At 39.2% G+C, this 72,089-nt stretch overlaps 2 protein-coding genes across 2 annotated transcripts; both read right to left on the reverse strand.

Annotated features, from left to right (window-relative positions):
* Nucleotides 1–20,533: 20,533 nt before the first annotated feature.
* On the reverse strand, nt 20,534–23,339 carry LOC102414901 (T-cell surface glycoprotein CD1b-3). Its single transcript, XM_006079652.4, has 5 exons — nt 23,151–23,339; nt 22,659–22,925; nt 21,728–22,006; nt 21,229–21,507; nt 20,534–20,788 (listed from the first exon to the last, which is right to left on the reverse strand). The coding sequence occupies exons 1-5, from the start codon at nt 23,209–23,211 to the stop codon at nt 20,691–20,693; spliced, it is 984 nt and encodes a 327-aa protein (XP_006079714.4). The 5' UTR covers nt 23,212–23,339; the 3' UTR covers nt 20,534–20,690.
* Nucleotides 23,340–47,867: 24,528 nt separating this feature from the next.
* LOC102414566 (T-cell surface glycoprotein CD1b-1-like) lies at nt 47,868–51,140 on the reverse strand. Its single transcript, XM_025287563.3, has 6 exons — nt 50,993–51,140; nt 50,513–50,779; nt 49,669–49,947; nt 49,170–49,448; nt 48,635–48,729; nt 47,868–48,017 (listed from the first exon to the last, which is right to left on the reverse strand). The coding sequence occupies exons 1-6, from the start codon at nt 51,051–51,053 to the stop codon at nt 47,868–47,870; spliced, it is 1,131 nt and encodes a 376-aa protein (XP_025143348.3). The 5' UTR covers nt 51,054–51,140.
* Between the last annotated feature and the right edge of the window lie 20,949 nt (nt 51,141–72,089).

A 72,089-nucleotide genomic window follows, 5' to 3' on the forward strand; every position in this document is an offset into this window, starting at 1 on the left:
AGAGACCCACCTCAAAACAGGGGACACATACAGACCGAAAGTGAAGGGCTGGAAAAAGATTTTCCATGCAAATAGGGACCAAAAGAAAGCAGGAGTAGCAATACTCATATCAGATAAAATAGACTTTAAAACAAAGGCTGTGAAAAGAGACAAAGACGGTCACTACATAATGATCAAAGGATCAATCCAAGAAGAAGATATAACAATTATAAATATATATGCACCCAACACGGGAGCACCGCAGTATGTAAGAAAAATGCTAACAAGTATGAAAGGAGAAATTAACAATAACACAATAATAGTGGGAGACTTTAATACCCCAATCACACCTATGGATAGATCAACTAAACAGAAAATTAAAAAGGAAACACAAACTTTAAACGATACAATAGACCAGTTAGACCTAATTGATATCTATAGGACATTTCATCCCAAAACAATGAATTTCACCTTCTTCTCAAGCACACATGGAACCTTCTCCAGGATAGATCACATCCTGGGCCGTAAAGCTAGCCTTGGTAAATTCAAAAAAATAGAAATCATTCCAAGCATCTTTTCTGACCACAATGCAGTAAGACTAGATCTCAATTACAGGAGAAAAACTATTAAAATTTCCAACATATGGAGGCTGAACAACACTGTGCTGAATAACCAACAAGTCACAGAAAAAAATCAAAAAAGAAATCAAAATTTGCATAGAAACGAATGAAAATGAAAACACAACAACCCAAAACCTGTGGGACACGGTAAAAGCAGTCCTAAGGGGCAAGTTCATAGCAATACAGGCACACCTCAAGAAACAAGAAAAAAGTCAAATAAATAACCTAACTCTACACCTAAAGCAACTAGAAAAGGAAGAAATGAAGAACCCCAGGGTTAGTAGAAGGAAAGAAATCTTAAAACTTAGAGCAGAAATAAATGCAGAAGAAACAAAAAAGATCATAGCAAAAATCAACAAAACCAAAAGTTGGTCTTTTGAAAGGATAAATAAAATTGACAAACCATTAGCCAGACTCATCAAGAAACAAAGGGAGAAAAATCAAATCAATAAAATTAGAAATGAAAATGGAGAGATCACAACAGACAACACAGAAATACAAAGGATCATAAGAGGGTACTGTCAACAATTATATGCCAATAAAATGGACAACAGGGAAGAAATGGACAAATTCTTAGAAAAGTACAACTTTCCAAAACTGGACCAGGAAGAAATAGAAAATCTTAACAGACCTATCACAAGCACTGAAATTGAAACTGTAATCAAAAATCTTCCAGCATACAAAAGCCCAGGTCCAGACGGCTTCACAGCTGAATTCTACCAAAAATTTAGAGAAGAGCTAACACCTATCCTGCTCAAACTCTTCCAGAAAATTGCAGAGGATGGTAAACTTCCAAACTCATTCTATGAGGCCACCATCACCCTAATACCAAAACCTGACAAAGATGCCACAAAAAAAGAAAACTACAGGCCAATATCACTGATGAACATAGATGCAAAAATCCTTAACAAAATTCTAGCAATCAGAATCCAACAACACATTAAAAAGATCATACACCATGACCAAGTGGGCTTTATCCCAGGGATGCAAGGATTCTTCAATATCTGCAAATCAATCAATGTAATACACCACATTAACAAATTGAAAACTAAAAACCATATGATTATCTCAATAGATGCAGAGAAAGCCTTTGACAAAATTCAACATCCATTTATGAAAAAAACTCTCCAGAAAGCAGGAATAGAAGGAACATACCTCAACATAATAAAAGCTATATATGACAAACCCACAGCACACATTATCCTCAATGGTGAAAAATTGAAAGCATTTCCTCTAAAGTCAGGAACAAGACAAGGGTGCCCACTTTCACCATTACTTTCAACATAGTTTTGGAAGTTTTGGCCACAGCAATCAGAGCAGAAAAAGAAATAAAAGGAATCCAAATTGGAAAAGAAGAAGTAAAGCTCTCACTATTTGCAGATGACATGATCCCCTACATAGAAAACCCTAAAGACTCCACCAGAAAATTACTAGAACTAATCAATGACTATAGTAAAGTTGCAGGATATAAAATCAACACACAGAAATCCCTTGCATTCCTATACACTAATAATGAGAAAACATAAAGAGAAATTAAGGAAACAATTCCATTCACCATTGCAACGGAAAGAATAAAATACTTAGGAATATATCTACCTAAAGAAACTAAAGACCTATATATAGAAAACTATAAAACACTGGTGAAAGAAATCAAAGAGGACACTAACAGATGGAGAAATATACCATGTTCATGGATTGGAAGAATCAATATAGTGAAAATGAGTATACTACCCAAAGCAATTTATAGATTCAATGCAATCCCTATCAAGCTACCAACAGTTTTCTTCACAGAGCTAGAACAAATAATTTCACAATTTGTATGGAAACACAAAAATCCTCGAATAGCCAAAGTGATCTTGAGAAAGAAGAATGGAACTAGAGGAATCAACCTACCTGACTTCAGGCTCTACTACAAAGCCACAGTTATCAAGACAGTATGGTACTGGCACAAAGACAGAAATATAGATCAATGGAACAAAATAGAAAGCCCAGAGATAAATCCACGCACATATGGACACCTTATCTTTGACAAAGGAGCCAAGAATATACAATGGATTAAAGACAATCTTTTTAACAAGTGGTGCTGGGAAATCTGGTCAGCCACTTGCAAAAGAAAGAAACTAGAACACTTTCTAACACCATACACAAAAATAAACTCAAAATGGATTAAAGATCTAAACGTAAGACCAGAAACTATAAAACTCCTAGAGGAGAACATAGGCAAAACACTCTCTGACATACATCACAGCAGGATCCTCTATGACCCACCTCCCAAAATATTGGAAATAAAAGCAAAAATAAACAAATGGGGCCTAATTAACCTTAAAAGCTTCTGCACAACAAAGGAAACTATTAGCAAGGTGAAAAGACAGCCTTCAGAATGGGAGAAGATAATAGCAAATGAAGCAACTGACAAACAACTAATCTCGAGAATATACAAGAAACTCCTACAGCTCAACTCCAGAAAAATAAATGACCCAATCAAAAAATGGGCCAAAGAACTAAATAGACATTTCTCCAAAGAAGACATACAGATGGCTAACAAACACATGAAAAGATGCTCAACATCACTCATTATCAGAGAAATGCAAATCAAAACCACTATGAGGTACCATTTCACACCAGTCAGAATGGCTGCGATCCAAAAGTCTACAAGCAATAAATGCTGGAGAGGGTGTGGAGAAAAGGGAACCCTCTTACACTGTTGGTGGGAATGCAAACTAGTACAGCCACTATGGAGAACAGTGTGGAGATTCCTTAGAAAACTGGAAATAGAACTGCCTTATGATCCAGCAATCCCACTGCTGGGCATACACCCTGAGGAAACCAGAAGGGAAAGAGACACGTGTACCCCAATGTTCATCGCAGCACTGTTTATAATAGCCAGGACATGGAAGCGACCTAGATGTCCATCAGCAGATGAATGGATAAGAAAGCAGTGGTACATATACACAATGGAGTATTACTCAGCCATTAAAAAGAATACATTTGAATCAGTTCTAATGAGGTGGATGAAACTGGAGCCTATTATACAGAGTGAAGTAAGCCAGAAAGAAAAACACCAATAAAGTATACTAATGCATATATATGGAATTTAGAAAGATGGTAACAGTAACCCTGTGTATGAGACAGCAAAAGAGACACTGATGTATAGAACAGTCTTATGGACTCTGTGGGAGAGGGAGAGGGTGGGAAGATTTCGGAGAATGGCATTGAAACATGTAAAATATCATGTATGAAACGAGTTGCCAGTCCAGGTTCGATGCACGATACTGGATGCTTGGGGCTGGTGCACTGGGACGACCCAGAGGGATGGTATGGGGAGGGAGGAGGGAGGAGTGTTCAGGATGGGGAACACATGTATACCTGTGGCGGATTCATTTTGGTATTTGGCAAAACTAATACAATTATGTAAAATTTAAAAATAAAATTAAAAAAAAAATTAAAAAATAAAAAAAAGGAAGACCCTTTTTATTCAAAATTGGTAAGATTTTTTTTTCATCAATATATGTTTAATTTTATTGAGGGTTTCATCAGACATAGTGAGATGATATAGACAATCACATTAACGGATTTTCTTGTGTTATTCTTATATTCCTAGTAAAAACTCTACACATAGTATCTAAATTTACTTAAACTCCTGAGTAAAATTGGATAATAGCTATTGGATGTTTAATTTATGTTTCGTTTATTGGTTTGCTTTGGTTTTTTATTTGCTTTGTTTATCTTCAAGTCTTCTTGTCAATTTACTAGGTTTTTGTGTTGTGATATTCTAGCCTCATGAAATGACTTAAATTTTTGTTTTCCATTACTTTATATATCTTAAAACTGATCATTATTAAGAGCCTGAAGCTCTATGAATTAGTCAGTTTTGCCATCAATTTCAATGCTTATGGTAACTAGTACACTTATAGGGTCTCTTTCTCTTGTGTCCTATTTGAATCATTTATAATTTTCAACAAAAAATTCCATCTCATTCTGACTTCAAGTGACCTGAAATGAAGTTATACATAGTTTTCTCTTACTTTCACTCTTAGTTGTATCCAGTAACACCCACTTATTAAATCCCAGTGTTCTTCATTTGTGTATTATCTTGCTTGTCATTCCTTCCTGAGTTTATTTTCATATTATTATTTAAAAAAAAAAAAAAAAGATGTCTGAGTCTCATTTGGTAGTTTCTATTATGCTTTAATCTCTATTTTATTTTTTTTAATTTCTATTTTAAAGATACAATCTTTATACTGATTTCCTTTCTTCTTCACTTTTCAATTTATTTTATGGTTCTTTTACTTGCTTCCTGAGTTAATGTCTAAGTCATTTATTTTTAATATTTCTTCTTCTCTACAAATACTCTTGGAGCAATATGTTGCTCTGTAAATGTACCATTTATGGTCTATAGACATACATAGGTACTAAAGAGAATACACACTACCCTACAAAAAGCAATATATAGTCAAAAGATTCAAATGGCATATACCTAACATACTGCATTTAATTGTACTAGTTTGAAGAACTTTAGAATCATTCACAAAATGAAATAAAGCAAAAATGTTGGAGAAGAAAGTCATTTTGCTATCCCACAAGAAATCACACTGTTACATCAGTAAGATAACCGCACACCAGTTTCAATTTTGAGGTTACTGAAACCACAAGTCCCAACAATGAACTGAGCAAAGCAGCAAGAAAATTCTGCTGACAACCCCACAGCAATGAACAAAACCACAAGATTTCTTCTAAACAAAATCATGTAGAAGATAAATTCCAAAAAGAAAAATATTTAGCCAGCTTTAATTTTTTGGCACATAATATATTGCCGATACCAATATCACTGATGCAGTGAACATGAACTTGAGCAAACTCCGGGAGATGGTGAGGGACAGGGAGGATGGACAAGCTGTCATCCATGGAGTAGCAAAGAGTTGCACACGACTGGGTGACTGAACAACAACAACAAATGGTATGATTATTTCTTCCTTGCTTGCTTACTGTTTGCAGTCAGGCCTCTTTTCAGATGAAATTCCCCCTCCCCTGCTTCACAGAAGAGGGGGAATATTCCCCTGGGGCTGTCCCACAACCACAGTCACAGATCCCCTTTTGTTAACCTTCTTGCCAAGCCTAAAAATTCCCTGGAAATAAATGACAAGTTGTCACCTTAGACAAAGAAATCTTCTTGCGTAAGACAATGGTGGGGAGGAATCACCTAGAATTAATTTAAAATGGTACTTTAGAACACATTTATATGAATGTAAGGAGGTGTTCAATCTGCTGCTATTGAAAACTCTATATTATCAGGTGATCTTCCTATATTTCCTCTGAAGAAGTCTGATTTACAACTTTAATGATATTAGAATAAACATTGCCAATTTAATAAAATGTTAACAGAATGTATAAAAAGCATCAATTCCCACTATAGCTACAAGCATTTAATAGCCAACCAACCACTGTATAATAAAATAGCATCTTTCAGTCAGATGATGTTACTCTTTCTTCAAAGGTACAGGAAACAGGAGAGAAAGTGCTCAGACTGTCCAATATGATCACACAGTTGGGCCGTTTCTAAACTCCATTCTTCTATTAACCAATTATCTAATCTTCCAAATCTGCCCACATAGTCAGCTCCTTCTTTTGGTTGATTTTCAAGATGTTTATATATCCCAGCTCTTTTCCTTTCAAATCTAATTCTAAAGTTCAGTGGTGTTTTCTCTCTGAGGTCTAATTCTTTTCAAGGTGATTTCCATTTAGATAATGATTCCATTCATGTGAATTTAAGAAGCCACTGCTATCCTAGATCATTTCGGTAACAGGGTGCAAAATGGTCTCTGGGTCGTTCTAATTCACTTTGCCCTTAGCCCTTATTGGATTACCTTCAGATTCCCCACAATCTTAGGGAATTTTTTTCTAACAGCACCTTTGTGATTCTTCCATGAAGTTATCAATGAGTTCATCCAGCTTTCACCTTTTGAAAACCTGTGTGCAATTTCTCAGCCCTGTCTTTCATGTCTTAGGACACAGAGTAACATTGGCCATTACAGTAGTGATTATTGATATGAACTGGTTCCACATGCCCCAAAATGTACAATACACTCTGAAGTCCTCAAAGTGCTAATTCCAAATGGAAATCCATGTCTTTCTCCTCACTTTTACTTTCATTTTTCTTATGTATCTTAAGGAGTACTGAGTTTTCAGCTACGCTAACCACATCTGTTAAAGTGTGATTCAATATACCAGCAAATTTGAAAAATCCAGCACTGTAGGACTAAAATCTGGATTATTGGACATAATTATCTGGATTATTATTTTTATTATATACAAAAATCTGGATTGGAAAATTTGGACCACAGAACTAGAAAAGTTCAGTTTTCATCCCACTCCCAAAGAAGGGCGATGCCAAAGAATGCTCAAACCACTGTTAGTTGCACTCATTTCACATGTTAGCAAAGCAATACTCAAAATGCTTCAAGCTAGGCTTCAACAGTATATGAAACAAGAACTTTAAGATATACAAGCTGGATCTAGAAAAGGCAGAGGAATCAGAAATAAAGTTGCCAACATCTGTTGGATCATGGAAAAAGCTTGAAAATTCCAGAAAAACCTCTACTTCTGCTTCATTGACTACACTAAACCCTTTGACTGTGTAGATCACAACAACCTGTGGAAAATTCTTAAAGAGATAGGAATATCAGACCACCTTAACTGCCTCCTGAGAAACATGTATGCAGGTCAGGAAGCAACAGTTAGGATCTTACATGGAACAATGGACTGGTTCCAAATTGGGAAAGGAGTATGTCAAAGGCTGTATATTGTCACCCTGCTTATTTAACTTATATGCAGAGTACATCATGCGAAATGCCAACTGGATAACTCACAAACTGAAATCAAGATTGCCAGGAGAAACATCAATCACCTCAAATATGCAGATGACACCACTCTTATGGCAGAAAGTAAAGAGGAAATAAAGAGCCTCTTGATGACGGTGAAAGAGGAGAGTGAAAAAGCTGGTTAAAAACTCAACATTCAAAAAACAAAAATGATGCATCTGGTCCAACCACTTCATGGCAAAGAGATGGGGAAACAATGGAAATAGTGACAGACTTTATGTTCTTGGGCTCCAAAATGACTGTGGATGGTGACTGCAGCCATAAATTAAAAAACACTTTATCCTTGGAAGAAAAGCAATGACAAACCTAGACAGTGTATTAAAAAGAAGAGACATTACTTTGCCTGCAAAGATCCATATAGTCAAAGCTATGGTTTTTCAATAGGCATGTATGGATGTGATATTGAATGGTTTGCCTTGGAAATGAACATATATCATTCTGTCACTTTGGAGATTGCATCCAAGTACTGCATTTCAGACTCTTCTATTAACTATGAGGGCTACTCCATTTCTTCTAAGGGATTCTTGCCCATAGTAGTAGATATAATGATCATCTGAATTAAATTTGCCCATTCCAGTCCATTTTAGTTCACTGATTCCTAAAACATCTCCTGTTTGACCACTTCCAATTTACTTTGATTCATGGACCTGACATTCCAGGTTCCTATGCAATATTGCTCTTTACAGCATCAGACTTTATTTCCATCAATCACATCCACAACTGGGTGTTGTTTTCACCTTGGCTCCGTCTCTTCATTCTTTCTGGAGTTATTTCTCCACTGATCTCCAGTAGCATTTTGGACACCTACTGGCCTGGGAAGTTTATCTTTAAGTGTCATATCTTTTTGCTTTTCATAGTGTTCATGGGGTTCTCAAGGCAAGAATACTGAAATGGTTTGCCATTCTCTTCTCCAGTGGACCACGTTTTGTCAGAACTGTCCACTATGACCTGTCAGTCTTGGGTGGCCCTATATGGCATGGCTCATAGTTTCATTGAGTTAAACAAGTCTGTGGTCCATGTGATCACTTTGATTAGTTTTCTGTGTTTGTGATTTCGATTCTGTCCACCCTCTAATGGCTAAGGATAATAGGCTTATGGAAGCTTCCTGATGGGGCAGACTGAGTGTGAGGGAAACTGGGTCTTGTTCTGGTGGGCGGGGCCATGCTCAGTAAACCTTTAATTCAATTTTCTGTTGATGAGCAGGGCTATGTCCCCTCCCTGTTTTTTGACCTGAGACCAAATTATGGTGGAGATAATGAAGATAATGGTGACCTCCTTCAAAAGACCCCATGCACACAATGTCATGCTCAGTGCCCCTAACCCTGCAGCAGGCCACCACCAACCCATGCCTCCACTGGAGATTGCTGGACACTAACAAGCAAATCTGGGTCAGTCTCTTCTGGGGTCACTGCTCCTTTCTCCTGGGTTCTGGTGCACAAAAGGTTTGTTTGTGCATTCCAAGGGTCTGTTTCCCCAGGCATATGTAAGCTCTGTAATCAAATCCCACTGGCCTCCAAAATTAAAGTTTCTGGGGGCTCTCAGTCCCTTTACCAGATCCCCAGGTTGAGAAATCTATTGTGGGCCCTAGAACTTTTTTAACAGTGCAAGAATTTCTTTGATATAATTGTTCTGCATTTTGTGGGTCGTCTGCTCCATGGCTTTATGGTGGGTTTAATGGCGATTTCCTCCAAGAGGGCTTATGCCACAACCTGCATGACCCAGGTAGCTGCACCCAGAGCCCCTGCCCCTGAAGCAGGCAACTGCTTGCCCAAGACTCAGACATGGGTCTGACTCAGTCTCCGTGGGGTCTTTGGGTCCTGGTGCACACAAGGTTTTGTTTGAGCTCTCCAAGCCTCTCTGGCAGGTATGGGGTTTGATTCTAAACATGATTTCACCCCCTCCTACCATCTTCCCGGGGCTTCTCCTTTGCCCTTGGACATGGGGTATCTTTTTTGGGTGGTATCCAACATTCTCCTGTTGATGGTTGTTCAGCAGCAAGTTGTAATTTTGGAGTTCTCACAGGAGTAGATGAGCACATGTCTTCTACTCTGCCATCTTGCCAAGATGCCTCTTGCCACCTTATCTGCCTCCATAGAAATCTGTATGCAGGTCAAGAAGCAACAGTTAGAACTGGACATGGAACAACAGACTGGTTCCAAGCTGGGAAAGGAGTATGTCAAGGCTGTATATTGTCACCCTGCTTATTTAATTTTTATGCAGAGTGCATTATGTGAAATGCCAGAGTGGATGAAGCACAAGCTGGAATCAAGATTGCTGAGAGAAATATCAATAACCTCAGATACACAGATGACACCACCCTTATGACAGAAAGTGAAGAGGAACTGAAGAACCTCTTGATGAAAGTGAAGGAGGAGAATCAAAAAGTTGACTTAAAATTCAACATTCAAAAAACCAAGATCATGTCATCTGGCCCCAAATTTTCATGGCAAATAGATAGGGAAACAATGGAAACAGTGACAGAATTTGTTTTCTTGGGCTCCAAAATCACTGCAGATGGTAGCTGCAGACATGAAATTAAAAGACGCTTGCTCCTTGGAAGAAAAGCTATGACCAACCTAGACAGCATATTAAAAAGCAGAGATATTACTTTGCCAACAAACGTCCATCTAGTCAAAACTATGGTTTCTCCAGTAGTCATGTATGGATGTGAGATTTGGACTAATAGGAAAGCTGAGCACTGAAGAAGTGATGCTTTTGAACTGTGGTGTTGGAGAAGACTCTTGAGAGTTCTTTGGACTGCAAGGAGATCAAACCAGTCCATCCTAAAGGAAATCAGTCCTGAGTATTCATTGGAAGGACTGATGCTGAAGCTAAAACTCCAATATTTTGGCCACCTGATGTGAAGAACTGACTCATTGGAAAAGACCCTGACACTGGGAAGGATTGAAGGTGGGAGGAGAAGGGGACAACAGAGGATGAGATTGTTGGATGCCATCACCAACTCGATGGATATGAGTTTGAGCAAGCTCCAGGCATTGGTGATGGACATGGAAGCCTGACTGCTGCAGCCCATGGAGTCACAGAGTCAGACACAGCTGAGTGACTGAACTGAACTGATCTGTGGATATGAGTGTTGGACAATAAAAAAGGCTAAATGCCAAAGAATTGATGCCTTTAAACTGTGGTGTTGGAGAAGACTCTTGAGAGTGCCTTGGACTGCGAGGATATCAAACAAGTCAATTCTAAAGGAAATCAGTCCTGAATATGCATTGGAAGGACTGATACTGAAACTGAAGCTGCAGTACTTTGGCTACATGATGCGAAGAGCCCACTTTTGGGGAAAGACCCTGATGCTGGGAAAGATTGAAGGCAAGAGGAGAAGGAGATGACAGAGGGTGAGATGGTTGGATGGCATCACTGACTCAATGGACATAAATTTGAGCAAACTCCCAGAGATGGTGAAGAACAGGGAAGCCTGGCTGCTGCAGCCCATGGGCTCCCAAAGAACTGGACACAAGTGAGCGACTGAACAATATCAACCACATCTTAGAGTAGTGCTGTCTAACAAAACTAGCTGTATGGTGAAAATTTTCTATTCTTAATGTCTTGTATAGCAATTTCGGAGAAGGCAATGGCACCCCACTCCAGTACTCTTGCCTGGAAAATCCCATGGATGGAGAAGCCTGGTAGGCTGCAGTCCATGGGGTCACTAAGAGTCGGACACGACTGAGCGGCTTCCCTTTCACTTTTCACTTTCACGCATTGGAGAAGGAAATGGCAACCCACTCAAGTGTTCTTGCCTGGAGAGTCCCAAGGACGGGGGAGCCTGGAGGGCTTCCGTCTATGGGGTCGCAGAGAGTCGGACTCGACTGTAGTGACTTAGCAGTAGCAGTATAGCAATTTAATTTAAGAAACAAGAGTCTAAACTGAAAACAATAACTTTTTATTTTTATCTATATCCCTATGCCTTTCTGTGATTCAAATGTGTCTAGCCCACAAATCACTCAGACCTTCTCTTCATGTCTGATTCTTGGTTCAGCTCAGGCTGGGACCCCTGACACACTTGATTGCTGACTGCAGTGCTTCATTTAGGGAGTCTGGAGGATCCATCTCCTCCACACACTACCCTACTCCATCCACACCACCCAGTCCATGATAGCTCATATTCTATGGCCAAGATGACTGTTTCCTAATTCTTTGCACTATTTTGAAATACATCAGAAGGTGAATTGGCCACTGTGTAGGCTGGTTTCTCATTAGCCTGAGTACATTTGCTCTGAGCATCTCCAGCCAGGGTAGTTGATACTTCTTAGGTTCATGAAGGCTTTCAATGAGAAATATTTGAAGAAAAGATTTAATACTAGACTTCATCTTTTATATTTTTCATTCCTGTTAAATCAACATCTTGTCCATGTACTTCTAATTTAATTTTTTATTTCACTGCTCATACTCCAGGAAAATTTTTTTTTAGTTTATATCATAGAGTGTAGAGCCTCAGAGCAAGTGCTATTTCTTGTGGCAAGTGCTTGTGTAGACCTTCTTACTAGTTCATATACTTTATGAACTTTGGCTAATTTTGGTTTTATTATTATTATTATTATTATTTGGACTTCATATCCAAGATATCACACTGCATTTAATTATCGTGTCTCTTTAGTCTTCTCCAATCTGTGACAGCTTCTCCAACTTCCCTTGTTTTCAAGACCTGAACGATTTTGAAGAGCACTGGGCACATATTTTGTAGGATTTTCCCACTTTGGATTGTCTGATATTTTCTCATGATTCGTTTGGAGTTGCAAGTTTGAGGCAAGAATACAACAGATGTGACAATCCCTTCTTATCACACCATATTGGGGCACATGATAGTAGCATGATTTATGACTAGCAGTGATAATCCAGATCACTTGACTAATGCTGTGTCTGCCAGGTTTTGCCACCCAAGTTACTACTTTACCTCTCACACTCTATGAACTGGAAATGAGAAACTAAGTTCAGCCCACTTTCCAGGGCAGAGAATCAAACTCCACATCCTAAATGGGGAGTTCCTACACAGATAGTCTGAGATTTTTCTGTAAGGAAGACTTACCTTTTCCCCCATTTTTAATTTATTTATTGTATATTCTATTTGTGTGGGATCATGTTTGTTTAATTTATGCTTTTAATTTTAGTAAGATTTTTAGGACCTCCTGTCACCTCTTCTAACCACATCATTGACCACTCACTAATTTTTCCTTGTAAATCGGCTCTCCGAGTTGAGGCGACTTAAAACATCATCAGAACGGATACATGCCCCCCAGTGTTAATTGCAGCACTGCTTACAATAGCCAAGACATGGAAGCAACCTAAATGTCCATTGACAAAGATATATTATGAAAACACTAGCCAAAAGGAAACTGGCATGGTTATACTAAGATATGACAAAGTAGCCTTAGAGAAAAGGAAGCATTATAAGGTATAAAGAAGGAAATGCATCACAAAAATAGCTATAACATTTCAAACATTTACACATCTAGGAAATATATCTTCAAAATTATAAAGCAAAACCTGATTTTTTAAAACCTTTTTTAAGTATAAGAATGATGGTGAGTTCTTTTAATGTTCTTGTAAGTAAAATAGAAAAGGCAAATCTACAAGTATGTATAAGTTTTGAACAGCACAATTAATAAATAAGACAATTGATATATTTATTTTTTAATTTACCAACTGAAAAATATGCATACTTTTTATGTACATATGAAACATTTATTCAGATGAATGGGTAAAAAATGAGGTATATCTATACAGTGAAATATTATTCAGGCTTTATGAAGAAGGAAATTTGCAACAGCATGAATAAACCTAGAAGGCATTATGCTTAGTGAAAGAAACTAGTCACAGAAGGACAATTACTGTATGATTCCACTTATATGAAATATCTAAAATAGTCAAATCCATAGAAGCAAGGAATCAGATGGTAGTTGCCAGGGAGAGAAGAAGGGAGAAAAGGGAAATTGACTTCTAATGGTATTTAAATTTTCTGTTACACAAGATGGCTAAGTTCTAGAGATCCACTGCATAATACCTGTAGCTAACAGTATGGTGTTGTGCACTTTAAAATATGCTAAGAAGATAGATCTCATGTTAAGTGTTCTTACCAAAACAAAAACAAACACAAGGGAACACAGGAAATTTTTGAAAGTGAAGGATATATTTAGTACCCTGGTTGTGGTGATGATATCATGGATGCAGGCATGTGTCCAAACTCATCAAGATATCCACTTTAAATTTTTAATATATCAGCTATACCTTAATAAAGCTAAATGTATGACATGTTTTCTTTTTTACATGAAGCAATGGGAATAAATTTCAAGTGTTTAAAATCATGCAAAATGTTTTCTGACAAGTGGAATTAAACTAAAAAATCAATGATGAAAAATATAACCAAAAATTCTTCCATGTCTGGAAATTCAGAAATATAAATTCTAAATAACTAGTGTGTACAAGTGGTCATTAGAAAATGTATTGAAATGATAAAAGACAATATGGCATATCACACTTTCTAATATTTCTAATAAGTAGCAAAAGCCATGCTTAAAGCAAATTATTAGCCTTAAAAACATATATAAGAAAATGATGTATTGATGTTTTTCTTTCTGGCAAAACCAATACAATATTGTAAAGTTAAAAAAAATAAAAATAAAGTTATTACAAAATAAAAAAAGAAAATAATGGCTGTAAATTAACATCTACATCAAGAAACTAGTAATATAATGCAATGTTATGATTCATAATAAAAAGCATATATGGTATTTGTCCCCATTTCTGGCACAGAGTTTCTAGAAACCTTGGAATTTCCTAAATGTTGAGAATAATCAAGTAATATTTTGTTCGTTAATGAGGTAATTTTGGAAAGCCCGTAGAAAACCTAAAGATGAAGGGAGTTGTCAGTGGAGAAAACCATGTGATTGGAGGACTGGAACTTTTAGTCTCACACCTTGACATCTGGGGAGAGAAGAGGGACTAGAGATTGAATTCATCTTAATAGCAAATGATTTGCTCAATTTTGCCTATGTAGCTTCCATAAAAACCCAAAAGAATGATGTTTGGGGTTTCCCTGGTGACTCAGCTGGTAAAGAATCTGCCTGCAAGGCAGGAGACCTGGGTTTCCTCCCTTGGTTGGGAAGATCCCCTGGAGGAAAGCATGGCAACCCACTTCAGTATTCTTGCCTGGAGAATCCCCATGGACAGAGAAGCCTGGCAGGCTACGGTTCACGGGGTTGCAATAGGGTCAGACATGACTGGGTAACTAAGCACAGCACATGGTGTTTGGAGAGCTATCAGTTTGGTAAAAATGTTGAAATATAGGAGAATAGTTTGCTTGAAAGGGCATGGAAACTCCACAACCTAAACCCATATCTTTCCCTATTTATCTTCCATTTTCCTGTTACTGTTCTTTTGTAATATGTAATCTAATAAGTAAATGTTTCTCTGAATTCTGTGAGCCACTTTAGGAAATTAATCAAATCTAAGAAATCTAAGAATGATGTTATGGAAACATGTTAATAGACATTAACATGACAAAAAGATATCATGCCCAAGCCAATGGTAAATTAGAAATTTGAACAACTCGAACAAATTTTTTTGATTTATTTTATTGCAATATAGTTAACTTACAATGTTCAAATCTGCCGTATAGCAAAGTGTTATTTATTTATTTATATATTTATATATACATTCTTTTTTATATTCTTTTCCATCATGTTTATCACAGGATACTGAACACAGTTCCCTGTGCTATGGGCATTGTTGTTTATTCATTCTATATTTTAGTGTGCATCCAATAATTCCAAAGTCTCAATCCATTCCTCCCCCATCCCATCCTACCTTGAAAAGTACAAGTTTGTCCTCTATGTCTATGAATATGTTTCTGTTTCATAGATAGATAGGTTCATTTGTGTCATATTTGAGATTCCATATATAAAAGTGATATCATATATTTGTCTCTCTTTCTGAATTACTTCACTTAGTAGGATAATTCACTAGGTCCATCCATGTTGCTGCAAATGGCATTATTTCATTGTTTTTTATGACTGAATAGTATTCCACTGTATATATGTACCATATGTGTGCAGGCTCAGTCATTTTAGGTGAGTCTAACCCTTTGTAACCCCATGAACTATAGCCTGCCTATCTCCTCTGTCCATGCAATTCTCCAGCAAGAATACTGAAATGAGTTGCCATGCTCTCCTCCAGGAGTTATTCCCAATCCAGGGATTGAATCCACATCTCCTGTGTCTCCTTCATTGTAGGCAGATTCTTTACCTGGGAAGTCCATGGCAACTCTATTTTAGTTGTTCTGAGGGACCTCCATACTGTTTTAAATAGTGACTGTACCAATTTATATTCCCAGCAAAAATGTATGAGGGTTCTCTTTTCTCTACACTCTGCTTCTCCAGCATTTGTTATTTGTGTTTTTGCTGTTGTTGTTGTTTTTATGATAGCAATTCCAACTAGTGTGAAGTGGTACCTCATTGCAGTTTTGATTTGCATTTCTCTAATTATTAGCAATTTTCAGAATCTTTCTGTATGCTTGTTGGCCATCTGTATGTACAAATCCTTTTAAAACATAACTTACCAAAGTTGACACAAAAAAGAAATTGACAACTTGAAAAAATAATTGTATTTTTTAAAATTAGCAGTGAAACTTAAAACTCTTCCCCCAAAATATTTTTTTAATATGAAAAAAATAAAATAAAAAAATAAAAATGTTCCCGGAGGATAGAAACAGAGGAAAGATGTCTCAATTTATGAGGCAAAAAACCCTCAATGAAATAATTCTTGAGAAAATTATAAGAATTTTTAAAAATGAAACATTGTAAATAAAAGATTAGCAAACTGAATCTACATAATATATTACAAACAAAATAAGTTTTAGAAACACACTTTTGTTTTGCCATTTGAGAATCAAAAAGTGTGATTCATGGCATTAAAAGTAAAAGAAAGATATAAACAATTTGTTATCTCAAGAAATGCAGAATAAGCCCCTAGCCATTCATAATATAACAAAAAAAACATTTAGCAACTTTGAAAGAAAGTATTCTTAATCTGATAAAAAATATACATGAAATACTATAGAAATTATAACATATTAACTCTTGAGTAATTCTTATCCAAGTAAAAAGATAAAAATGCCAGCTGTCTGTTCTATTCATCAGTGTACTGACATTCATAAAGAATACAACTGGGCAAGAAAATTCAATAAAAAATAGCATAAGGATTGAAAGATGCAATAGGAATTTTCTTATTTAAAGTTGTCATAAGAGTATGCACAGAAAATCCAAAAGGATCCACAGATTAAATATTAAACTTAATAAGTCAATTTAACACAGATACTGGCAACAAAGGCAAAATATTTTTTTAATATTTCAATATATTAAGAAAAAACATCACACAAACACATACACGTGCCTGCATACTCTCATACAAAGCCCTCGTATTTTAAGACTTAAGACCTATTTCTGAAAGTCACTTATCCAGAGATCATAGTTAAACTCATGAGTAAATTAATATTTTCCAAGGTCAGGTTTTTAGAGGAAAACCATAAGTTCAAGAAGCCATCTCTGAGGAAGGCTGACATGGGAGAAGGAGGAGAATGAGAAGAGTAAAGAAAAAGAGGAAAGGTGTAAAAAGGATATGACAGTTGATGCAAAACACCAGAAAGCAGAATAACATCAGAACTTTGAAGCAAATAAAATTCTAACTTAGTTGTTTTACAAAGAAAAAAAAAACTCCTTGTGCTCATTGACTAAAATATCCAGAGGTAGGTCAGTCTACTGATCTGCTCTTTGATTCTGTCATTATTCTGTTATATTTGAGAACTTCATTCCTGGGCCAGCTTTACCCATGGAACAAAATTCTATATCAACTTGGAGCTTTGAAGGCATCATACCATCCAGATGAAGAGAGAGTTCCTCCTTTTTCAAACACCAAATATAACTATAGACTTCCATGAGGTCAGATCAGCAATTATTCCAACCAAGTATTGCAGGAGGAGGTGAAATGCTGTTCATTATCTCAGATCTTGGTTCTCATCTGGGGTCAATTTTGCCCCCTAGGGACATTTCAAAATATTTGAAAATATATATTTTTATTATAACTGGGAAGGTGCTATTGGCATTTAGTGAATAGAGGTCAATGATACTGCTAAAAATCCTACAGTCCAATGAACAAACTTCAATATCAAAAAATTATTCAGCCCAAAGTGTCAGAAGTTTAGGGCTTGAGAAATCTTTAGACAAGAGGTTCTTAAACTTAAGAGTACATCCAAATAACCTAAAAAGCCTATTAGGAAACAGAATTCTGGCCCCCATTCCAGGATTTTTGGTTTCAGTAGGCTTAGAGAATGGGAGCCTGAAAATGTCTTCTTCTAACAAGCTCACAGGCACTACTGCTGCAGCTGATTCATAGTCCACACTCCAAGAAACATACTGACGAGGGCCCTGGCCTTAGCAGAGGGTGCAGTGAAGCACACAACAGCATACCTATCTTGTAAGAGTGGTTGGAGTTGGAGTTTAATGCATCCTGGAGAAAAAACCATATATGCTAATAGAGAGGGGGAAAAAAATATGTTTTTAGTCATTCCCTACTCTGCCCGAATCCTAAAGTCCACATCATCCTAAAATATTCAGGTGGCAGAACTGCTTCCAGCCCTCCTGGCTTCTCCAAAACGTCTGCTTTCTCTAACCTCCTTTCCCAAGCCCTACAAAAAATATACTCATATTCTATACCATCTAATGTTTTAATTAAAATGAGTCTGGATTTTTTAAAACGGAGTATCAGGACTTTCCTGGTAGTCCACCAGTTAAGGCTCCATGCTTCCAATGCAGGGGGCACGTGTTACATCCCTGGTAAAGGAACTAAGATCCTCCATGCCAAGTGGTATGGCCAAGAAAAAAAAAAAAAAAAAAGGATTTTCTATAAAACTATGAAATAGGCAAAAAAAAAAAAAAAAGAAAATGTAAACAAAAGTCAGAGATAAAACTGACATGATAAAACAAAGATATCAAAGCCCTTGAGAGCAAGGAAAGTCCTTTTGACTCATTTTGCTTGAATATTTAACAACCCACCTGCATATTACCCCTTCCACATCCTGCCTGTCATTCATTCTCACTGAATAATGATGAACAAGATATTTCTTTGGTGAATTCTTATAGGCAAACTATAGTTACAGTATGGGCACAAGTAATTTTCTTCAGAAGTGTTCAGGGTAGAAATAAGGAGAGTATGATATATTTTAGTAAGAGGAAAATTCAGAATATTAACTAAAGAGGAAAAAAAGGAGATTATTCTGAAGAAAAAAAAAAGACTATTAATGTGGCAATCAACTCAGATTATTTTTCTATACAAACACATACATAAGAGATCTTGCCTAGGATTCACTTAGAGCAAGCCTTGCAAAGAACTTTCTTTCAAAGAATGCATAAGAAGGAAAAGAAAAACATAAAGAACTGCAATGTTCTGGGTAAAGAGGAAAGTAGATCTCTGCATGACATCAGTCAAGGGATGGTTACTTCTACTGTGGGACCAATGAAGGCTTCCTGGAGGAAGAAGGAGCTCAGCTTCTCCAGGATAGAAAATCATCCAAGCAGATACAGTGAAATTAAGTTAAAATGCTGGTCACCTCTGCAAATATGATTATCTTGGCATAATTACAGTTAGCTCACTATGACAAATGATATTTCAGTAGGAGTAAAAAAAAATGTTATAAAATAAGAAGCCAAAGGGATGTCACAATTTAGTCCTGTACATCATTTCATTTAGTCTGAGATACATTCTTTCTCACACTTCACATCTGAAATCTGTGTGGATTCTACTAGTGATATTGTCTTATAATGTACAATTTTTTTATCATTTTTCTAACAGTGTATGAATTATGATTTATCTAAAGCTTATCAGAACACTGATTTGATCAAATATGATGGTTGCTGCCGCTGCTGCTGCTAAGTCACTTCAGTCGTGTCCAATTCTGTGCGACCCCATAGACGGCAGCCCACCAGGCTCACCCATCCCTGGGATTCTCCAGGCAAGAACACTGGAGTGGGTTGCCATTTCCATTTGATGACATATAATGAGAGTGACTCCTGGGCTGTCAACCTGAGTTTCTGGGCACCTGGGTAATTGCTCCAAATGGGAAAGAAGACACGGCCAGGGCTCACAAGATAGTCTGATATGACCTGTTAAGAACACAAGCAGTCGGATAGAAAAGGACAAATTATAACATTGCTTACATGTGGAATTTAAAAAATGATACGAATAAATGTATCTACAAAGTAGAAATAGAGTTACAGTTTTATACAACAATCTTATGGTTACTAGGGAAAAGGGAGTGAAGGATAAATTGGGAGATTGGAATTGACACATATGCACAAATATATATATAATAGATAATTAACAGGGGACCTACTGTGTATCACAGGGAATTCTACTCAATACTCTGTAATGATCTATGTGGGAATTTCTATTCCCACATATTCTATTCTAAAAAGAGTGGATATATGTATAACTGATTCATTTTGCTGTACAACAGAAAGTAACACAATATTTAAATCAACTATATTCTGACAAAAAATTAAATAAAAAAGAACAGAAGCAAACAAAATTACTCTACATAACAGATATTTGTATAGCTATGTTCATGGCAGCAGTATTCACACAGCCAAAAAGTAGAATCAACTCAAACTTCCATTGGCAGATAAATAGATAAAATTTGTTATACAGTCTTAAAAAGGAAAGAAATACTAATATGTGTTGCTACATGAATGAATGATGAGGACACTGTGTTGCATGGAATAAGGCAGTCACAAAAAGAAAACTAGTGATGATTTAACTTATAAGAATTACTTAAAGCAGTCAGATTTCTATAGACAGAAAGCAAAATGAAGGTTGCCAAGGGATGGAAGAGCAATGAATGAGGAATGGGACTTAATGGGCATAGACATTCAGTTTTTCAAAATGAAAAGAGTTCTAGAGATTGGTTGCATACAATGTGAATGTACTCAATCCTACTAAACTTTATGTTTAAAATTACTAATGTGGTAAGTTTTATGTCATGTATATTTTACCATAACTTTAAAAAAATAGATTTACATAAAAAGTGAGTTGGGCAGAAAGGGGAAAAGTTCTGATGGAAATGCTGAGAGTAGAATGATGTAGTAGACTAAATGGAGGGAACGAGTGAGAGAATGGACAGAAAGGAAAGATTAAAAATGAAAACTCACCAACGCCTCCAAAACCATAATGCAAGACATATCAAAAGAATCAAGGAGGGCACTATTATTGCCACAGATATCAAGCCAATGTACTTGGGGTGTCCTGGCAATATAGAGAGGACACAAGGATGTCATTTCAAACCCATTCACCAGTTCTCCTGGCCTTCTTGCCCACCCGAGTGTCAGCAGCACCATTACTTATGGACATCTCTGGTTCCCTTTCTCTTATTCCCAGATGTCATATAGTCACAGCCACCCTTAGTCTGTCCTTCTTGCCCCATCCCTCCCAGTCTATAGTCGTTCATTCTTACCTATTCTATACCTTAGATCATTATTTTCATTCCTTCAGCACTGTAGTCCCAGAAATAAACCTCAATTTCTATCTTTCTCTCTTTTCCTCTCCCTTCCTACCTCTCCCTCTGTCGCTCTTTCTTCCCCCTCTCCCTCCGTCTCTCCATATCTCCCCCATCAAATCCCTCCCCCTCCCCAGGCCCTCTCTCTGTTCTTGAGGACCATCTTCTCACATCCCCAGTTCCTTCTCACCCCAGTACAGGATGATGTCCTGGTCTCCTAGACTGCTGTGCTTCACTCGACAACTCAGACCAGCCGCTTCCCCAGCCACCACATCCAGGGTTACTCGGAGATACCAAGTCCAGTCAGCATTGGGTATGATGTTTCCTTGCTGAGTGCCAGGCTGCTCCTGCTCACCCCTCATCCACATCACCCACACAGGTTTTGGGTAGAATCCTGAGACATGGCAGACCAGCAGTAGGCGGCCAGGCCCAGGAGTGGGGCCACTGGACAGCCAGGCTTCAGGCTTCACTGAGGTAGGAAGGGGTAGAAAGAGTATCAAGTTATGTCTCTGATCTAGAGCATACAGAGTCAGAAACCCACAAGTGTGGACAGTGACCTCTTCCACTTCTTTGGAAACCAAATAATGTATTGATTAAACCCCTCTCTTCATAGGAACCTCCTACTCTTAAATTTAAAGAAGGTGGTGGGAAGTGAAATAGGAAAGTCTTGGGGAGAAAACAGGATTAACCTTGCCTCTGCAGTTCCGCCTTCCCTGCATCAAGGACACCCAGGAGATATCGGGGGCAGGTTTCTGAGAGAAGTGTGTCTATGATACGCAAGATGCCTTGGTACTGAGTAATGAATACACAAAACCACTGCGCATCACTGCCTCCCTCTGGCTCAGGCACACATGAACGATTCTTGATGCTCATGAAATCCAGTCCTCCAAAACCTGCTCTCAAGAAGCTTTGTATGGCCTTCCCAGAACGCAGCTCACAACCTGCTATGCCCTGAATCACAAACGGGTCTATAAAGAAAGAAAACAGAGACATAGTGATTTTAAAACACACAAGAAAGAAAGAGAGGGGGAAAGGACATGGGACTTTGGATGGAAAGAAAGGTCAAAGATATGAAATGATGACCCAAAAACCAATTGCTGTACTCAGAGACTTTTCAGAAAGACGAGCATTCTGGAGAGGTATGCATGTTGTAAATGGTGGAGATGGGCTCTTGTAAGGAAGTTGTGTGGGCAAGAGGGGAGAAGAGGAGCAATGTGTGATGGAGTCAGGAGTGCAGCACTCCAGGGTAAAAGGGAGAGTTACACGGAGAGAAGAGATGAGGCAACAGTTGCTTGAGCAATGGATTGGAGAAGTCACACTTTAGTTCACTCAGGCACAAGGTAGGAAAAAGAGCTTTTCCCTTAGGATCTGAGAGAAGCAAGCTATGCACAAATAAACCAGGAGTTGGCTACAAAAGAGGAATTTCATCTATGACAGAAGAGTGCAAGAAACAGGAAGAATCTGGGATACTTGGTGGACGTATGGAGTCACAGTTGGACAATACTCTGGAGGGGTATATGCACACACTTGGGTAAAAAGAGGAGAGGACCATGGAGGGAGTCTGAACCAAGAAAGAGAAAAGTCATAGTGAATCTCCCCAGTTCAGAGGACTGTACTCACATTCAAACTGGAATTCACTTACAATATCCTGCACTTCCAGAGTGAACCCAATGAAGTAGACTCGGAATAGTTCCTCCATCTCAGCCACCTCCTCATCACTGAAGTTGCCCTTTGACCAGGGCTTCAGGAAGATGGCAGTGCCTGCGTCACTGTCCCAGCCATGAATCTGCAAATCATCCAACCAGCCTGAGCCTTGATTTTGAGTCCAGGTGCTGTTGGCAAAGGTCGAAATCTGGATGAGATGGAAGGAGGTCGGCCCCTGGAATGCTGTGGTCGTGAAAGGATAAGAAGAGTGAGGAGAAAGAATTAGGATGGAAAAGAACCCAGAGTCTGAATAACAACATAGAAGCTTAAACATTCCTGGCTCCAGCCCCAACCTCCAGAATGGGGGAGAGCGCAGGAGACAGGAGAGCCCAGACCCTTACTGCTGGTGCAGCATGTTTTTGCTCAGAGCCCCTAACCTGGTCTGGGAACAGTGAGAGTTACTCTTACCATCCTCATTGTCACCACCTGGGACAATAACTGCTAGCAATAGAAGTGGCAGAAGCAGCATTTCAATGGGAAGTAGAACTTCTGACTCTCAGAATTGGCATTTGATCTCTAATTCAGCAAACTTTTTTCTCACTAGCCTTATAATAACTTCCTCTCTCTTCCAACTGACAAATCTCTGACCTACATTGCACATCACAGAAAAACGTTCCTCCCACACATTTGGGCTCCCACCCTGCCTCTCATTTCCACTCTAGTCCTTCACTTATAGATTTTATTTTAATGTCTCTGACTTTCAGCTGTTCTCCTTGAACTCAGCTTTTTTCATATGTATTACCTTGGGAAAGCTACCATGTGATGTTGAAAGGTTATTTCACCTCCCCAATCCTTTATTTCCACATCTGTGAAATAAGAGGGTAATATTAAACAATTGCTCAGCTTCCACCCTGTTTTAATCTAGAAGAGTTACACTGGTTTTTCCATCCAATTTAACCACCCTCCCCACAGCCCATCTCCTCTGGCACTTTGTCATTACGTCTTACAAGTGTCTAAATGATCCCTCTTTCTTATCACATCTCTCTTGCCTCATCTAACCTTGCATTCTCCTTTGTGTGTTAGTGTGTGTGTGTGTGTGTGTGTGTCTGTGTCTGTGTGTCTGTGTGAATGTGTATATGTTTATGTGTCAACAATAATTTACATGCAGGAAACTCATTTAAAACATTTCTTTTGGCTAGGAATCAAATTCCAGAATTAAATTTGATACATACTGCAGTTTAAGCAAAATTGTCTTATACCATAGTAATTTTTGAGATCAAAATTATATTTACTATTAAAACCTAGCAGGACACTGTGATATCCTCTTGGGCACAAAAGCTTTTCTGTCTCTTGTTCCTTGATTATAGGAAATAGGTTTCATGTGGCCTCATTTCTGTTTCCTGAGTTTCAACAGGTAGATTCAAACAATTACTAATGAGGGAAAGTAAAAGATGCTTGCTCCTTGAAAGAAAAGGTATGGCAAACCTAGACATCATATTAAAAAACAAAGACATCACTTTGCTGACAAAGGTCCCTGTAGTCAAAGCTATGATCTTTCCAGTAGTCATGTACAGATATGAGAGTTGGACCATAAAGAAGGCTGAATGCTGAAGAATTTCTGGTTTTGAATTGTGGTGCTGGAGAAGACTCTTGAGAGTCCCTTGGACTACAAGGAGATCAAACCAGGTGATTGTAAAGGAAATCATCCTTGAATATACATTGAAAGGACTGATGCTGAAACTAAAGATTTGGCCACCTGATATGAAGATCCAACACATTGGGAAAGACCCTGATGCTGAGAAATATTGAAAGCAAAAGGAGTAACAGAGAATGAGATGGTTAGATAGCATCACTGACTCAATGGACATGGATTTGAGCAAAGTCTAGGAGATAGTGGCATGCTGAAGTCCACGGGGTCACAAAGAGTCAGACAAGACTTAGAAACTGAACAACAACATCAATCAGGGAAGGGACAGAACTCAGAAAGAAGAAACAATCAATAAACATTAGAGCAGCCTTTGGAAGAGTTCCTCTTCAAAGAGGCTACAAAGCAATCTTGAAGTTCATCTTCAGGAAACAAGGCCATCACCACAGATGGAGGATGGTTACTCCAATATGAAGACAAGATTCCAGGAACATTGTCCTGTTACCTCACCCCCAAACAGAGGAAAGTCACACACCCTGTCATCCTCCCCCCCAAATTTTGCCTATAAAATCTTTTCCCCAAAACCATCATAGAGTTTGACATTTTTGAGTACTAGCCACTGATTCTCTTTGCTTGGCCTTGTTTAAACTTTCCTCTGCTTCAAACTCTTACATTTGTCCTATTTGGCTTCAGGCACATAAACTTGTGTTTGGTAACAATTTTGGCAAGCCATCATGGACTCTGTGCCCATAAATCTCAATAGCCCCTCTTTCTTGTCTCATCCCTTTTGCCTCATCTCTCTAACCTCACATTACCCATTCTTTGTGTGAGTGTGTGTGTATTAGTGTGTGTATGTGTGCGTTGATAATCATATACATGCAGATATTTAAAGCACTGCTCTATCTGGCCCAAATCTCAGAATTATATGTGATAAATATCACAGTTTGTAATATAAGCAAGATTGTCTTAAACCATAGGAATTTTTTATTTTGAAAATTACAGTTACTACTGAAATTGAGCAGGACATTGATACCCTCCTGGGCACAAAAGCTTTTCTGTCCCCTGTCCCTTATTTGTAGGAAATAGACTTCATTCAGCCTCTTTTACCTTCCTGAGTTCCAAAAGGCAGATCCAAACAGTTGCTAATCAGGGAAGGGAGGGAATGCAGAAAAAAAGAAGCAGCAATCAAGAAACAATAGGGCAGCCTTGAGGAAAGGTCCTGATTCCTCCTCAAAGAATGGACATAACAAAATCTTTGAGTTCTTCCACAGGGAATACCAACTTAAGTGGAGGATAGCAACTTCAGACTGAGCCTAAGAGTTTGGAACATCACCTTGTTACCTCATCACCAAGCAGAAGAAAGTCACACATCCTCCAGCCCTCTCCCAAAATTTTGCTTATAAAAACTTTTCCCCAAAACTATCATGGAGTTTGGGATTGCTGAGCATGAGCCACCTGCTCTCCTTGCTTGGCCTTGCAAAAACCTTCCTCTGCTCCAGAGTCTATTTCAGTTTGTTTGGCCTCACTGTGCCTTAGGCACCTGGACTTACGTTCAGTAACATTTTTGGCAAGGCAGCCAGGAGCCTGTGCCCATGGCAGGTCAACAAGAAGTAGCCCCTTTCCTGAGTCCCTAGCAGATGTTGGGGCTCACTTTGCTCAGAAAACTGGAAGGGACTCTCTCTGATAGGTACCAGTCACCCCACAAGAAAGGCTGTTTGGATTCAAAAGACATCTGAAACTACAGTCCACTTTCAGTGTCACTTAAGGTTAAGTTGCTCCAGCTAGCACTGGGAAATCCCTCCACTCCATCTGGGCTATTTCCCTGACAGGAACTGAGCCACTCAAGTCTCCCTGAGAGCCACTCTGGGTATACTCTTTTTCAAGAACTGGGCCAATCTATTTGAGGTCTCCATCTGGGTGTGGAAGTAGACTTACGAGACTACATGTCCTCTGATTTTCTGTCTGTATGACAGTAGCTTATTTGTTTCCATGTTTGCTGTTTTTGTGTGTGTGTGTGTATCAGTATTTGCACTGGCCAGTTGAGATGAGTTTTTTTTGTTTGTTTGTTTGTTTGTTTGTTTGTTTGTTTGTTTTAGTAACAGCTCTCTATTGCATTGGGCTTCACCTGTGTCAAATCATTGGTTGGGATTTTCCCTTTTAGACTAGCCTTGGTCATTCATTTTGTCTCTGATGGGACATTCATTGGGAATATCCCTTTCAGGGACTAGAGAACTGAAACTCTCAGAGACCTTTCTTCATTGCTTTGATTTGTTATTTGTCTATGAATAATTTAGTGTGGGTAATTAGAGCTCTGTTTCATCAGGTAGGATATTCTTGCAAAAATCAAAGAGATCTTCAGCTACACTCCCAGGAAAAGGAATTGGTATTCCTCTCCCTTTGTGCCTTGATGTAAATGTTCTATCAGAGCTCTCAGGAACACTTATGCACATCATCTCTAATTCCTAAGACTCAAGGGAAAAAATGAAAGAGTGCAGGGAGGTTTTTTTATAACTCAGGCAGAAAAGCTATGAGATCTCTGGGCTGTCTTCATGTGAAAATTAACTCATAATTGAACTCTAGTTAATGAACTTAAAAGTAAGCACTTGCAAATTAAATGCCTCTAAATATTTAGAAAATTGATGAGGATGAATTCAGATCCATGGGATCTGGGAAGTATTCAGTACTAAATCAGTTCTCGTATAGAAACATTCTTAAACTTGTTTGATTAATATAGTCATGTCTTTAGAATCATTGATGTTAAGTATTAGATTAGCCAAAAAGTTCCTTCAGTTTTTAAGTAAAAATGAGACACTTTTTTTTTCATTTTTACTAAGACCTTTATTGAACAACATATTCATTTTGTTCCATCACCATCTGCCATTTTTTAGGCAACTTCATAGTTCCATCTTCCTAAAACTTTTATCTTTTTAAACAAAGAAATGTTCTAGGTGCCTTTTACAGTCTTCCAGGGAATTGAATTTTTCCATTAGAAGAATTTTGTAAAGATCAAAACAAATGGAAATCTGAAAGTACAGTGTCTGTTGAATACAGAGGATAAATCAGAACTGTCCAGGCAAGCTGTAGCAGGATTTGCCTGGTCATTAAATAAACAAGCATTCTTGTGTTATCCTGATGGAAGATTATGTGTTTCCTGTTGACTAATTCTGGATGCTTTTTGTAGAGTGCTGCTTTCAGTTGATATAATTGGAATCAGTACTTGTTGTAATTAATTGTTTGGTTTTCTAGAAGAAGTTCATAGTAGAGGACCCCCTTCCAATTCCACCAGATACACAGCATCACTTAATTTGGATGAAGAACAGCTTTGTTGATTCTGGTGGATCATTACACTGGTCTTATAAGCTTTTACATTCCACATTATTGTACAGTATTCATTTGTCATCACCCATCACACTTTGTTTTAAAAACAAAATGTTTTCATTGCTGCAACATAGAGAATCACATGCAGAAATATAGTCAAGAATTTTCTTTCACTTAACTGATGTGGAATCCAAATGTCAAAGCAATTAACATAGCCAAGCTAACCCAAATGATTTTCAGAGCTTCACTTGGATATTTTGAGTATGCTGGCTATCTCCCAAGTTGAATAACATTTATTGTTCTCAATTAATGTCTCAATTTGATCACTATCTACTTCAAATGGTCTGCCAAATTGTGGAGCATTATCCAATGAAAAATCTCCAGCATGAAACTTTACAAACCACTTTTGACATATTCAGTCAGTCACAGCACCTTATCCATATACTGCACAAATCTTTCCCTTTTTTTCAGTTGTATTACCTTTCTTGAAGTAATAAAGTATAATATGAAAAAACATTTAAAAATTGCTTTTTTCCATCTTTAATATTCAATGACTACACAAAACTTCACCTATTTTGATAAGATTTTTTAATGCACACTGATATGACTGTGATATACTGTCACATTACAATCTAGCAAAATTGTTTCAAATGAAGTTAAAGATAACTAAGTGCTATCTGAGCCATCTTATAGACAAAAACAAATGACTATTTAGCCAACCCAATATAGTTCTGCTGTTGTACCTAGCTTTATTAGACGTTATATCTGTTGCAAACATATCAGAAAGAAAAGCAACTTGTTATGATGATACTGGCTTCCCTGGTGGCTCAGACAGTAAAGCGTCTGCCTACAATGTGGGAGAGCCAGGTTCAATACCTGAGTTGGGAAGGTCCTCTGGAGAAAGAAATGGCAACCCACTCCAGTACTCTTGCCTGGAAAATCCCATGGACAGAGGAGCTTGGTAGGCTATAGTCCATGGGGTCTCAAAGAGTCGTGCATGACTGAGCTACTTCACTTTCTTTCTTTCTTTCTATGATGATACTGTGAGTGTATGCTAAGTTGCTTCAATCATGTCTGACTCTTTATGACCCCATGGACTGGAACCTACCAGGCTCCTCTGTCCACAGGATTCTCCAGGCAAGAATACTGGAGTGGGTTTCCATGCCCTCCTCCAGGGGATCTTCCTGACCTAAGGAGCAAACCTGCATCTCTTACATGTAGTACCACTAGCACCACCTGAGAAGCCCTATGATGATACTAAATCAATGCAAATGATGCAAGAGCTTCTAGGTAAACTCTATAAGAATAATTATGTTTTGGAATGTCTATCTAAAATAACCTCTCCACATATTTTGTAAACTGAAATTTTGGAGTTGTGTGGTAAAGTAAGTATTTTAAAAATTGAGTCTTAGTCATACATGACCAATGTACCCACGTACCTATATCATGTTGAATGGTATGCCAGGTATCATGGGGATCAGGAAGGATACTCCATCAAAGTTTAGCAGGCCAGTCAAAAGCAAATGTTTCAGAGCCCTGGTCAAGAACTTAGATTTGGACAAGAGAAATGATGGTAAATAGGCATCAGTTCAGTTCAGTCGCTCAGGCGTGTCCGACTCTTTGCAACCCCATGAATTGCAGCACACCAGGCCTCTCTGTCCATCACTAACTCCTGGAGTTCAACTCTAACTCACGTCCATCATGTCGGTGCTGCCATCCAGCCATCTCATCCTCTGTCGTCCCCTTCTCCTCCTGCCCCCAATCCCTCCCAGCATCAGAGTCTTTTCCAATGAGTCAACTCTTCGCATGAGGTGGCCAAAGTACTGGAGTTTCAGCTTTAGCATCAGTCCTTCCAAAGAAATCCCAGGGCTGATCTCCTTCAGAATGGACTGGTTGGATCTCCTTGCAGTCCAAGGGACTCTCAAAAGTCTTCTCCAACACCATAGTTCAAAAGCATCAATTATTCAGTGCTCAGCTTTCTTCACAGTCCAACTCTCACATTCATACATGACTACTGGAAAAATCATAGCCTTGACTAGATGAACCTTTGTTGGCAAAGTAATGTCTCTGCTTTTGAATATGCTATCTAGGTTGGTCATAACTTTCTTTCCAATGAGTAAGCGTCTTTTAATTTCATGGCTGCAGTCACCATCTGTAGTGATTTTGGAGCCCCCCAAAATAAAGTCTGACACTGTTTCCCCGTCTATTTGCCATGAAATGATGGGACTGGATGCCATGATCTTCATTTTCTGAATGTTAAGCTTTAAGTCAATGTTTTCACTCTCCACTTTCACTTTCATCAAGAGGCTTTTGAGTTCCTCTTCACTTTCTGCCATAAGGGTGGTGTCATCTGCATATTTGAGGTTATTGATATTTCTCCCGGCAATCTTGATTCCAGCTTGTGCGTCTTCCAGCCCAGCATTTCTCATGATGTACTCTGCATATAAATAAATAGGCGTGACTTGCTGCATAAAGATGGTTTGGAGCTCAAAGAAGAAGAAAGTCTCTTACTGTTGTTGTAAAAGACAGGGTAAGTGCTATGAAGACAGCAAGACAGCAAGGAATTTTACTGTCTAGGAGTTTATTGACTAGCTAGATCACTTTGAAATAAAATAAGATACTGAAACATTAATTAACAAAAATTGGTTTCTCCTTGCAGAGAAAATAAGGGACTATTGATGTATATGTTAGTTGTCATCCTGAGATATTCTCTATAAGAAAGTACATGTTTCAGAAATTACAGTTGGTATTTATGTTTAACAATCTACAGAATGTTAATGTGAGAGACAGATCATAATTGCTTACTTCTTAGTACTCACTGCAAAGTTGAGGCATCTAATTTAAAAATTTAAATAAAGGCATTAAATAAGGGAAATATTTCAGTATGCAAGGAAAGTTTAATTCATGTATTCAATAAAAGAAGGTATGAGGAATGGAATTACATTTCATTTGGTTAAAGGGGCAGAGGACAGTTTGTCCTAGAGCTGGTTACTCCTGAATGGAAAAAAGTAACAAAGGGGCAAAATGATATGGGTAAATAAAATTGTAGAATGTTTGTGAAATGGAATACTGACAAGGAACGCATGATCAAGACTCTCTAAGATTCGATTCAGTTTAGTTGGATAAATGGATTTTGTTGAGAGTTGGTTGACACAATATTGGATTTGGTTTCTTGTTAAAAGAACAGTTTTCTCAGAAAGCTGCTTTTGAGAAAAGATTGTATGAGTTTCTTTGCCTTTAAGTGATCTTTATTTGCTTTCAAAATCTTTTTACTTTGGTTTAGTGAATAAGTATCATTTTGCCGATTCTAAAATTGACCTCTGCCTAACTGAGATGCTTCAGCCAGGCTTTTCTGTCCATGGGGATTCTCCAGGCAAGAATACTGGAGTGGGTTGCCATGCCCTCCACCAGGGGATCCTCCCAATCCAGGTGTCAAACCCAAGTCTCCAGCATCGCAGGAAGTTTCTTTACCCTCTGAGCCACAAGGGAAGCTCAAGAGTACTGTAGTGGGCAGCCTATCACTTCCTCAGGAGATCTTCCTGACCAAGGAATCAAACCAGGGTCTCCTGCATTGCAGGCAGATTCTTTACCAGTTGAGCTACCCAGGGAAGCCCTAAACATTGTCAAATGAATGATAAGCCTGCTCAGGTTATACTGTATGAATAAATACTATTAACACAGATATTCTAAAAAATTACATGAAATTCCTAAAAATCTGGTATGTCCTGATAAAATGTTACCAGCCGTGATTCTGGTTGTTGTAGTCAAGTATCTTTATGGATTGCATTGCAATCAGGTATTTAATTTTGATTTTTAAATCTCTCTGTCATTTAAAGACAATTACTGTACTCTGATGCTTGTTGTCAAAGTGCTTCACCTTCAAGAAGGAAGGATATTCGACAAGTACATGTTTTGAATAAATTTTAAATTATATTACAAAACTAGGCAAGAAACTAAAGAATCCTAATGGAAAACCTGGTAGCTTTATAAAATTAGTCTTCCCAGGTGGCACTAGTAGTAAAAGACCTGCCTGCCAATGCTGGAGATACAAGAGACGTGGGTTCAATACCTGAAAGAGGAAGATTCCCTGGAGAAGGGCATGGTAACTCACTCCAGTACTCATGCCTGGAGAATCCCATGGATAGAGGAGTCTGGTGGACTGCAGTCCATAGGGTTGCAAAGAGTTGGACACAACTGAAGTACATCATGAGAAACGCTGGACTAGAAGAAGCACAAGCTGGAATCAAGATTACCGGGAGAAATATCAACAACCTCAGATATGCAGATGACACCACCCTTATGGCAAAAAGCCTCTTGATGAAAATGAAAGAGGAGAGTGAAAAAGTTGACTTAAAGCTAAACATTCAGAAAACGAAGATCATGGCATCTGGTCCCATCACTTCATGGCAAATCAATGGAGAAACAGTGGAAACAGTGTCAGACTTTATTTTGGGGGGCTCCAAAATCACTGCAAATGGTGACTGCAGCCATGAAATTTAAAGATGCTTACTCCTTGGAAAGAAAGTTATGATTGACCTAGATAGCATATTCAAAAGCAGAGACATTACTTTGCAAACAAAGGTCCATCTAGTCAAGGCTATGGTTTTTCCTGTGGTCATGTATGGATGTGAGAGTTGGACTGTGAAGAAAGCTGAGCACCGAAGAATTGATGCTTTTGAACTGCGGTGTTGGAGAAGACTCTCGAGAGTCCCTTGGACTACAAGGAGATCCAACCAGTCCATTCTGAAGGAGATCAGCCCTGGGATTTCTTTGGAAGGACTGATGCTAAAGCTGAAACTCCAGTACTTTGGCCACCTCATGCAAAGAGTTGACTCATTGGAAAAGACTCTGATGCTGGGAGGGATTGGGGGCAGGAGGAGAAGGGGACGACAGAGGATGAGATGGCTGGATGGCAGCACCGACATGATGGACGTGAGTTTGAATGAACTCCGGGAGTTGGTGATGGACAGGGAGGCCTGGCATGCTGCGATTCATGGGGTCGCAAAGAGTTGGACATGACTGAGCGACTGAACTGAATTGAACTGAAGAGATTTAGCAATGAAAGGATTAGTTATTGGGTAAACTGGTGAATATGGCTATAAGGTTCATGGCTTTTTGTCTGAAGTATTATTCATGTTGATCTAAGTGTTCAAGATATAGGGAAGCCCTTCCCCTCAAGCTATTATGACTTACAACAATTGAGTAAATTACCACTTCTATGGGTAGAATAGAAATGTTATTCTTTTCTCTCTGTCTGGTCCCTCCAGAAACTTGATGATTGGGTTCTGAGCAGCTTTTTCAAATGAATGGGAAGGACTACTGTGGGCATGTGCAGGAATCCTGCTATTTGGGGGAACTCTAGTGGAGAGAAATCCATCGAGGAAGAATCTGATGGCAGGACATGGATTTTCTGACCATGAGAGGTCTTTTTGGGAATTCAGTCTGAGACTTCTGAGGAGTTCCGCCACAGCCAGTGTGCAAGAGCTCGTGTGGCCAATAGAAATAGACCAGACTTATTTGAGAAACAAATTATTGTTGATTTAGTTGTGTTTGATGGAGATGAAGATACTTAGAAGAAAAATATTATGTTTCAATGTATATTAAATCCCAGTTCTGTTGAAGTTCTTGTAACCACACTTTTGCCCTAATATTTGGAAGAAAAAGAAAATTACCTAGTAGCTTTATCACAGAGTATTGAAACAGAGCAGGGTCCTATGGTCCTTCCCCCTCACCACCAACCAAGTCTTCCACATGCCTTTTGTCTGTAGAAAAACTTTAGCCAAAAAGTGAGTTTAAACAGAGAAGTGATAAAATGTAGAAGAAAAGGGAAACAGTTCAAGGAGACTAAATGGTAATACATTGGCCATTAAGCATACTCAGGGACGTTTAATTCCTCGTCAAGGGTTATAGATAATATTCTGAGCCATATCCACTGAGATGTCTTATAGATGCTAAAGTCCTCACTTGGTAGAAGAAGTTAACTACATGATGACCAGACTGTAGCTATGACAAAAGCTGCCACAATTTTGAGAATTGGCCTCAAGGAAATGGAACAAACTAACCCTGGAACTGAAGGTTAACTGTAGTTAAAACAACCCAAATGATGCTGATCAGACCACCACAGAGCTGATTGTGCTGTTTCTACATATGGCTCTCACCTTCTGCCTAAAAAGCTCTTTCCCACTGAGTTTTCAGTGAGGAGATTGGCCTTTGGACAGGAGTCTGCTGTCCCTCCAGTTGCTGGCATCTGAAATACAGCAAATTCTTCTTTCCATCAACTGTGCCACTTTCTTGACTTTTGAGTAGTGAGCAAGATGGACTCGACTTTCAGTAACAGCATAAATATGTATGGCATTGTTTTTTTAAAGTCTATTGCTAAAAACACAGGTACAATGTTTGTGTGACAAATGCATATAATAGATAAAATTTATAGTTTCAAGAATGTTTAGCTATGAACATATCTCTGAGTTTCTTCACAATATCTTATCAGTTTCCTCCTAATGTGAATAACTAGGTAAATATAAAGGAGGCCTAGCACCAAAGAACATAGACTACACCTAAGAAAAAAGCCTGACTCACTCTGGCATTGAAGGATGGATATTTTGATCAGTAATGTTTTCAATTAAATGTCATGCAATTAAAAAAGGACAAGATGGGAAAATCTGTACATATTGAAGTATGGGGAGATCATTGGGGTTATTCATGGCTTAATTTAACCTTTACTGACCAAAGTGGCCTGTTTTGTGACCGTTCAGACAGGCATTGTACATCTGCTTTGGTCGCTGAGGAGAGAAATGCATTTGAGGTCAAAATAGAGAAACTGTGGTTCAGACATAGAAGGTAATACTAAGTGGTCATTTTGGATGGGATTTCAGACATGTTCCTGTATTGCTGAGTTTCCTGAGCTGTGTTGGACTAGGGGTTGCCACTAGCCATTCTCAAAGCAGTGTCTGCTGGCAGCTAGTAGCTGCTACCCATGTGTTGAAAGTTTCTTCTTGTAACAGTTATGCTGTTAAATAATAAGACTCTGTAGATCAGATGTAAACAGGAAAAAAAGAAAACGTGTGTGGTGGCCAATAACTCCTACTGAATGTATATGCTAATACCACATTAAAAGTTAAAATCTACTTAGATAAAAGACTGGCTATATCTCCCTAAGGTGCTGGATACAGACAAGGCTTTGTCTTCCCATGGTGCTGGCTACAGACTAGGCTTTAAATTTATTCTCCTGAATTCCTCTGGGAATGAGATCTGTTTTACCTATTAAAGTTATTCAAATGGGGTATGTTGCACCAAAATGCTGGACAAAGGGATAGATGCTTAGCCATACCAGACTCAGATTCATGACCTAGAATTGGGAATATTTCTAACTCAGTGTCCATTCCCCAAACTGAGGAAAGACTATACTCCATTTTAGCAGGAAGTACCCAGAGTGGCTCTATTCCCAGTTCCCTGAAAGATTTGAGGAAATTTGAAACACAAGAGAGAACTGAAACCAAGTCCTCCTACACCTGAGTTTTCTGTTGCTTTTATTAGTAACCTCTATACCAATATGTTATTTCCTTTCTTGCCCAACACATGTTCTCCTCAACATTGAGAAATAGCAAAGAAAAGGGGGCATTGAAACTAAGCAGGACCTATGAGGCCATCCTGGGCCTGAAAATCTATCTGTCCCAAAGTCTATCTATCTTTCTTGTCATACTAATTACATGTTTTTTTTCAGCTCCTTGACCCTCTCTCAGTTCCAGAAAGCAGATTCAAACAGTTGCTAATTAGGGAAAAGAAAGAATGCAGAAACAGAGATGAAATTAAGAAACAAAAGTGCAGACTTAGGGAAGAGACCTGAATTGCTCCTCAAGGAATATACATAGCAATATCTTTGAATTCTTCTGAAGGAAATAAGGCCCCACCTAGGTCGTTGTCATCGTCATTGTCCAGTCCCTAAGGTGTATCCTAACTCTTTTCGATCTCATGAACTGCAGCACACCAGGCTTCCCTGTTCTTCATTATCTCCTCGAGTTTGCTCAAATTCATGTCCATTGAGTCAGTGATGCCATCCAACCATCTCATCCTCTGCCACTCTCTTCTCTCTTTGCTTTCTGTCTTTCCTAGCATCAGAGTCTTTCCCAATGAGTCAGTGGCCAAAGTACTGGAGTTTCAGCTTTAGCATCAATCCTTCCAATGAGTCTTTAGGATTGATTCCCTTTAAGGTCACAGGCTTGATATCCTTGCAGTTTCGGTGACTCTAAAGTGTCTTCTCCAGCACCATAATTTGAAAGCATCAATTCTTCAGCACTCAGCCTTCTTTATGGTCCAACTCTCACATCTGTACATGACTACTGAAAAAACTGTATCTTTGGCTATATGAACCTTTGTCAGCAAAGGTCTCTGCTTTTAAATATACTGTCTAGGATTGTCATAGTTTTTCTTCCAAGGAGCAAGTGTCTTTTTAATTTCATGGCTGCAGCCACGGTCTACAGTGATTTTGGAGTCCAAAAAAATAAAATCTGCCACTGGAATTTCTTGGTTCACATACTGCTGAAGCCTAGCTTGAAGGATTTTGAACATTAACTTGCTAGCATGTGAAATGATCTCAAATGTTTGGTATTTTGAGTATTCTTTGACATTGTCTTTCTTCTCCACATAGATGGAGAATGTAACTTCAGGTTGAGCACAAAATTCCTAGAACACCGCCCTTGCTGAAATTGTTTACCTCAGATTGGGGCTTGAAACCATACTCTGAGACTCGAATCCAGCCAAAACTCATGGTACCTGATTTCATGACCTAATGAAGCTCAGATTCATCATAGAAAGAATTCAGTGAAAGATAAAGTGATAGGTAAGAAGTGGATTTATTCAGATTCTGAGAGGAGCACACTCCACAGACAGAGTGTAGATAATCACAGAGGGCAAGTATAGCCACAAAATGTGCCATGGTTAGTTTTCACAGGCTGGCTAATTTCATATGCTAATGAGCGGGAGGGTTATTCCATCTATTGGGGGGAAGGAGTGCAGATTTCCAGAAATTGGGCAATGGCCCACTCCTTGGTCTTTTGACAGTGCCTTGGAACTGTCATGGCCCCTCTGAGTGTCATTTAGCTTACTGATTGAGGATCAAGGTCTAGTCTTGTCTGTCACCTTGGTCCTTTGATTCTAATTGGTTTATGTTGTGTCCCTGGGCAATGTTATTCTTTCAAAAGTTGTGCCCTGTCACTTTCCCTCCTATCATAGTACCTCACCACCAACCAATCCAAAGAAAATCACATACAACTTTCCCAATTTTTGCCAATAAAAAATTTCCCCCAATAAAAAATTTCCCCCAAAACTGTGAGATAGTTTGGGGGTCTTAAGCATGAACCTCCTGTTCCTGTTGCTTGGCCATGCATAAATCTTTCTCTGTTCCATACTCTGATATTTCAGTTTCTTTGGCCTCTGTGTGCATCAGGCATGGACTTGTGTTCTGTAACAGTGCTGGTATATGACTTCTTTTCAGTAGCTCTTGATCTTTCAGTCTACAGACCTTGGCACAGAGTTTCTGCTGTTGCTGCTGCTAAGTCACATCAGTCATGTCTGACTCTGTGCGACCCCATAGACAGCAGCCCACCAGGCTCCTCTGTCCCTGGGATTCTCCAGGCAAGAATACTGGAGTGGGTTGCTGTTTCCTTCTCCAATGCATACAAGTGAAAAGTGAAAGCGAAGTTGCTCAGTCGTGTCCGACTCTTAGCAACCCCATGGTCCTCCGTCCATGGGATTCTCCAGGCCAGAGTACTGGAGTGGGTTTCCATTGCCTTCTCCGAGTTCCTAAAACCTTGGAATTTCCTAAGTGTTGAAAACAATCAAGATATATTTTTCTAGTTATTGAAATGATTTTAGAAAGCCCTATATAACCTAAGAATGGGCACTGATTGTCAGTGAACACAATTATGTGATTGAAGGGTTGGAACTTTCGGTCTTTCCCTTGACATCCAGGGAGAGAATAGAGATTAAAGTTAAATTGAACCTATAGTCAATGATTCGATCAATTTGCCTCTATAATGAAACCTCCATAGAAACCCAAAAGGAAGGTTTATAGAGAGCTTTCAGTTTGGTGAACACATTGAGATACCGGAGAGTAGCATACTTAGATGAAGAAAGCAATGGCACCCCACTCCAGTACTCTTGCCTGGAAAACCCCATGGGCGGAAGAGCCTGGTAGGCTGCAGTCCATGGGGTCACCAAGAGTCGGACATGACTGAGCGACTTCACTTTCACTTTTCACTCTAATGCATTGGGGAAGGAAATGGCAACCCACTCCAGTGTTCTTGCCTGGAGAATCCCAGGGACAGGGGAGCCTGGTGGGCTGCCATCTATGAGGTTACACAGAGTCAGACACTACTGAAACGACTTAGCAGCAGCAGCAGCATACTTAGAGTGGTATGGAAGAACCAACACCTTACCACGTCTTACCTGATCCATCTGGCTGTTACTATCCTTTTATAATAGGTGACCTAATAAGTATGCATTTCTCTCAGTTCTGTGAGCTACTCTAGAAATGTAATCAAATCTAAGAAGGTCAAAGCTTTGGTTTTTCTAGTAGTCATGTATGGATGTGAGAGTTGGACTATAAAGAAAGCTGAGCTTTGAAGAATTGATGCTTTTGAACTGTGGTGCTGGAAGAGACTCTTGAGAGTCCCTTGGATTGCAAGGAGATCCAACCAGTCCATCCTAAAGCAAATCAGTCCTGAATGTTCATTGGAAGGACTGATGTTGAAGCTGAAGCTCCAATACTTTGGCTACCTGATGTGAAGAACTGACTCATTTGAAAAGAGCCTGATGCTGGGCAAGATTGAAGGCGAGAGGAGAAGGGGATGACAGAGGACTCAATGGACATAAGTTTGACTCCAGGAGTTGGTGATGGACAGGGAGACCTGGCTCTGAAACTCCAATACTTTGGCCACTTGATGTGAAGAGCCGACTCATTGAAAAAGATCCTGGTGCTGGGAAATATTGAAAGCAAAAGGAGAAGGGAGTGGCAGAGGATAAGATGGTTAGAGAACATCATTGACTCAATGGACATGAATCTGAGCAAACTCTGGGAGACAGTGAAGGACAGGGGAGCCTGGCGTGCTGCAGTCCATGGGATTGCAAAGATTCAGACATGACTTAGTCACTCAACAACAAGTAGGAACACTTTGGGTTTACTGATGCTGACAGACACATATTTCTAAAACAGAACTCAAACAACTGCAGTCCATGGGGTTGCAAAGAGTCAGACACGACTGAGAGACTGAACTGAACTGAAGAAGAAGGTCATGGGAACTTCCAGTCTATTGTGACTGATAATTTTGACTGCACCCCACCACAAAACTTGTAGGTTTTGAAACTGAGTGGGATTCAGTTGGAATCACGGGCATGGAGGCCTCTCTGCTCCCCCATTTCCTGAAGGCAAGATTCCAGCCATTATGACTTTCCCTGAGATCCAAAGCATGGATTTGAACAGTTGCTAATCAGGGGAGGGGCAGCCAAGAAATCACTGGAAACAAGATTAAAGAGACCAAAGAAGCTCATCAAGATCCTTGTTCAGTCATGCACTCCTTTCCTACTCTTTGCAACCCCATGTGTTGCAGCCTACAATAACATAGACCAGATATGTCTGCAACATAGACCAGAACCTGCCCCATGACTTCATGGTGCAGCAAACTGTGCCTTGATTGTCCTAGTAAGCATGCCAAAGGGACATTTTTAGGATGGGGCATGCTCTCTGCTCCACTTCACTGAATACCCCTGTGTCAATACCCATGGAAACAAAACAAGATATTCCTGATCAACAGCAGAGCCTTGGCTAATCAAACTCCCCAGTATAACTATTCCCTAATGATCTCATGTGACTTCTGCCAATAGGAGCCATTTTGTCTTCCTGCTATGGAGAGCAAGAAGGCCCCCTGACTCCCTGCTTGCCAAATTATATGTGTCTGTCTTTTCATTACATGCTTGCCCCCATTTCAGTTCTTTCTCACCCGCTGTGCTGGATGTGTCACCCATGGACTACAGTATGTCAGGTTTCCCTGAACTTCACCATCTCCCAGAGTTGCTCGAACTCATGTGCATTGAGTCAGTGATGTCATTCAACCATCTCATACTCTGTCCTTCTCTTCTCCTCAAGTCTTAAACCTTTCCCAGCATCAGCGATTTTTCTATTGAATCAGCTCTTCACATTAGATGGCCAAAGTATTGGAGCTTCAGGGTCAGCATCCTTTGAATATTCAGGGTTGATTTCCTTTAGGATTGATTGGTTTGATCTCCTTGAAGTCCAAGAGACTCTCAGGAGTCTTTGCCAACACCACAGTTCAAAAGAATCAATTCTTCAGCACTCAGCCTCCTTTATGGTCCAGCTCTCATATCCATACATGACTACTGGAAAAACCATAGCTTGGACTATACAGACCTTTGTCAGAAAAGTAATGTCTCTGCTTTTTAATATGCTGTTTAGGTTTGTCATAGCTTTTCTTCCAAGGATCAAGCAACTTTTAATTTCATGGATGCAACAATCTTCCACAGTGATTTTGGAAACCAAGAAAATAAAGTCTGTCACTGTTTCCATTGTTTCCCCGTCTATTTGCTATGAAGTGATGGGATTGGATGCCATGATCTTTGTTTTCTGAATGTAGAGTTTTAAGCCAGCTTTCTCACTCTCCTCTTTCACTTTCATCAAGAGGCCCTTTAGTTCCTCTTTGCTTTCTGCCATTAGTGTGGTGTCATCTGCATATCTGAGGTTATTGATATTTCTTCTGACAATCTTGATTACAGCTTGAACTTCATTCAGCCTGGCAGTTTACATGATGTACTCTGCATACAAGTTAAATAAGCAGGGTGACAATATACAGCCTTGATGTATTCCTTTCCTAATTTGGAACCAGTCCATTTTTTCATGTCCAGTTCTAACTGTTGTTTCTTGACCTAAATACAGGTTTCTTAGGAGGCAGGTAAGGTGATCTGGTATCACCATCTCTTGAAAAATTTTCCACAGTTTGTTGTGATCCACACAAAGGCTTTAGCGTAGTCAATGAAGCAGAAGTAGATATTTTTCTGGAATTCTCTTGCTTTTTCTATGATTCAATGTGTTGACAATTTGATCTGTGATTCCTCTGCCTTTTCTAAATCTAGTTTGTACACCTGAAAATTAGTTCATGTACTTTTGGAGCTTAACTTGAAGGATTTTTACTACTACCTTGAAGTATGTAAAATGAGTACAATCGTGCAGTAGCTTGAACATTCCTTGGCATTGCCTTTCATTGGAATTGGAATTAAAAATGACCTTTTCCAGTCTTGTTGCCACTGCTGAGTTTTCCAAATTTGCTGGCATATTGAATGCAGCCCTTTCACAGCATCATCTTTTAGGATTTGAAGTAGTTCAGCTAGAATTCCATCACCTCCACTAGCTTTGTTCATAGTGATGCTTCCTAAGGTCCAGGTGAATTCACATTCCAGGGTGTCTGGCTTTAGGTGAGTGATCACACCTTCATGGTTATCCAGGTCATTAAGCTATTTTTTGTATAGTTCTTCTGTGTATTCTTGCCATCTCTTTTGAATACCTTCTGCTTCTCCTAGTTCCTTACTACTTCTGCCCTTTATTTTGCCCATCTTTGCATGAAATGGACCCTTGAAATCTCTAATTTTCTTGAAGAGATCACTAGTCTTTCCTATTCTATTACTTTCCTTATTTCTTTGCATTGTTCACTTAGGAAATCTTTCTCATCTCTCCTTGCCATCTTTGGAACTCTGCCTTCATGGGTATGTCTTTAGGAGGCTGAAAACATGAAATATAAGAAGAGATTAAGGGAGTGTAAGTCATGCTCACACCTTAATCTTCCCCAAGACTCCACATTTGACCCACTGTTATAAAACCCTCATCAAGGTCTCTGAGTTGAGGCACACAGATTCTGAAGACAGAAGCCCAATATGTCTCCCTTTGCCTGGAAAATCTGTCCTTTTCTATTCACCCAAAGCTCTGTCTTCAAGATTTCTTCACCAGTGTTCTGAGAGGCTGAGCTTTCAGTAACAGCCTGAACACTTAACCTGGGGAATCTGATGTTATCTCCAGATACATGGTGTCAGAAATGGGCTGAGTTATAAGATCCCTAGCTGGCCAAAAGTGTTGTTTGTTAGATGTATGGAAAATCCCCTGCCTCACACACTGGATCTGGGTGCTCAAAATTCTTGTATCACAATAGAATAAATGCAAAGACAATAGAAGGAAGGACATAATAAAGAAAATGATATGATCACAGAAAAAAAAAAAGTTAAAACTTAGTTTTTGAAAAATTTATAAAATTGATAATCTCCTGTAAATATCAGAAAGAGAACAGAGAGAGAACACCAATTTCTAAGATCTGTTTTTTCAAAAAAACAGGGATATATGTAGTTATGAACCCCATAGATATTAACATGACTTAACAAAAAGAAGGTATTATGCACAAATCAATAGTAAATTAGAAAACTGAAAAATTGGACAAATTTTCTTAAATCAAAATTTACCAAATTTGACACAAAGAGAAATAGACAATTTGAAAAGAGCTATTTTTATTTTAAAAAACTGTTAAATTTAAAACTCCCTCCTCAAAAATAAGAAAACAAAAAATTCAAACATAAACCTTCACTGCTTAATTTTACCAAGTATTTATTTTAAAAATAGATATATCACAGAAGCTTTCTCTGAGAATAAAAAGATAGGAAAGATTTCTTGACTTGTTTTATGAGGCAAAAAACTCTCAATACCAATACTTGACAAAGGAATTTTAAGAATAGAAAAACATTATAAATAAAACATTAGGAAATTGGATCCACATAATACATTATAAGTAAGTTACATAAACAAAATTTTGTTTTACCATTTGAGAATTTATGTGTGACTCAAAACATTAAAAATAGAAAAGATATAAAACATTTTGTCATCTCAAGAAATTCAGAATAAGCTCTTAATGAAGCTTAATAGTCATCCATAATAAAAATGGTAATAAAAAATTTAATAACTTTAAAAGAAAGTATTGTTAATCTGAAAAAAATTATCCATGATACACTTAGAGCAATTACCATACCTAACGTTGTTTTTCAGTCACTATGTTGTGTCTGACTCTTTGCAGCTGCATGGACTGCAGCACTCCAGGCTTCCCCGTCCTTGACTATTTCAGGAGTTTGCTCAAACTCATGTCCATTGAATCAGTGATGACATTCAACCATCTCATCCTCTGTCATCTCCTTCTCCTCTTGCTCTCAATCTTTCCCAGCATCAGGGTCTTTTCCAAAGAGTTTGCTCTTTACATCAGGTGGCCAAAGTATTGAACTTCAGCTTCAGCATCAGCCCTTCCAATGAATTTCAGGGTTGATACCTAATATTAATTGTTAGAATATTCTTATTCAGTAAAAGTAAAAAGATGAGAATGTCATCTGTCAGTTCTATGCACTGGTTCAGAGTCAATGCCATTGGACAAGAAAATTCAATAGAAGATAGCAAGAGGACTGAAAAAAAATGAGAATTTTCATATTTAGAGCTATTATGACAGTATGAATAGAAAATCAAAAAGGATTTACAGATAAAATATTATATTTAATGAGTTAATTTAACATGCATACTGGAAGCAAGGACAAAATATTTTAACATATTTCTATATATTAGCAAAATCAAATTAACACATACACAGGGACAAAAACTCTTATATAAAAAAGAGTTAAAGAGCTCTTGTATTGTGAGACTTAAGATTTTTTTTTGAAAGTCTTTCATCTAAAGGTCATAGTTAAAGTCATGAGTAAATTAACATTTTCCAAAGTAAGGAAACTTAGGGAAAAAAACACAAGTCCAAAAAACCACCTTTAAGATATGATGACTTGATGGAAGGAGGAGAAATAAGAGGAGTGAAGAAAACAGAGAAAAGCTATAAAAAGGATATGAAAAAGCTGTTACAAGACATCAGAAAGCAAAATTATATCAGAATTTTAAAACAAGTAAAAATTCTAGCTCAGTTTTAAAAGGAAGAAATGAGATTGTTGTGCTCATATTACTGAAATATCGAGAGGCAGGTAGCCTCCAGATCTGCTCATTGGCTCTGTCCACCCAAAGAAAGGCAATGCCAAAGAATGCTCAAACTACCACACAATTGCACTCATCTCACACGCTAGTAAAGTAACGCTCAAAATTCTCCAAGCCAGGCTTCAGCAATATGTGAACCATGAATTTCCTGATGTTCAAGCTGGTTTTAGAAAAGGCAGAGGAACCAGAGATCAAATTGCCAACATCCGCTGGATCATAGAAAAAGCAAGAGAGTTCCAGAAAAACATCTATTTCTGCTTTATTGACTATGCTAAAGCCTTGGACTGTGTGGATCACAATAAACTGTGGAAAATTCTGAAAGACATGGGAATACCAGACCATCTGACCCACCTCTTGAGAAACCTGTATGTATGTCAAGAAGCCACAGTTAGAACTGGACATGGAACAACAGACTGGTTCCAAATAGGAAAAGGAGTTCGTCAAGGCTGTATATTGTCACCCTGTTTATTTAACTTATATGCAGAGTACATCATGAGACACGCTGGACTGGAAGAAACACAAGCTGGAATCAAGATTGCTGGGAGAAATCTCAATAACCTCAGATATGCAGATGACACCACCCTTATGGCAGAAAGTGAAGAGGAACTCAAAAGCCTCTTGATGAAAGTGAAAGTGGAGAGTGAAAAAGTTGGCTTAAAGCTCAACATTCAGAAAACGAAGATCATGGCATCTGGTCCCACCACTTCATGGGAAATAGATGGGGAAACAGTGGAAACAGTGTCAGACTTTATTTTTCTGGGCGCCAAAATCACTACAGATGGTGACTGCAGCCATGAAATTTAAAGATGCTTACTCCTTGGAAGGAAAGTTATGACCAACCTAGATAGCATATTCAAAAGCAGAGCCATTACTTTGCCAACAAAGTTTCGTCTAGTCAAGGCTATAGTTTTTCCTGTGGTCATGTATGGATGTGAGAGTTGGACTGTGAAGAAAGCTGAGCGCCAAAGAATTGATGCTTTTGAACTGTGGTGTTGGAGAAGACTCTTGAGAGTCCCTTGGACTGCAAGGAGATCCAACCAGTCCATTCTGAAGGAGATCAGCCCTGGGATTTCTTTGGAAGGACTGATGCTAAAGCTGAAACTCCAGTACTTTGGCCACCTCATGAGAAGAGTTGACTCATTGGAAAAGACTCTGATGCTGGGAGGGATTGGGAGCAGGAGGAGAAGGGGATGACAGAGGATGAGATGGCTGCATGGCATCACTGACTCAATGGACGTGAGTCTGGGTGAACTCCGGGAGTTGGTGATGGACAGGGAGGCCTGGTGTGCTGCAATTCATGGGGTCGCAAAGAGTTGGACACGACTGAGCAACTGATCTGATCTGATCTGATCCTATTCTATTTCTGAACTTCATTCCTGGTCCAGTTTTAACTACACAACAAAATTCTACAGCAACTTTGAGCTTAGAATGAATTATACCATCCAGATGAAGAGTCCTTCTTTTTTCAACCACCGAATATAAACTGTAGACCTCAGTTAGGTTGCTGCTAAGTCGCTTCAGTCGTGTCTGACTCTGTGCGACCCCATAGACGGCAGCCCACCAGGCTCCCCTGTCCCTGGGATTCTCCAGGCAAGAACACTGGAGTGGGTTGCCATTTCCTTCTCCAATGCATGGAAGTGAAAAGTGAAAGTAAAGTCACTCAGTGGTCTCCAACTCTTAGCAACCCCATGGACTGCAGCCCACCAGGCTCCTCCGTCCATGGGATTTTCCAGGCAAGAGTACTTGAGTGGGGTGCCATCAGTTAGGTTAGAGCACCAATTATTACAACTAAGTGATGAGAGGGGAGGTGAAATGCTATATATTATCTTCGACCTTAGCCCTTATCTGGGGTCCATTTACTATCCAGGGACATTTGGAAAAGTTTGAAGATCTATTTGGTTATTATAACTTGGGGAGAAATTACTGGCATCTAGTGACAGAGGCTGGAGAAGGCAATGGCAACCCACTCCAGTTCTCTTGCTTGGAAAATCCCATGGGCAGAGGAGCCTGGTAAGCTGCAGTCCATGGGGTTGCTAACAGTCGGATAGGACTGAATGACTTCACTTTCACTTTCATGCGTTGGAGAAGGAAATGGCAACCCACTCCAGTGTTCTTGCCTGGAGAATCCCGGGGATGGGGGAGCCTGGTGGGCTGCCGTCTATGGGGTCGCACAGGGTGGGACACAAATGAAGTGACTTAGCAGCAGCAGCAGCAGTGACAGAGGCCAGTTCAGTTCAGTTCAGTCACTCAATCGTGTCCGACTATTTGCGACCCCGAAGACTGCAGCACGCCAGGCCTCCCTGTCCATCACCAACACCCAGAGTCCACCCAAACCCATGTCCATCAAGTCGGTGATGCCATCCAACTATCTCATCCTCTGTCATCTCCTTCTCCTCCTGCCTTCAATCTTTCCCAGCAACAGAGTCTTTTCCAATTAGTCAGTTCTTCACATCATGTGGCCAAAGTATTGGAGTTTCAGCTCAGCATCAGTCCTTCCAATGCTGCAAAACTCCTACAAGTGCATTGAACAACTCTCCACAACAAAGAATTATTCAGCCCAAAGTATCAGTAGTCCAGGGCTTGAAAAATCTTTAGATAGGATGTTCTTAAAATTAAATGTGCATTCAAATAACCTAAAAGGCTTATGAAAACACAGCATTATAGTTCCCATTCCAGGATTTTTTTTCAATAGGTTTAGAGTTGAGCTTGAAATTTTTTTCTTCTGACAAGCTCACAGGTACTACTGCTACTGCTGTTTCATAATCCACACCCCCAAGAAACACAGACTAATTAGGGTCCTGGCCTTAGCTGAGGGTGCAATGAAGCATAGAACAGCATGCCTACCCTGTAAGATGAGGTGGTGTTTAATGCATGCTGGAGAAATAACCAGATGTACTAATGGATCAGAGAAAAAAAAATATGTCATTTGAAAAGTCATTTCCTACCCTGCCCAAATTTTAACATCTGTATGTCCTAGCATGATGGGGTGGCAGAACTGTTTAACAGTAACCCCGGCTGCTCCAAAACTTCCACTTGCTCTAACCTCCCTTCCTAAATCCTACCAAAAAATGTACTCAGAATCTCTTCTCTCCTTTCCTATTGTATTTGTTAAATAAGTTTAGATTTTTAAAGTGAAGTTTCTAGAAAATTGTAAAATAAGCAAAAGGATGAACAAAGTAAAAGACAAAAATATAACTCAATATCAAAGATATCACAGATATCAAAGAATGTAAAGTTTAAAAAATAAAATAAAATTTTAAAAATAAATAAATAAATAAAGATAGCACAGATATCAAAGTCCCTGAGAGCAATAAAATCCTCTTGACTCTTTCCTTAAATATTTAACAACCATCTGCACCATTACTCCCTCACCCATTCCAACTCACATTGAGAAATATGATCCTTTTCTGACAAATAAATCTTTACATGTAAACTACAAGGGCACAAGTGATTTTCTCCAGAGGAGTTCAGAGCAGAAACAAGGAAAGCATGTTATTCTTGGTTATGTGGAAATATTTTAGTAAGACAAAAATATAGAATATCAACTAAAAAGGGGGAAAAAAAGAAGGAAAGGTGATTTGGGGGAAAGGGATTTGAGACAATTATATCAACTCAGATTATATTACTAAATAAATACATAGGCAAGTTAAAGATCTTGCCTAGAACTCACCTAGAATATGCCCCTCTGTAAAGGAACTTATAAGTAGAAGAAAAAGAAAAACAAAAAGAACTGCAGTGTTATGGATACTGAATACTGTGGACCTGAGCATGACATCAGTCAAAGGAGGGTTATTTCCACTGTACCATTAAGGAAGACTTCCTGGAGAAAGAAACTTCTTTGCTGACCCTCGTGTTTAGAAAATCAGCCAGGCAGAGACAGAGAAATTATGTTACAAATGCTCAGCATCTGTGAAAATATAATTATCTTGGCACCATTATAGTTAGCTCACTTTGACAAATGGTATTACAGAAGAAACAGAAAACAAATTTTCAAATAAGAAGCAAAAGAGATGTCACCATAAAAGTTGTGTACACCATTTCATTTATTACAAGGTACATTCTTTCCCACATCTCACATCCAATAAATCTGAGCAGATCCTAATATTAATATTGTCTTATAATATATGAACAACTTTAATTCTGTTTCTGATCTTACAATCTACAGGACCTCTGATTTGATCAGATGATTATTTGATGAAATATGATGAAATTGACTACTGGGCTGACCACTTGAGTTTCTGGGTTCCTGGGTACTTATTCCAAATGGAAAAGGAGACGGTGAGGGGCTCACATGATAGTCTGATATGACCTGTTAAGAGCACAAGCAAAAAATCACTCTGCATAAGAGATATTTCACACCATGTTCATAGCCAGCACTATTCACAAGAGCCAAAAGGTGGAATCAAACCATCTGTCCATAAGCAAATTAATTTATAATCTAAAATGCATTACACAATCTTAAAAAGAAAAGAAATTCTAGTATGTGCCACCACATGAATGAATTATGAGGACATAATGCTAATTGAAATAAGCCAGCCCCCCACCCCAAAAAAAAAACCACTGATGATTCCACTTTTAAGAGGTTCAAGATTCATACAGAGATTAATATAGAGAGAAACTAGAACAGTGGTAGCTAGGGCATGAGAAGTGTAGTTTAACTGGCATAGACTTTAAGTTTTTCAAGACAAAAAGAGTTCTAGGTTGTGGTTGCACAAATACTACTAAACTATACATTTAGAAATGACTAATGTGGTAAATTTTATGTCATGCATATTTACCACATTAAAAACATACATTTACACAAAGATGGGAGTTGGAAAGAAATGGGAAAGGGTCTGGTGGAAATATTGAGGCTAAAGAGATAGATAAAATGGAGGGAAAGAGTGAGAGGATGGACAGAAAAATAAAACTGAATGAAAAACTCACCAGCGGCTCCAAAACCATAATGCCAAGACAGATCAAAAGGATGAGGGAGGGCACTATTATTGCCACAAATATCAGGCCAGTGGAGGTGGGGTGTCCTGGCAACTGAGAGAGGACACAGGGATATCTTCAAACCCATGCTCTGTTTCTCTTGGCCTTCTTGCCCACTTGAGCATCAGCACCTCCACTACCCGCTTCTGACACATGGGTATCTCTGGTTCCCTCTTTCATATTCCTGGAAGGCTTATACTCACAGCCACATTTTATGTCTCTCTCTTGTCCCATCTCATCTAGTCTACATTTTCCTCTCTTACCTATTCTATACCTTAGATTAGCTAATTTCATTCCTCTCACACTGTTGTCCCAGAAATAAATCTCAACCTGACTCTCCATCTCTGTCTCAATCTCTCTCTCTATTTCCTCTCCCACTCTCTCCCACCCTCTCTCATTCATTAAATCCCTCACCTTCTTCAGGCCCTCCCTCTGTACTTGAGGACCACCTCCTCCCATCCCCAGCTGGGCCCCAGTTCCTTCTCACCCCAGTACAGGATAATGTCCTGGTCTCCTAGACTGCTGTGCCTCACTCGGCAACTCAGGCCAGCCACCTCTCCAGCTGCCACATCCAAGGTTACTCGGACATACCAAGTCCAGTCTGCATTTGGCATGATGTCTCCATGTTGAGTGCCAGGCTGCTCCTGCTCTCCCCTCATCCACATCACCCGCACAGGTTTTGGGTAGGATCCTGAGACGTAGCACACCAGCAGTAGGCGGCCAGGCCCAGGACTGGGGCCACTGGACAGCCAGGCCTCAGGCTTCACTGGGGTACGAGGGAGCAGTAAGAATGTCAGACTAGGACTCTAATACAGAGCATAGAGACTCTGAAACTCACAAATTTGGATAGTGACCTCTTCCCCTTCTTCGGAAACCAAATAACTGAATAATTAAAACACTCTCTTTTTAGGTACCTCCCACTTTTGAATTTAAAGAAGGTGATGAAAGGTGAAACAGAAAAGTCTTGGGGAGAGAACAGGACTAACCTTGCCTCTGCAGTTCTGCTTTCCCTGCATCAAGGACACTCAGGAGATATCGAGGGCAGGTTTCTAAGCGGAGCTTAGCTATAGTGTCACAGATAGCTTGGTACTGAATGATGAGTGCACAGAAACGCTGGGCCTTGCTGCCGCCCTCTGGAGCAGGTGCACATGAATCATTCTTGATGCTCATGAAATCCAATCCTCTGAAAGCTCCCTTCAAGAAGCTTCCTATGGCCTTCCCAGTATGCAGCTCACAGCCTGCTATGCCCTGGATCACAAAGGGGTCTGGGTAGAAAGAAAACAGAGACAAAGTTATTTTTAAAAGCACACAAGAAAGAAAGAGATGGGAAAAGGACATGGGACTTTGGATTTTGATGGAAAGGTCTGAGATGCAAAATGACTCAAAAAAAAATGCTGTATTCAGAGACTTTTCAGAAAAAAAGGAGCATTTGGGAGAGTTACACATGTTGTAAATGGTGGAGATGTGCTCTTATAAGGAATAGGGTAGTCAAGAGGGGAGTCAGAAGTACAGCATTCCAGCCTGAAGGGGAGAATTACACTGAGAGAAGGGATCAGGCATAAGATACTTGAGGAGACAGATTGGAGGGATTCATTCACTCAGGAACAGGGTAGGTAAAGTGAGGACTTGTTGCTTGGGGTTTGAGAAAAACAAGTCATACACAAACAAACCAGGAGATGTTCGCAAAGGAGGAATTTCATCTATGGCACAAGAGTTCAAAGAATAGGAAAAATCTGGGATCCAGGTGGAAGTATGGAGTCAGGGTTGGAGACTACTCTGGAGAGGTATATACATGCAGAGAGCATCCCCAGTTCAGAGGATTGTACTCACATTCCAACTGGAATTCACTGACATGGTCCTGCACTTCTCGAATAAATCCAATGAGGTAGACTCTAAATAGTTCCTCTAGCTCAGTCACCTCCTCATCACTCAAGTTGCCCTTCGACCAGGGCTTCAGGAAGATGGCAGTGCCTGAGTCACTGTCCCAGCCATGAATCTGCAAATTGTCTAACCAGCCTGAGCCTTGATTTTGAGCCCAAGTGCTGTTGGCAAATGTCGAAATCTGGATGACATGGAAGGAGGTTGGCCCCTGGAATGCTGTGGTGGTGGGAGGATAAGAAAAGTGAGGCAAAAGAGAATTAGGATAGAATGAAAAAGAACCCAGAGTATGAACAATATAGAGCCTGAAACAGTTCCCTGCCCCAAGGCGAGAGCTGGAGATAGAAGAGCCCAGACCCTTAGTGGTAGGTGCAGCATCTTTTTATCCAGAAGCCCTGCACCTGTGCTGGAAACAGCCAGAGTTACTCTTACCATCCTCATTGTCACCACCTGGCACAATAACTGCTAGCAGTAGAAGTGGCAGAAGCAGCATTTCAACGGGAAGTAGAGCTTCTGACTCTCAGAATTGGTATTTGATCTCCAGTTTTAGCAAACCTTTTTCTCAGTACTTTATAGTGACTTCCTCTCTCCCTCAACTGACAAATCTCTTCTGCACACACATTGCTCATCACCGAAAAACTGTGCTTCCCACGGCTCTGGGCTTTTACTCTGTCTCTTGTTTCCTCTCCAGCTCATGACTTGTAGATTTTGTTTTAATGTCTCTGGTCCAAATGATCTCCTTGATCTCAGTTCATATTTTTTTATCTCACTTCATATTTATTACCTTGGAAAAGTTACCGTGCAATGTTGAAAGGTTATTTCACCTCCCTGATCCTTTATTTTCACATCTATTAAACAGAAAAATAATATTAAACAATTGATCAGCTTCCATTCTGTTTTTTTTTGTTTGTTTGTTTGTTTGTTTTTTTGTATGGCTGTGCTGTTTTCTTTGCTACATGCAGGCTTTCTCCACTTGTGGTGAGTGGAGTCTACTCTCTAGTTGCAGTACACAGGCTTCTCATGGCTGTGGCTTCTCCTGTAGCTGAGCACAGGCTCTTTGGCTTGTGGGCTTCAGTAATTGTGCATCAGAGGCTCTAGGTCGTGAGCTCAGTAGTTGTGGCATCTGTGCTTAGTTGCTCCAGGACATGTGGAATCTTCCCAGATCAGGGATGGAACCTGTGTCCCCTGCATTGGCAGGCAGACTCTTAACCACTGGACCACCCAGGGAAGTCCCCAGTCTTTTTAAATCTAGAATTCCTTTGGTTTATCCACCCAACCTGAACTCTGTGTCCATGGCCACTCTCCTTTAGCACTTTGCCATTACCTCTTCCCAGTGTTCTCAATGGCCCCTCTTTTTTATCTCACCCCTCTTGCCTCATCTCTCTAATCTCACATTCTCCTTACTATGTGTGTGTGTGTGTGTGTGTGTGTGTGTTGACAATCACTTACATGCAGGAAAATCATTTAAAACTCTTCTTTATCATATTTGATTCTGGAACCCAAGTCTCAGTCCCTGGTTTGGGAAGATTCCCTAGAGGAGGAAATGGCAACTCATTCCAATATTCTTGCTTGGAGAATCGCATGAACAGAGAAGCCTGGTGGGCTACAGTACATAGGGTTGCAAAGAGTCAGACACAACTGAAACAACTGAACACAAGTACATCAAAAATATACTTATAAATTTAATAATTGTCATAGAGCATTTGCTGAACACTAAAAACAAAATGCCCTCACAACCAGGTAAGATGAAAGAAAGATAAAAATAATTTAAAAAGGGACCAGCAACCCTGATGGGATGCTGAATATGAATATGAAGGGAGGTCCCTACACTCAGAAAAAGAAAAAACCCTCAAGGTGGGAAAATCAACTGGGACAGAAAAGGACCCTCCAGGATCAAAGAACACAGTGTATGATCTGTGAAAAGCAGGACAAAATAAGTTAAACTTCACACATGACCTACACCACACCTCTGCACATTCCAGCCTGAATCATGAGTTGTCTGTTGCAAAGAGGAACCGGTTGCTAGAAAGTGGGGTTGGGAGTATAGGCCCAGGGAGGGGACAGATACTAGCTAAAAAGAGGGACAGGAGTAAGGAGCTCCACAACTGGGAAAGTCTGTGGGAAAAGTGCTGGACACCACAGAAGCATGATATCATTGTTGAACGGTGGACTAGGGATATAACTGCCATTACAACCCTTTCCACCACCTGCCAATCTCTTTGTCATTCATGGGTGCTGAGACGGGCTTCCTTCTGAGTGGGCCCTGCCCACCCCTCGGGCCAGGGTCTCCACTGGCTGCGAGGGCTCCAGAGGTCTGAGCACCACCCATTCCAAAGCCTTCTTGGGAATCAATCATGGGCATTTCCTGAGAAAAGAATCCACTGATACTGGCAGGGACTGAGTGCTAAAACATGGGGTTGAGAGAACTGAGCGAGGAAGAGGAACACTGTTTGCTCCATGGATACAGCAGAGGCGACAGGAGGGTGGGGGTGCATGGCTAAGAATGCCCCTAGAGGAAGCAAGATCTGCCTGGAAGGAGATGCACCACTGTAGACAGGCACACAGGGAGGGCAGTGCTGACACCATCGCCACATGCCAGCTCCTGCTTCCATGGGCCCTGGGAGGGACTTCCACCAGAGTGAGCCACCACAGGTGCTTACAATCCTGTCTGAGGGAGTAATTTTGCCCCAAGCAGCTGCTGCTTTCCCTTCCTCTTGCCTGGACAGGGAACAAATGTCTGAGGGCAGCAGACATGCAGAAATTGAGTCAAAACCCAAGCTTAGCCACATGGGCAGTGTGACTTAGGAAGAGGAATGGAAACATTTCTGTACAGTTTCACAAGCCACATACAAAATCCCTGAGATAAGCTAGGTAAATCCTGTATGTGTGGAATACCTAAATAGATGTGAGTACTCCTACAACTGAAACCAGTCTAGCCTTCATAGCACTGGACATAGGGAGCAAATACATGCAGGAATTGGGCCAGATCAGAGTCTGAACTGGCCCCACAGTGCCCACAGCAGATCCAGAGAACTATCTAGAGGCATTGAAAGGATTCCTGGGGAAGCAGGGATTGATTTTGGACCACTGTGGGAGCAAGATCCCCCTGACAGCATGAATTCCCAGGAATTACCAGGAAAACACTCTTATTAGTATTATTCTTTTTTGTATTTGTTTCATTTTGTTCACTTGCTGCTGTTGTTGCTTTTATTGTTTTTTATCTTTTATTCTAACTTTTTATTTTATTTTACTATATGTTTTCTTATTTTTATTTAACTTTTTTTATTTTTTTATTTTGTTGTTTTTTTTGTGTGTGTTTTTTTCCTGTTTTTCCTGCCAATATCACAGATAAAAATACAGACAAAAATTCTCAACAAAATACTAGCAAACTCAATTCAGTAACACATTAAAAGTATCAGACACCATGATCAAGTAAAATTTATGTCAGGGATGCATGGGTTTTTCAATACACAAAATCAATCAATGTGATAAACTGTATTAACAAATTGAAGAATAAAAATCATATAATCCTCTAAATAGATGCATAAAAAAGTTTCATTTTTTTATGCATTTATGATTAAAAAAAAAAAAACTCTCCAGAAAATGAGGCTAAAGGGAAACTGCATCAACATAATAAAGTCTATATATGACAAATCCACACCAAATATTATTCTCAATGGTGAAAAACTAAAAGCATTTCCTCTAAGATCAGGAATAAGACAAGGGTGTTCACTCTCACCATTATTATTCAACATAGTCATGGAAGTCCTAGCCATGACAGTCAGTGAGGAAAAAGAAATAAAAGGAATCTAAATTGGAAAAGATGAACTAAAAGAGTCATTGTTTGTAGATGACAAAATACTGTACATGGAAAAACCTAAAGATTCCACCAGAAAACCACTAGGGCTAATCAATGAACTTAGTAATGTTGCAGGATACAAAATAAACATACAGAAATCTTGCATTCCTATATGTTAATAACAAAGGATCAGAAAAAAAATTAAGGAAACAATTTCATTCACCACTGCAAAAAAGAAAAAAAGAATGAAAACCCTAGGACTAAACCTACCTAAGGAAGTAAAAGACCTGTATGTAGAAAACTACAATACACTGATGAAAAAAATCAAGACAATACTAAAAGATGGAGAGATATATGATGTGCTTGGATTAGAAGAATCAATATTGTGAAAATGACTATACTACCCAAAGCAATCTACAGATTTAATATAATCCTTATCAAATTACCAGTGGCATTTTTCACAGAGTAGACCAAAATGTTTTCAATTTGTGTGGAAACACAAAAAACCCTGAATAGCTAAACAATCTTGAGGAAAAAAAAAAAAAAGGAAACTTGAAGAATCAGGCTTCCCAACTTTAGGTACTATAAAGTTACAGTAAACAAGATAGTATGATACTGGCACTAAAACAGAAATATATATCAATGAAATGGATAGAAAGCCCAGAGATAATCTATGAACCTATGGTCACTTAATCTATGACCAAAAAAGGCAAGAATATACAATGGAAAAAAGACAGTCTCTTAGTTAAGTGGTGCTGGGAAAACTAAATAACTACATGTAAAAGAATGAAATATAACACTTCTTAATACCATACATAAAAATAAACTCAAAATGGATTAAAGACCTAAATACAAAACCAGAAACTATAAAATTCTTAGAGGAAAACATAGGCAGAACAGTCTCAAACAAAAATCACAGCAAGATCTTTGACCCACCTCCTAGAGTAATGGAAATAAAAGCAAAAATAAATAAATAGGACCTAATTAAACTTAAAAGTTTTTGCACAACAAAGGAAACTATAAACAAGATAAAAAGACAACTCTAAGAATGGGAGAAAATAATTGCAGATGGAGTAACTGACAAAGGATTAATCTTCAAAATATAAAAGCAGCTCATACAGCTCAATATCAGAAAAACAAACAACCCAATCAAAAACTGGGCAGAAGACCTAAACAGACATTTCTCCAAAGAAGATATACTGATGGCCAACAAAAACATGAAAAAAATTCTCAACGTTGCTCATTATTAGAGAAATGCAAATCAGTACTGCAATGAGGTATCACCTCAAACTTATCAGGATGGCCATCATCAAAAAAATCTACAAACAGTAAATCCTGGAGAGGATGTGGAGAAAAGGGACCCTCTTGCACTGTTGGTGGGAATGTAAATTGATACAGCCACTATGGAGAACAGTATGGAGATTCTTAAAAAAAACAACAACAACTAGGAACTACCATATGATCCAGCAATTCTACTACTTGGCATATACCCTGAGAAAACCATAATTTAAAAAGACACATGTACCCCACTGTTTATTGTAGAACTATTTACAATAGACAGGACATGGAAGCAACCTAAATGCAGTTGAACTGAGTCTGTTATACAGAACAAAGTCAGTCAGAAAAAGAAAAACAAATATCATATATATGGATTCTAGAAAAATGGTACTGATGAACCAATTTGCAGGGCAGGAATAGAGACCCACAGGTGGAGAACAGACTAGTGGAAACTGCAGGGGAAGGACAGGGTGGGATGAATTGAGAGAGTAGGATTGAAGCATATATATACCACCATATGTAAAATAGATAGCTAGTGGAAAGATGCTGTGTAACATCTTTCCCAGTGTGCACTGGGAGCTCACCCAGTGCTTTCTGACACCCCTGAGGGGGTGGGATGGGGGATGGGGTGGGAGGGCATATATGTATACTTATGGCTTATTCGTGTTCTTTGTACAAAACCAATACAATATTGTAAAGCAATTATCCTCCAATTAAAAATACATTAAGAAAAAGAATGGAAGAAAATGTTTGCAAAAGAAGCAATTGACTTCCCAGAGCGGGTGATGGTTGAAAGGCGATAACGGGGACCGGAGCTCAGTTCCCCGATGGTGTCTCAAAGGCCGGGTGGGGAAGGCGAGTGAGGTACCCGGGGCCTGTCTCCCCACCTCATCGGAACCCTGACCCCCCAGCCCTGTCTCTTTCGCTGTGACACTGTGTACCCATCTATGGGACAGGAGACTTTGCGCCTCGCATTTGCTAAGCTCCGCGGAGACGGCATGTTTCTGCGGGCCTCTGCCCGAACTCCGTTGCCAAGGGGACTGAGGACAGCAGCCTGGGCCTTTCGAACATTTGACGTCATGTTTTTGCTGTTGTTTGACATCATTTTATAGAGAGGTTCAGAGTTTGACGCGCCGCCTGAGGTGACCCTGCGCTGGTCTCCCGCCTCATTCCACCGACTGTGTCCTGTGGCAGTGGCAGGTACGGCAGCACTGATGAACCTGGCGCAGGGCTGTGTGACCTTTGAGAATGTATTCCTGTACTTCTCTTGGGAGAAGTGGGAGCTGTTAGAAGAAGCTTAGAGGCTCCTGTACCCTAATGCGATGCTGGAGAACTTTGCACTTGTGTCATCGCTGGGGCTTGTGGTTTCCAGGTCTCATGGGGCTACTCAGCTGGAGCCGGAGGGGAGCCTGGGGTATCTGAGGAGGTAGACACTGCTCCAGTCATAGCAGAGAAGACCTGGAGGAGGCCTGGACCTGGTCGTTGGCCCGGAGTGGCAGGTGTGGCTGCAACTTCTGAGCAGGGGCTTCCCTGTGAGCCGGCCACAGATGAGAACTCCCCAGGCTGAGCCTTCCGCCCACACGGCTCACCCCTGTGACATATGTGGCCCAGTCTTGAAAGACAGTTTGGCCCCTGGCTGAGCCATCGGGAACTCCCAGCAGGTGAATCATGGGGAGAGACTTCAGGTGTAGTGTAAATCTCGACCGGATGCAGAAGAGGTGGAATGGAGTCTTCAGAAGAGAAAATCCAGGCTTCGTTTGTAAAGCACTGTGGATCATGTGCATCAGAGACGGCCTTCACTTGCAGGGAGGGTGGAGAGAACTTCTGGGCCCTCACCTGGCCCATCAGCATGGGGAAAAGCCACGCAGGGATGTCGGGAGCTTTTTCTCTGCTGTCATGGCTAAGAGGTCCTTTTGGGTATTGGGTTCCCATTGAGCCAGAAAGCACAACTGAGACCATAAAGCCTTCTGCTTCTCAGTGGCCCTTGTCAGAAGGAATGTTGCTCCAGGGTCAGTTGATTCTGGGACTCTGGGTTGGAGCAAACTAGGAATCAGAAATGCAGGAAAAGCCCTTGAGCCCAAGGACTTTTCCCACAAGGAGAGTCTCCTCAGGAGGATGAAATGTGAACACAATGCTATGAGGACAGGTGACAGTCTGCACTCCAGCAATTACTCTAGCAATCCTCCGGAAGATGCTTTTCATAAACAGAACTCACATGCACCAGGGAAAGTATCCATGATCTACGCAGAGAAGAATCTCTGCAAGTGGAAGAAATGTGGTGAAGGCTTCAACAAACATTGATGTGCCTTTCTCATGAGGGTGGGCCTGAGTCAGCACATGAGGATTTATGCTCAGCAGAACCACATGAGTAGTCAGACTCATGCAGCAACAGCACATTCAGACTAAGAAGTCTTATGAATGCAAAGAATATGGGAACGTGTCTTGTGTCTGCTCTGCATTTGTCCCAAGTAACATTTCCCGCTCCAAAGACAGTCATACTTTGATTGCAAAGTATGTGGGTATACCTTTTGTGACAGCTGTTTTTTCACTCATCATGTGAGGGTTCTCACAGGAGACGTTCCCACAGGAGAGATTCTCACAGGAGTGCACTAAGTGCAGTGAATGTGGAAAAACCTTTACTCACTCTTATTTGTCTGGCCTAATAGGATCCATGCTAGAGAAAAACCCTTTGAGTATAAGAATATCAGAGAGCCTTTCGATATAGCGCCTCCCTGATTCCACATGGGAAGGCTCACAGGAAGGAGAAACCCCGTGAATCCAGTGAATGTGGACAGTCCCTCCGCCTTCATTCATCCCTTACCAAGCCTTAGAGTATTCATACTGGGGAGAAACCCTGTGAGCATAAGAAATCGGTGAAAGCCTTTTACAAGTGGACTTGGCTCAGGCACTATCAGAGAACTTATACTGGAGAAAGACCTTTTGAATGTAACTTCTGGGGAAAATCTTCTGAACAGAGGAAGCGTCTTACTCTGAGGAATTATACCAAAGAGAAATAAGTGTCCATATGCTGTGAGAAAATCTTCTGAGGCCAGTCATCACTTATTGTCATCGGAAGAAGCATCTAGGAAATGGATCCATCCTAGGACATTGCATCTGAGAATAAAGGAGAGAGAACCAGTGGCTACTGTGCAATTTCAAGATCTTCAACCATAGCTCTACCTTTACTAAACATTGAAAAAGCAACCACAGGAATATTTAAAAAACAAGGGAGAAAGAAGTAGATGTAACAGGCAAAAAAAAAATGTATTTATGACTTTTTTTCTGATTTTCATGAGAAACCTATGACAATTTATTGGCTGGTTTTTTTTGTTGTTGTTGTTGGGTGGTGGGGGAGGTGTTTGAGAGAGAAATACCTGAATTAATATGCACTGTGTGCTATACACCATACCAGGAAAGCCAGAAGTTTGAGAACAGCTCTGCAAATGTTGCTTGTAAAAAAACATCGTCTTAGGTGATGCCTTGATTTATGAAGCCTTTTAAATTTAAATTAGGATACAAAAATGTTATCTAAAATTACAATCTAAAGACATAAGGACAAACTTATGAATAGTTGGATTTTACTTTACTACTTAAAACTATTTAAGGCTGCATTTTTATTTTATTTATCCATTAATTATTGAGATGTTCAGTTCAGTTCAGTCACTCAATCGTGTCCAACTCTTTGCAACCCCATGAATCATAGCATGCCAGGCCTCCCTGTCCATCACCAACTCCCAGAGTTCACTCAAACTCATGTCCATAGAGTCGGTGATGCCATCCAGCCATCTCATCCACTGTCATCCCCTTCTCCTCCTGCCCCCAATCCCTCCCAGCATCAGAGTCTTTTCCAAAGTGTCAATTCTTTGCACCAGGTGGCCAAAGTATTAGAGTTTCAGCTTTAGCATCCGTCTTTCCAAAGAACACCGAAGACTGATCTCTTTTTGAATGGACTGGTTGGATCTCCTTGCAGTCCAAGGGACTCTCAGGAGTCTTCTCCAACACCACAGTTCAAAAGCATCAATTCTTCAGCACTCAGCTTTCTTCACAGTCCAACTCTCACATCCATACATGACCACAGGAAAAACCATAGCCTTGACTAGATGGACCTTTGTTGGCAAACTAATGTCTCTGCTTTTCAATAGGCTATCTAGGTTGGTCATAACTTTCCTTACCAGGAATAAATGTCTTTTAATTTCATGGCTGCAGTCACCATCTGCAGTGATTTTGGAGCCCCCAAAAAATAAAGTCTGACACTGTATCCACTGTTTCCCTATCTATTTCCCATGAAGTGATGGGACCAGATGCCATGATCTTAGTTTTCTAAATGTTGAGCTTTAAGCCAACTTTTTCACTCTCCTCTTTCACTTTCATCAAGAGGCTTATTAGTTCCTCTTCACTTTCTGCCATAAGGGTGGTGTCATCTGCATATCTGAGTTTACTGATATTTCTCCTGGCAATCGATTCCAGCTTGTGCTTCTTCCAGCCCAGCGTTTCTCATGATGTACTCTGCATATAAGTTAAATAAGCAAGGTGACAATATACAGCCTTGATGTACTCCTTTTCTTATTTGGAACGAGTCTGTTGTTCCATGTCCAGTTCGAACTGTTGCTTCCTGACCTGCATATAGGTTTCTCAAGAGGCAGGTCAGGTGGTCTGGTATTCCCATCTCTTTCAGAATTTTCCGCAGTTTCTTGTGATCCACACAGTCAAAGGCTTTGATATAGTCAATAAAGCAGAAATACGTGTTTTTCTGGAACTCTCTTGCTTTTTTGATGATCCAGCGGATGTTGGCAATTTGATCTCTGGTTCCTCTGCCTTTTCTAAAACCAGCTTGAACATTTGGAAGTTTATGGTTCACATATTGCTGAAGCCTGTCTTGGAGAATTTTGAGGATTACTTTACCAGCGTGTGATATGAGTGCAATTGTGCGGTGGTTTGAGCATTCTTTGGCATTGCCTTTCTTAGAGATTGGAATGAAAACTGACCTTTTCCAGTCCTGTGGCCACTGCTGAGTTTTCCAAATTTGCTGGCATATTGAGTGTAGCACTTTCACAGCATCATCTTTCAGGATTTGAAATAGCTCCATTGGAATTCCATCACTTCCACTAGCTTTGTTCGTAGTGACGCTCTCTAAGGCCCACTTGACTTCACATTCCAGGATGTCTGGCTCTAGGTGAGCAATCACACCAACGTGATTATCTTGGTCGTGAAGCTCTTTTTTGTACAGTTCTTCTGTGTATTCTTGCCACCTCTTCTTAATATCTTCTGCTTCTGTTAGGTCCATATCATTTCTGTCCTTTATTAAACCCATCTTTGCATGAAATGTTCCCTTGGTATCTCTAATTTTCTTGAAGAGAACTTTAGTCTTTCCTATTCTGTTCTTTTATGTATTGAGATACAATTGACATATAACACTGTGTACATCTAAGATGTACAACATATTTATCTGATACATTTATACTGTAGTATGATTGCCATTATTGCATTAGTTAGCCTCTGTTGTGCCACAGAAATATCATCTGTTCTAGTGGTGGGAACAAATAAGAATGTCATCTTTTGGCAAGTTTAATGTTTGTAATATTAGTTTTGTTGTCTGTAACCCCTGTACTTTATTTTTTTTTTTCATGATTTATTTTCTTTTATTTTCTTTTTTTTTAATTTTATTTTTAAACTTTACATAATTATATTAGTTTTGCCAAATATCAAAATGAATCTGCCACAGGTATACATGTGTTCCCCATCCTGAACCCTCCTCCCTCCTCCCTCCCCATACCATCCCTCTGGGTCGTCCCAGTGCACTAGCCCCAAGCATCCAGTATCGTGCATCAAACCTGGACTGGTAACTCATTTCATACATGATATTTTACATGCTCTGCTCCCATGAAAAAGAATTGGTATTTCTGTCCCCCTGTGCCTTGATGTAAATGTTCTATCAAGGGTCTCAGGAACACATCTTATCTAGGCCATCTTTAATTCCTAACACTAAAAGTAAAAAAAGAGAGACAGGATGGGGGAGGCTTTTTTAAACTCAAGCAGAAAAGCTGTGAGATCTCTGGTTTTGTCTTCACATGAAAATTAACTTGCAAATGAGTTCTAGTTAATGGACTAAAAATAATTGCATACAAATTAAAAACTTCTACATATTTAGGAAATTGATCAGGATGACTCTTAGGTCCACATGATCTAGGAAATATTCCATACTGAATCAGCATCTGGTAGAAAAGCTAGCTTAAGTTTGTTGCTTTGATTTATATAGACATGTCTTTAGAGTCATTGCTGTTAAGTGTAATATTGCTGTTGTACCTAGTTTTATTAGAGATCAAACAAAATTTTATATGATTTGCAAATATATCAGCAAGGAAAATAACCTGATATGATGAAAATGGTGGTGGTTTAGTCACTAAGTCATGTCCAACATTTGCGATCCTATGGACATAATTCATCAGGATCCTCTGTCCATGGGATTTTCCAGGCAAAACTACTGGAGTGAGCTGTCATTTCCTTCTCCAGGATCTTCCTGACCCAGGGATCAAATCTGCATCTCCTGCATTGACAGGCAGATTCTTTACCACTAGTGCCACCTGGGACACCCCATGATAAAAATGTTGTTGAGTCACCAAGTCGTGTCCAATTCTTTGTGACCCCATGGGCTGCAGCATGCCAGGCTAGTCCCTCATCACCTCCTGCAGTTCACCCAAGTTCATGAAGTTAATGCAAATGAGATGAGAGTGCTTCTAGGTAAATGCTATAGAAACAAATTATGTTTTGGAAATGTCTATCTAAAATAATCTTTCCAGATATTAGATAACTTGAAATTTTAGAATTTGGTAGTAAGGTAAGAATGTTGAGAACTGATGTTTCAGTCCTAGAAGAACCATGGGATGCCATGTACTATGAGTACCAGGGAGGATGCTCCACCAAAGTTAGACCATTTTTGGCAGCCCAGTCAACCCTGAATGCTGCAGAACTCTGACTGGGTACCTAGATATGGACCAGAGAAATAATAATAATAGGCACGACTTGCTATATAAAGAGGGTATGGAAATTTAGAGACAAGGAAGCGATATTGGTGTACAGCACAAGGTAAATGGTATAAGAACAGGAAGGAATTTTACTGTCTGGGTTGCTTCTGGACCCAGATATAGTAAAATGATGTAAGTTATTGAATAGATAGATCACTCAAATAAAATGTTACTGAAATATTAACTAACAAACATTGGTTTCCTTTTGAAAAGAAAAGAAAACAAAGGACTATTATGAATATGTTTGGTGCCAAATCTATAAGAAAGCACACATTTTCAGAAATAACTGTTGCACTTTACATTTAGCAACCTACAGAATGCCAGTAGGAAAGGCAGTTCATAACTGCTTCTTAGTTTTCACTAGGAAGTCCAGGAATCTATTTAAACATGCAATTAAAGGTAGTAAATAGGGGAGGCATTGCAATATGCCAGGAAAATTGGATTCATGTTTTCAATAAAAGAAGGCACAAGGAATGGAATGATATTTAGTTAAAGAGAAAAAGGACAATGTTTTCCTAGTACTGGATGTTTCTGAATGGAAAAGAGCCAAAGTAATAAGGACCAAAGTGATATGGATAAACCTGTAGAAGGTTTGTGAAAGGAAACACTAAGAAGAGTTGTCCTTGATCAGGATTCTCTAAGATTGGATTGAATTTAGTTGGGTAAATGGATTTTGTTGGGATTGGGCTTAGGCAAGACTGAATTTGGTTTCTCTGTTAAGAGAATAGTTTTCTTGGAATGCTTCTTTTGATAACAGATTGTGTGAGTTTCTTTGTCTTTAAGTGATTTGTATTTACCTTTGAAATCTTTTCACTTTAATTAAGTGTATAAGTATAGTTTGACAGATTCTAAATTTTGACCTCCAACTAACATTGAGATGCTTCAGAGGAATTCTGAGGCATCTAAGAGAAATACTGTATTAATCAGGAAAATCTGGTAAATTAAATTATATGGGAGTATGGTCAAGGAATGATGAACCTTCTCAGGTTATACTGTATGGATAAGTATTATTAATACAGATATTCTAACCTGTGGCAGATTCATTTTGATATTTGGCAAAACTAATACAATTATGTAAAGTTTAAAAATAAAATAAAATTAAAAGAAAAACAGAAAAAAAAGTTGTTATATCCTCATAAAATGTTAAGAGTCATAATTCTGCTTATTGTAATCAAATTTCTTAACCAATGACATTGTAATTAGGCATTTAACTGTGGACTTAAGTCTTTCTGTCATTTAAAGACAGATATTGTTGCACTCTAATGCTTCTGCCAAAGTGCTTCATCTTGAAGTAGACTCAGAGAAAGGAACTTTTGACAACTACAAGTCTCTGATAAATTTCAGATTATACCACTGAACTAGGTAAAAAATTAAAGAAACCTGGGGAAACCTGGTGGCTTCATAAAAGTTAACAAAAGAATTAGTTACTGAGTGAACTGGTGATTATGATCATAATGTTTACGGGATATTTTGTCTGGAATATTATTGCTTTTGATCTATGTTTTCCAGATAAAAGGAAGCTCTTCCCCTCAAGCTACTATGACTTATCAGCAATTAAGTAAAGTAGACCTCTATGGGTAGAATTGAAATATTGTTCTTTTCTCTCTGTCTGCTCCCTCCAGAAATTGGAGAGTGTTGGGTTCTGAGCAGCTTTATCTGGTGAATGTGGAAGACTATCTTCTGGCCTGTAGGAGACTCTTGCTGTCTTGGGAATTCAGTCTGAGACTCCTGAGGAGTTCCACAACATCCAGTGTGGAGGAGCCTATGTAGTCAATAGACTGGACTTATTTTGGAAATAAATTAGTCTTGATTTGGCCCTGTTTGATGAGATAGGGTAATTAGAGACAAAAATATTGTTTCAATACATATTAAATTCTTGTTTTGTTGAAGTTACTATGTTAAGCACTCTTTTACCCTCATAGTCAGAAAGAAAAAAAAAAAAAGTTATCTCCTGGAGTTATCACAGAGTATAGCTACTCATGGTGTATAATACTGCTTGCTTTAAGTCTGTTGTCAAAAGCACATGTATAGTGCTTATGTGACAATGGATGTATACAAATGGGTATAATGGGTATATATAAAATCTTTCCCTATTAACATATCTCTGAGCTTGTTATCTGATCAGTTTTCCAAAATGTGAATAACTAAGTAAATATAAAGGAAATCTAGAACAAAGATATATAATCTACACCTGGGGCAAGTAGTTGAATCACCTCAACCTCGACAAATGCATATTTTGATCATCAACATTTTCTATTGAAAGACCTGTAATCAAAAGGGGAGATCTGCACATACTGAAGTAAGGGGAATTAGTCTGGCTTATACAATGCTTAACTTAACCTTTATTGACCAAACTGTCCTGTTTTGTGGCCTTTCAGATATGCATTGTACATCCACTTTGGTCACTGAAGACAAAAATACATTTAAAGTCAAAAAGAAAGTTACTGGTTCACACATCCAAGGTAATACCAGGTGGTCATTGTGGATGTGATTTCAGATATGTTACTGTATTGTTGAGTTTTCTGAACTGTGTCAAACTTTGAAATTCCACTAGCCATTCTCAAAGCAATGTCTGCTGGCAGCTGGTAGATGCAAATTTATGTTTTCAAGGTTTCTTCTGTATCAAATTTTTAGACAATAAGATTCTATAGATTGCTGCTGGCCAAAATCTTGGCCCTCTCTGCCCACTGAAGGCTGAATAAAAAATAGAGACAGAGTTTGGAGTAAATACAAAGATGGCTTTAATTTTAAGCTGGCAGAGAGGGGAACACAGTAGGCTCATGCCTCAAGAGCTGTGCCTGCCTCCCTGAGGAGTCTTGGGTGTGTGCATGCTCCATCGTGTTCAACTCTTTGCAATCCCATGGACTGTAACCCAACAGGCTCCATGCCTGTTGGGTTACATGGGATCTGTCCATGGGATTTACCAGGCAAGAATTCAGGAGTGGGTTGCCATTTCCTTCCCCAAGACTTGGATTAGGGCCCTTATAAAAAAGACCCCAGATAATTAGCTTACCTCTTCTGCCTTGTGAGGTTACAGTGAAAAGATGGTTATGAACCAGGAAGCAGGGACCCCACTAGACTTAGAACCTGACCATGTGAACACATATGGTTTGTTCCAGCTTCCCAAATTTTGAAACTTAAATTTCTGTTGAAATAATTTTCTTTGATGGGAGGAAAAGAGATAATTAACCAAATTTAAATAAAATCACCTGTAATGTTTCAATACTATTCAAAAGATACACGCTATGATTAATTTGAAAAGCATATGTTACCAAAAAAAAAGTCAGTAGCTTCTATCCCATTTTACTGTTAGTTAAAAGTAATTCATTATTAGAAATACATATAATGGATAATTAGAGAAACATTTAACCTATGATATTATAAACAATCAAAATGTTTAAATACTGAAGTCTCCAAAAAAATAAGAATCCATTTACTTTTTAAAACCCTTTTTTAAAAGAGGCTTTTAAAAAAGATTTTATGAGTACTTCAAAGTATTATTTCTGGGGGACTTTCCTGGTGGTCCAGTGGCTAAGACTCCAGCTCCCAATGCAGGTGGACCAGGTACAATCACTGACCAGTCAGAGAACCAGATCCCACGTGCAGCAATTAAGAGCTTGCAAGCCACAGCTAAGGATTCGTCATACTGCAACCAAGACAGAAGATCCCACATGCCACAACTAAGGCCCTGTGCACCAAATAAATAATTGTTTTAATTATTTTTAAAAAATCTCATTAATTCAGACAGTGCTAATGTGGATTTTGCTGTTTCCTGAATGCTAAGCCAAGATTAGCACTGGAGTGTGGATGAGCTAGATAAACTAAAAGTATAAAGAATGTCTCCTAAGGCCAAGAAATTACTTTTCAAACTATTTCTGAATATTTAAAAAAACCCACTTTTAAAGGAAGCTGTTTCAAGAATGCGATAATTATAAAGTATATATTATTAGCACATTTAAAATATTATGTAAGATATGGAATTCATTGTATGAATATATATGTTTGAAAATCTGTAATTCAGACTTTCTAATAAAGACAATGAAGTCACATTCTTCAATTCCCCTCCACCCAAGACAAACTTCACTTCCATTATGGAGCTAGAAGAGGAAGGGAAAAAGAAAATTTATGATCTTACTATATTTTAATTGACTTTATCATAGCTACAATTGAACTGAGCCAGCAGAAAACATTAATAATAAAACTAAATATAATTACTACTCATTCAAATGCTCCAACTAAATTGAAATAAAGGCGCACATATAAATTCATTCATGTAGAACATGTTTTCTTTTTATTAAGCTAGAATTAAGTTATTTCTCAGCAAGTAAATATTAAAAGAAATACTGCACATCTTTTAGGTTAATGGTTTAAACGAGCACTCTCTATTCATATTAAATTTTAAAATGATTAATCACCACTCCAGGTACTTATCCTAGAACACATGCACAAAAATCACGTACTGATACAAGGATGTTCACTGTTAATAACAGCAAATGTACAGAAAAAAAGAAGGTTGAGTCAACCCTGACACCTTCATACTGTTAAATACTATGCAACAGTTTAAAAGACTGTACAGATAGATCTATTTCTATGACCATGCAAAGATCTCCAAGATGTAATGTAAAAGCAAGTTGCAAAAAAATATTTACAATATGACATCATACATGCAGGTCACACACATACTCCTACAGCATTCCTATATGTACACATGTGCTTGTGAGAATTCAAAGGAAAAGGTCTAGAAGAATATTCAGGAAACAGAACATGTTACCTCTCTAAGGGTGCGTGTGAGAAACAAATTGGAGGAATCATAAGAATTTGTGCTTCATTTTTACAAGGAGAATGTACTCATGTCACTTGAGACACTAAAAAGCAGGAGGAAAGAAAAAAATGCCTGTTAACTTCTCTCAAATAATCATAAACCAGAACTATCAGGTGTAATGAGATTTCAATTTCTTTCATTGATTTTAAGTCAAAACCATTTGACTTAAAATCATTTAAATGACATTTATAGCATTTAAATGACATCAACAAATACCTAAAAGTGAAAAAAATTGGTAAGAAAAAAATTTTAATGATGTTGTCTTGCCTTCAAATTAAAAATAAAAAAGAAAGAATAAAGAGTAATGATAAGACTGCAGAGGAAGGAAGAAAAAAGACTCTTACTAAATCCATCCACTTTTAGCTCAGGCGTGACCCAGAACCATGAGGAGTCTAAGGGATTATATAAGATGTGAGCTTGAAGTCAGGAGTCAGGGATGAGGAACAAAGATGTTAGGATCTTGATTTCTTTCTCGTGCCTCATTTCAAAGACAGTTATAGTATGACATAAGTAATCCAATAATTGAGTCTGGCAGTTCAGTGGCTCAGCAGTCTTCTTTCTGATATGTAAAAAAGAACCATAAGAGGAAGAGTGTTGTAGAGGTAAGCACCAATACAGATATACTTAGTCTAGAGTCAAAGGAAAATAAGTGTGAAGTTTAGCTCCTGCAGAGTTTGGGGGCAGAAAAGCAAATAAACTTAGTTACAGACGTTCAGAGTTAGGAGCAGTTAAAGTAAAGAAAACTAGGAATGTTCAGCCCTGCTCACTAGTCTCTTTATCTTCTTTGTTCTCAGGAAAGGGAAAGAAAATACTCATCCCCCCCCCCTTTTTTTTTTCTTTTTACTGCAATAAGATCACTTGTTAGCAGAGAAAAAAAGAGACTTGTAATGACCAGTAGGTCTTATTCAGTCAGTTTGGTTCAGTCTCTCAGTCGTGTCCAACTCTTTGTGACCCCATGGACTGCAGCACGTCAGGCTTCCCTGTCCATCACCAACTCCCGGAGCTTACTCAAACTCATGTCCATAGAGTTGGTGATGCCATCCAACCATCTCATCCTCTGTCATCCCCTTCTCCTCCTGCCTTCAATCTTTCCCAGTGTCAGGGTCTTTTCAAATGAGTCAGCTCTTCACATCAGGTGGCCAACGTATTGGAGCTTCAGCTTCAGCATCAGTCCTTCCATTGAATATTCAGGACTGATTTCCTTTAGGATTGACTGGTTTGATTTCCTTGCAGTCCAAGGGACTCTCAAGAGTCTTCTCCAACACCACAGTTCAAAAGTATCAATTCTTTGGTGCTCAGTTTCCTTTATGGTCCAGCTCTCACATCCATACATAACTCTTGGAAAAACCATAGTTTTGACTAGACAGACCTTTGTCAGCAAAGTAATGACTCTGCTTTTTAATATGCTGTCTAGGTTGGTCATAGCTTTTCTCCCAAGGAGCAAGTGTCTTTTAATTTCATGGCTGCAGTCACTAACTGCAGTGATTTTCGAGCCCAAGAAAATAAAATCTGTCACTCTTTTCATTGTTTCTCCATCTATTTGCCATGAAGTGATGAGACCAGATGCCATGATTTTAGTTTTCTGAATGTTGAGTTTTAAGCCAACTTCTTCACTCTCCTCTTTCACTTTCATTAAGATAGCTCTTATTGTGTATTTATTAATATTAGTACCATATCAGAAATAAAAAGCTACTTATGTAACCAGGAGAGGTTAATTTTAAACTCATGCTGGATCTGCTTCTGTGACTTTAACCCTCATCTTGCTGTTTTTGTTATTGTAGACATACATAATGGCCTGCCTCAGAGAGATAGCCTGAGTCCACCCACCAGTGAAGGACTGTAAGGAAGTGAAACTAACACATCCCCCTGCCTGAAGCTCACCATTCTAGAGGACACTTACAAGAATTGAATAGCCTTTTTACTTTGTTTTCTCACCTTCCACCCCATTTTTGATCCATAAAAGAACCTGGCATCCAGGCCTCTGACAAGATAGTTATTTTGAGGCACTAGCTTTCCATCTTCTCAGTCAGCTGGCTCCCAAATAAAGTTCCTTCTTTCTCTCAATGCCCTGGTCTTAAATTTATTGGCCTATCTGTCTGATGAGCAGAGCGAGCTTGGATGTTAAAGCTTAGATAAAAGACTGGCTACAAGTCTTCCCAAGGTGCTAGGTCCAGACTAAGTTTCATGTTTATTCTCTTGAATTCCTTAGGTAATGACATCTGTTTTCTCTATTAAAGTCAGTTTTAACTGAGTCTGTTGCACCAAAATGGCAGGCTAAGGGATAGAGGGGTAATCATACCAGATGCAGATCCAGGACTATGTCCTATTTCAGTAGGAAGTACCCAGAGTGGTTCCCCTCTCGCTCCCTGAAAGATGTGGGGAAGGTTGAAAGACAAGGGGCAATTGAAACCCAGTCCCCCTAAACCTGAGATCCTCTGCTGAGTTGATGATTATCCTTTATACTCAATACGCTATTTCCTTTCTTATCTAGCACTTGTTCTCAAGAGTGAGAAGTTTAAAAAAAAAAAAGAAAAAGCAGGAGGGATTGAAACAGAGCAAGATCTTATGAGACCATCCTGGGCATGAAAGCCTTTCTGTCTCCCACTTCTTGTTTGTAGAAATTACTCCTTCAAACAGTTGCTAATCAAGAAAAGGAGGGAAAGAAGAAGCAAAGGAGGAGCAATCAAGAAACAACAAGGTGACCTTGGGGAAGGGTCCTGGTTTCTGCTCAAGCAATAATATACCAACATCTTTGAGTTCTATAGGAAATAAAGCCCCCATCCCAGGGGGAGTATAGCAACTTCAGGCTAAGCAGATGACTCCTGGAATCCCACCCTGTACTTCACCACCAATCAATCAGAATGAAGTCACACCCTGTAGCCCTTACCCCAAATATTGCATATGAAACCTTTTCCTCCAAAATCATCCACGTGTTTGGAACTTTGAGCATGAGCCTCCCGTTCTCTTTGTTTGGCCCTGAATAAACTTTTCTCTCCTCCAAAATGTGATGTTTCAGCTTGCCTAACCTCACTGTACACTGTACACTCACCAACACACAAACTTGTGTTCTATAGTACTACTATTTGTATGACCTTCTTTTCAGTAGTGCTTGACCTTTGGTGTGACAACTTCTGGCACAGAGTTCTTCAAACCTTTGGAATTTCCTAAGTGTGGAAAATAATCAAGCTATTGTCTGTTAAATAATGAAGTGACCTTGGAAACTACCCTTATGACCCTCCTAAATAACCTTGAATTGAATTCTATAACTGATAGTTCAATTTGCCTATGTAATGAAGTCTCCATAAACAACCCCTAAGAATGATGTTTGGAGAACTTTCAATCTGATAAACATGTTGAGATACAGGAGAATAGCAGGCTTAAAGTGGTGCAGAAACACCATTACCTTACCACATATCTTATCTGATGCATCTCTTCCATCTGGCTATTACAGTCCTTTTACAATAGGTGATCTAATAAGTAAATATTTTTCTGAGTTCTGTGAGATACTCTAAAAAAAAATCAAATCTAAAAAGAAGGTCATGGGAACTTCCAATCTATTTGTGATTGGTAAGTCTAATTGCCCTCCACAGTCTTGTAGGTCTGAATCCTTAACCTGTGGAATCTGACAGTATCTTCAGGTAGATAGTGTCAGAACTGAGTTGAATTACAGGACCCTTAGCTATTCTGTTGTAGCCACACGTTCCAGGAAACAAACTCACTCAGAAAGACAATGCAGATAATGGAGTGCAGTTTATTACACCCGCGGGACCAAGGCAGAGTCTCCTCTTAGCCAAGGACCCTGACCAGTTTTTGTGAAAACCTTATATACTCTAAGTGTACATGCACAAACCCACTTCCCCAAACTCCCTGACAATCAAAGTTAACCCATGATTCATATGCCTTAAGCCTAGGTAGTTAACAGTGGACAATTATCAATAGGCCTGTGGTCATACCCCAATAAGCATAATAGCATGTATGATTCAATTCGGTTACACAGATAATTAGGGTATTCTTTTAGCGAAGGAAGACCCCTGGGGCTCTTCCTTCCTGGGGCCTGGATTTACAGTTGGCATGTCGTTTCCATAGATACTGGGCATATAGCTCAAAGTCCACAGTCCAGCCCAAGCTGGAGTCCTGCTTTCAACATAGGTCCTGTTCTGTTTCCTCCTTCAATTCCAAAGTGTTGCTTGTTGGATGTGTGGAGAAATCGTCTCATTCATAAACTGGAACTGTGTTATCAGAATCCTTGAATCACAACAAAATAAATGCAAAAAGAGTAGAAGGAAGGAGATAATAAAGAAAATGATATGATCATAGCAATAACCCCCACATTAAGACTCCCTCAGGATCCAGTTGTCAAGAATCCACCTTGAAATGCAGGGAATGTGGGTTAGATCCCTGCTGGGGAATAAGATCCCACATGCTGTGGAGTAACTAAGCCCATGTGCTGCAACTACTGAGCCCAAGTGCTATATGACACAACTAGAGAATAAACAAAAATACTAAAAATGAAAAAAAGAAAGAAAGAACCAACAAACCAAAATGTAATTATTGAAATAATGTATAAAATTGGTAATCTCAATTATCAAAGAAGAGAGAACCAATTTT

This window comes from Bubalus bubalis, chromosome 6 (assembly GCF_019923935.1).
Source record: "Bubalus bubalis isolate 160015118507 breed Murrah chromosome 6, NDDB_SH_1, whole genome shotgun sequence".
Lineage (NCBI taxonomy): Eukaryota > Metazoa > Chordata > Mammalia > Artiodactyla > Bovidae > Bubalus > Bubalus bubalis.

What these genes read in the sequence shown, in the direction of transcription:
- LOC102414901 (XM_006079652.4), bottom strand. Translation starts at nt 23,211, where the DNA reads ATGCTGCTTCTGCCACTTCTATTGCTAGCAGTTATTGTCCCAGGTGGT. An exon ending in AAGTGAATTCCAGTTTGAAT is followed by an intron (nt 22,007 to 22,658) that starts GTGAGTACAGTC and finishes CTTTCTTTATAG; the next exon opens with ACCCGTTTGTGATTCAGGGC. An exon ending in GGACATCATCCTGTACTGGG is followed by an intron (nt 20,789 to 21,228) that starts GTGAGAAGGAAC and finishes CTATATTGCCAG; the next exon opens with GACACCCCAAGTACATTGGC.
- LOC102414566 (XM_025287563.3), bottom strand. Translation starts at nt 51,053, where the DNA reads ATGCTGCTTCTGCCACTTCTACTGCTAGCAGTTATTGTGCCAGGTGGT. An exon ending in CAGTGAATTCCAGTTGGAAT is followed by an intron (nt 49,948 to 50,512) that starts GTGAGTACAATC and finishes CTTTCTACCCAG; the next exon opens with ACCCCTTTGTGATCCAGGGC. An exon ending in TTATGGTTTTGGAGCCGCTG is followed by an intron (nt 48,018 to 48,634) that starts GTGAGTTTTTCA and finishes TGCTCTTAACAG; the next exon opens with GTCATATCAGACTATCATGT.